Consider the following 72,089-nt stretch of genomic DNA (forward strand, 5'->3'; position numbering starts at 1 on the left):
AGAGTAGCTGACTACAAGTGTAGGGCACCATGCCTCCCGAAGTTTTTTTTTTGTAGAGACAGGGTTGCACTATGTTGCTCAGGCTGGTCTCAAACTCAGGCTGGTCTGCACTCCAGCCTGGGCAACACAGTCTCTGAAGAACAAAAATAAAAATAAATTAATACGGCCGGGCGCGGTGGCTCACGCCTGTAATCTCAGCACTTTGGGAGGCCGAGGCGGGCAGATCACAAGGTCAGGAGATTGAGACCATCCTGGCTAACACGGTGAAACCTCATCTCTTCTAAAAAATACAAAAAAATTTAGCTGGGCGTGGTGGCTGGCGCCTGTAGTCCCAGCTACTCGGGAGGCTGAGGCAGGAGAATGGTGTGAACCTGGAAGGCGGAGCTTGCAGTGAGCCGAAATCGGGCCACTGCACTCCAGCCTGGGTGACAGAGCGAGACTCAGTCTCAGAATTAAATAAATAAACAAACAAACAAACAAATAAATAATAAAAGAGGGAAAAGAAAAGTCCTTTTTTTTTCCCCTCCTGGACTCAAGCGATCCTCCCACCTCAGCCTCCCCAGTAGATGGGGCTACAGGTGCACACACCACACCCAGCTAATTTTTGTATTTTTTGTAGATAGAGGGTTTTGCTATGTTGCCTGGGCTGGTCTCGAACTCCTCGGCTCAAGCAATCCACCTGCCTTGGTCTCCCAAAGTGCTGGGATTACAGGCGTGAGTCACCACGCTCAGCTATCACTATATACTCTGCACTATTGCCTTTATTTCTGATGGGAGGGAAGTTCCATTTTGACTCAGCTTTTTAAAATATATCCTATGAAGAGATTCACCGACTCAGCTTTGATGAGACCCAAATTCTCTGCTTACCTTTACAAATTTTACAAAACCATGTGGACCACTTAAATACATCGCTAAGTCACCTCCCAAGTGCTTGGAAGGGCCAAGCAAGTGAGGGTGCCTGAAGTTTGAGTTTCCTCTGGATGAATATGTCTCCGCTTCTGTCATATCATTCCTTTACTGATACTCTATTCAGTCAGGTTGGTCTTTGCCATTTCCCATAAGTAAGCATTTTCCCACCTAATTTCCTGCCCATACCATTCCCTCCTCCATTTTGTCTGCTTATTCCCAGAAGGCAGGGCTTTCCCTTCAACCCTCTTAAAGTGAGGTAGGCGGCGGGGCGCGGTGGCTCACGCCTGTAATCCCCGCACTTTGGGAGGCTGAGGCAGGCGGATCACCTGAGGTCAGGAGTTCAAGACCAGCCTGACCAACATGGAGGAACCCCATCTTGACTAAAAATACAAAATTAGCTGGGCGTAATGGCACATGCCTGTAATCCCAGATACTCGGGAGGCTGAGGCAGGAGAATCGCTTCAACCCAGGAGGCGGAGGTTTCGGTGAGGCGAGATCGTGCCATTGCACTCCAACATGGGCAACAAGAGCAAAACTCCGTCTCAAAAACAAAACAAAACAAAAAACAGAGTGAGGTAGGCTCTCCTTTGTACCCCTCAACCACTGGGTCTAGAGGTGGCATGTAGGTCCTCCTTTTTCTTCGTATCTCCTCCCAGACCATTGCCTCTCTCTCATTCCAACCCCCCCCAGCTCCTTTTAAACTCATACCATCAGGCTCCACTACCCACCACCCCTCCCTCATTGCAGCCATCTCAGATCCCTGGGTCATCTCTTGAATATTTAATGCCTGGCCCATTGTCTCTCTCCATGGCTCTCATGAACAACTATTTCTGATATGTGTGCAACAGCTTCATTGAGATGTAATTTACTTACTAGAAAACTCACCCATTTTAAGTGCAAAATGATTTTTCGTATATTTATTGAATTCTGCAAACACCATCACAAATTTTCCATAACTTTCATCATTTGAAAAAGACTCTCTCATCTAGTTTCTGTCCCTATAGATTTGCCTTTTCTGAACATTTTATCTAAATAGAATTATACAAAATGTGGTCTTTTGTGTCTGTCTTCTTTCACTTAGCATAATGTTTGGAAGGTTCATCCACACTGCAGCAATCAGGACTCTATTCACTTTTGTTGCTAAAGGGCATTCCACTGTATGGCTGTACCACATTTTTGTTTATCCATTCATCAGTTGACAAACATATGGCTCATTTCTACTTTTTGACTGTAAAGAATAAGGCTCTTATGAGGCTGAGCGCAGTGGCTCATGCCTGTAATCCAAGCACTTTGGGAGGCCGAGGCAGGTGGATCACTTGAGGCCAGGAGTTTGAGACCGGCCTGGCCAACATGGTGAAACCCTGTTTCTACTAAAAATACAAAAATTAGCTGGGTATGGTGGCATGTGCCTGTAATCCCAACTACTCAGAAGGCTGAGGCAGGAGAATCACTTGAACTCGGGAGGCAGAGGTTGCAGTGAGCTGAGATCGTGCTGCTGCACTCCAGCCTGGGTGACAAGAGCAAAACTCTGTCTCAATAAATAAATAAGGTGGCTATGAACATTCACATATAAGTCTTTATCATGACATATGATATATCTAAGAGTGAAATTACTGGGTCCTATGGCAATTCTATGTTTAACATTTTGAGAAACTACCAAATTGTTTTCCAAAGTGACTGCATCATTTTCCAGTTCCACTAGCAATGTATGACAGTTACAATTTCTCCACATCATCGCCAGCTCCTATCATTGTTTTTGATGACCCAGGACTTCACTCCACCCCAGCTACCTGCTCTTGTGGAAAGACCTCTCCCTCAAGCATCCCACTCCACTACCCCTTCCTATTATTATTCAGGCTCCCTTCTCATGTTCTGAGTCCTTGAGGCCTCAAGTTACGCAACATCACTGGGACTTTGAACATACTACTCTCCTATGTTGGACACTCCCTCACCTCTGTCACATCCTCACTTTCCTTTGTCCTGGCTTAGATTTCACAGCCCCTTATTAACTCATTGGTTTGAGTACATCCTCCACAACATTTTCATCCTCTCCTCCTGGTGTGCACATGGATTCATGTGGCAAAACCTAAGCCAGGTTAAATGTGGTTGGGTCTAGTCTGTTTATCCCCAGGCAGTTAGACATGGCTGGAGAAAGGTTCACAGCCCTGAGGACTCATCTTGCATCAAATTCATAACCATGGACCTCCAGTGGACACTTAGTGCAGCTCAGCAATTCTCTGACATTTCCTGGGCACTTGCTCTCCGGTATTAGTTTGTTCTCACGCTGCTGATAAAGACCTACCTGAGACATACCTGGGTAATTTATAAAGAAAAAGACATTTAATGGACTCACAGTTCCATGTGGCTGAGGCGGCCTCACAATCATAGTGGAAGGTGAAAAGCACGTTTTACATAGCAGCAGACAAGAGAGAAATGAGAGCCAAGTGAAAGGGGTTTCCCCTTATAAAACCATCAGATCTTGTGAGACTTATTCACTACCATGAGAACAGTATCGGGGAAATCACCCCCCATGATCCAATTATCTCCCACCGGGTCCCTCCCACAACACATAGAAATTATGGGAGCTACAATTCAAGATGAGATTTGGGTGGGGACACAGACAAACCATAACACTCTCCTTTATCACCTTCCCCTCTTCTCCTCAACTTTCAACGTTTCCCCCAGTGCCTTTCCAATAAATGCCATCTTCCTCCTCCTCTTCTTCTTCTCCTTCTTCCCCATCACTATTATCTATTTTCAAACCTTTTAAATTATTTCAAACAGGAACTCTGTACCCATTAAGGAAGTATGATCTTGCTTCTATTTCACTGAGAAAACTGAAGCAATCAGAACAGGGCTTCCATAGGACCCTTCTGCAAAACACACAACCCAGATGTGTACACGTCCAGGTATGGTGCTTTCCCTCCCATTGCACAGGAGAACCACCTGTGCTATTTAAGGCCAGCCCTTGTACCTGGGCACCAGGTCCCAAAGCCATTGACTCATCACAGATGTTATTCCTGCAACAATGCCCTTGTGCTCCCACACCATCAATTTTCCCTCTGCAGAGGATCATTTCCATAAGTCTATGAACAGCTGTAATATTCCCATCTAAAAATAAATCCCTTCCCTTGGCCCTACCTCTTTCCCCCTACAGCTCAATTTCTCTGCTGCCTTTTATAGCAAAGCTTCTCAAAAGAGTTGTCTTATACTCCCCACTTCTTCTTTTCTCCTGTCCCTACCTCAGTCCATTCCAATCCCATTTCTGCCACACCACTCTTCAAGCTCAGTTCTCATGCTCACAAGTGACCGCCATGTTCGCAAACCCAGCGGCCAATTCTGACACCTCATATGACTTGATTTTTCAGCAACCATTGCTTCCTTCTTCTTGAAATACATTCTTTCCCTGACTTCCAGGCACCATACTCTTCTAGTTACCCCCTTTTATCTTTTCACCAGTCATTCCTTCTTTGTCTTCTTTGCTAGTCCATCCTCATCTCCTCCGTGTCTAAGCTTCACAGGGCTCCAGGTGCCATTTGCAAACTCCACTCTTCCCCAAATCCACTCCCTCCAATATCAGCTAGTCTCATGGCTTTAATAGCTCCCTATATATAAGCTGATTCTTTCCACCCCTATTCCCAAAGTCTATCTCCATTCCCACTGCCCCACTGGGCTCTGTTTGCCTATATCCAACCATCTACTTGACTTCTCCCCTGGGAGGTATCATGGGCATTTGGATCTTAACATGGCCCATACAGAGCTTTACACTTCTCCACCCTCTCCCCTCACACACATCCCACACAGCCCTTACCCAAGCCTGCGCCACCCCAAGTCTTGCTCATTTTGGTAAATGACAACTTGATTCCTTGCTGAGGCCCAACACCTTGGAGTCAGTTCAAGCTCCACTTTTTCCTCACAGCCCACATCAGCAAATTCTACAGCTCTACCTTCAAAATATCTTCCCAATCTAATCACATCCCTACCTTTATTTTTTATTTTTATTTTTATTTTTCTGAGACGGAGTCTTGCCCAGTTGCCCAGGCTGGAGTGCAGTGGAGTGCACTGCAAGCTCCACCTCCCGAGTTCACGCCATTCTCCTGCCTCAGCCTCCCGAGTAGCTGGGACTACAGGCTCCTGCCACCTCGCCCGGCTAATTTTTTTTATAAGTTTAGTAGAGACAGGGTTTCACCATGTTAGCCAGGATGTTCTCGACCTCCTGACCTCGTGATCCACCCACCTCGGCCTCCCAAACTGCTGGGATTACAGGCGTGAGCCACTGCACCCGGCCCAGGCATTTCTTTATAGCATCGCAAGAAGGGCTAATGCAGCCCCCCTCCCCTGTACACCTGAGACAGTCTCCTCCTGATGGCTCACAGCCACTCTTGCCATCCTGTAGTCCACTCTCCACATGGCAGCCAGAAGGATCCCCTTAGTAGCTCTTTGCTCTAATAGCTACTCATTTTGCTAAGAATAAAACTCAGGCTCACACCTATAATCCCAGCACTTTGGGAGGCCAAGGTGAGCAGATTGTTTGAGCCCAGGAGTTTGAGACCAGCCTAGGCAACATGGTGAGACTCCGTCTCTACAAAAAAAATGCAAAAATTAGCCGGGCATGGAGGTGCACACCTGTAATCCCAGCTACTCAGGCTGAGGCACAAGAGTCACTTGAACCCAGGAGGCGGAGGTTGCAGTGAGTCAAGATTGTGCCACTGCACTCCAGCCTGGGTGATGGAGTGAGAAATATATATGTATATAATATTATTATATATATTATATATAATATGTATTATAATGTATATAATACAATTATATATTATAACATAATAGTTTTATATAATATATCTAATATATTAGATATAATTCTATATTATATATAATATATTATATATTAGATATAATTCTATATTATATATAATATATTATATATTAGATATAATTCTATATTAAATATAATATATATTAGATATAATTATATCTAATATATTAAATATAATATATATTAGATATAATTATATATATTAAATATATATTAGATATAATTATATATAAATGTGTGTATATAAAATATAAAAAATATTTTTTAAAAGTATGTACATATAAAAAATATATGAGTGTATATATACATACATACATATATACACACACATACATACATATATACACATATTAAAAAAAAAATCCTTACTCTGGTCTCCTCCATCTTGTTCCCTGAAGCTACTTTGGCCTTCTCTCCCACATCCTTCTCCTCACACACTCCTCCCTCAGTGTTGCCTGCACCCTGTACCCCTCTCTCACTGGGCTTCCCTCTGCCTCTGCCCCTGCCCCGGCTGGTCCTGCTCCACCGGCTCACTCCTTTCCTCACTCAGAGCTCCACTCAGGCAGTGTCTGTGTTAGGTCCCTAGGGATGCCACAACAAATGACCACAACCTGAGTATGGTGGCAACTGAACAAAATAAAATTAAAGTAAAATTAATTCAAAATAAAATGTAAATGTAAAATGACAACTATGTAATCTCTCACAGTGCAGGAAGCTAAGAAGTCCAAAATCGAGGTGTTGATTGGGCCATGCTCCCTCTGAAGGCTCTGGGGCAGCGTCCTTCTTTGCTTCTTCCTGGCTTCTGGTGGCCCCCAGGCATTCCAATCTGGTTGGCTTGTGGGAGCGTCATTCCAATTTCTGCCTCCATCTCCACATGGCCACCTTGTCTCTGTGCCCTCTCCTCTCATTATAAGGATACTCAGCATTGGATTTAGGGCACATCCTGAATCCAGCATGACCTCATCTTGAGATCTTTGGCTAATTACATCTGCAAAATCCTTTCCAAATAAGGTCACATTCTGAGGTTCTGGGTGGACATGAATTTTGGGGGGATATTACTCAGCCCACAATACTACTTTACTGGAGAGGATGTCTTTGACAACCCAGTCTTAAAAACAGCACCCCCTCCACACCCTACCGATGCTTGTTCTCCCACTGCTCTGGCTGATTCTTTTTCATTGCACTTATTACCACTTGACAGTCTAAATAGTTATTTGCTTATTGTCTGTCTTGCCCATCACTCAGTTCTGAGCTTCTGGGAGAAAGAATTTGGTCTGTCTGGCTTATAGATGTATTCCCAGTGCTTGAGCCTATTGCTTGCATTTTTAAGTGGGTATGCAGTATGTGTTGAATCAGTGAATCAGACTCACAGGCTTGGGGCTCTTGGCCACTGAAGGTGCAGCACAAGCTCTGTGTCTCCCGGTCTCTGCAGCTCCAGACCCACACAGTCCATAGAGCCCCTCCTCAGCTTGGAATCCAGGCTCACTGAGCCCATTTGCCTACCCACAAAAGCTCCGTGGTCTCTTATTGGGTTGTGTTGTTCTTGCAACTTTCTCTCAGTAACTATGCATTTTCTGGACACAGTGGCTCACACCTATAATCCCAGCACTTTGGGAGACCAAAACAGGAGGATTGCTTGAGCCCAGGAGTTCAAGACCAGCCTAGTCAATGTAATGAGACCTTGTATCTACACAAAAATAAAAAATTAGCCTGGCATGGTGATGCACGCCTCCTGTAGTCCCAGCTACTCAGGAGACTAAGGAGGGAAGATCACCTGAGCCTGGGAGGTGGAGGCTGTAGTGAGCTACTCCAGCCTGGGTGACAGAGTGAGACTGTCTCAAAAAAGAAAAAAAGAGGCTGGGCACGTTGGCTCATGCCTGTAATCCCAGCACTTTGGGAGGCCAAGGCAGGTGGATCACAAGGTCAGGAGTTCGAGACCAGCCTGGCCAAGATGGTGGAGCCCTGTCTCTACTAAAAATACAAAAATCAGTCAGGCGCAGTGGTGGGTGCCTGTAATCCTAGCTACTCAGGAGGCTGAGGCAGGAGAATTGCTTGAACCTGGGAAGCAGAGTTGCAATGAACTGAGATCACATGCTGCACTCTAGCCTGGGTGACAGAGCAAGACTCCGAAAAAAAAAAAAGAAAGAAAAGAAAAAAGAAAAGAAAAGAAAAGAGAAAGAAAGAAGGAAAGAAAGAAAGAAAGAAAGAAAGAAAGAAAGAAAGAAAGAAAGAACGAAAGAAAGAAAGAGAAAGAAAAAGCCAACAGCACAGATATCTCAATTGGTTCGGCTTACACAATTTTGAAAAATAAAGAAATCACGAAAAATAAAGTTAAGCAAACTTTCCATTTGATGGGTGCTAAAACTGCTGTGCCCAGATCAACTATAGAGAAGAACAGAGCTTTCAATGGCAATTTTAAATAAGTGGGAGCAAGAATCTGAAGCATTTCTTCCAAAAAAAAAAAAAAAAACTGCAACAGGAGATGACACATGGGTTCACCAGAATGATCCTGAAGACAAAGCACAAAGCAGTGGCTGCCAAGAGGTGGAAGTGATCTGGCCAAAGCAAAAGTAGACCAGTCGAAGGTCATGGCAACAGTTTTTTGGGATGCTGAAGGTATTTTGCTGTTATCTTTCTGGAGGGCCAAAGAATGATAACATTTGCTTCCTATGAGAGTGTTTTGAGTAGGTTACCCAGAGCTTTAGCAGAAAAATGCCTGGGAAAACTTCACCAGAGACTCCTTCTCCACCACAATGCTCCTGCTCACTCCTCATGAAAAACGAGGGTAATTTTGCAAGAGTTTCAACAAGAAATCATTAGGCATCCATCGTACAGTCCTGATTTAGCTCCTTTTGACTTCTTTTTGTTTCCTAATCTGACAAACTCTTTAAAGGGCACCCATTTTTCTTCAGTTAATAATGAGGCTGGACACGGTGGCTCATGCCTGTAATCCTAGCATTTTGGGAGGCCAAGGCGGGTGGATCATCTGAGGTCAGGAGTTCAAGACCAGCCTGGCCAACATGGCGAAACCCCGTCTCTACTAAAAATATAAAAATTAGCCAGGCATGGTGGCACGCATCTGTAATCCCAGTGCTTGGGAGGCTGAGGCAAGAGAATCACTTGAACTTGGGTGGCAGAGGTTGCAGTGAGCCAAAATCATGCCAGTGCACTCCAGCCTGGGCAACGGAGGGAGACTCTGTCTCTAGATAAATGAATAAATCAAGCAAGCAAGACTACATTGGCATGGTTAAATTCTCAGGACCCTCAGTTTTGTTTTGTTTTGTTTTGTTTTGTTTTTTGAGACAGAGTCTCACTGTGTTGCCCAAGCTGGAGTTCAGTGGTGCAGTCTTGGCTCACTGCAACCTCCACCCACCAGGTTCAAGTGATTCTCCTGCCTCAGCCTCCTGAGTAGCTGGGATTACAGGCACGTGCCACCACACTGACTAATTTTTTTGTATTTGTAGTAGAGGCGGGGTTTCACCGTATTGGCCAGGCTGGTCTCGAACTGCTGACCTCAAGTAATCCACCTGCCTCAGCCTCCAAAGTGCTGGGATTACAGGCACCTGCTACCACACCTGGCTAATTTTTTGTATTTTTAGTAGAGGCGGGGTTTCACCATATTAGCCAGGATGGTCTCGATCTCCCGATCTCGTGATCCACCCACCTTAGTCTCAAGACCTTAATGTATTAAATTTATGAGTGTAGATTTAGGTTAGTATTTGAATGCTTAGGAAGATTTCATCAGATTTTAGGCCTTTCATATTACTGGAAGTGTGTGCAAATCAAACAGTTTAAATGTGTAATTTAAACAGTTTAAAATGGCCAAGGAAACTAGATTAAGTGTGCAAGCAATTTTTTCATTGTAATTCATTAAGTTTTGAACTAATTGAACGTTAAAGATTAAGCATTTCTATCTATATACAAAATCAACTTGTTTGTAGCTATAACAAGATTTATAAACTGATCTTAAAGACATGAGGCAAATTAGTTATTTAAATGTACAGCTTTAATAACTATTGTTTAAAACACCAGTAACCGTAAGCATCCCTTTCAGTGCACAAAAGCCCTAGTCAGATGCCAACACCCAGTGGACAGTGTCTGTTCATGTTAGTCCAAGCCCAGAAATTCAGAGCATCTGCCCTGGAGACACGACGGGCTTGCCACACACTGGAAGGCAGAGTTGACTCCCCGTGTCTCTTTTCTGATGGTGATGGGGATGGGGATGCGGAGGTATAGCAGTGAGGTGAGGAGCTGTAGCCCTTAGCTGGGAGCAAAGATGGAAGGGTGCCCTGAATGACTGGAGTGTCTAGCTGGCAAAGGACAACTGTATCCCAGCCAGTGATAGCCATTGAGCCTATCAGGAAGAGTCATGGTGGGCAGATGAGGTTCCTGCTCATCTGAGAGTGGAGTCTAAATGGGAGCCTGTGAGGCCCTGCACGTTACTATTATTTAAAAAAAATTAATTTTAGGCTGGACCCAGAGACTCACACCTGTAATCCCAACATTTTGGGAGGGTGAGGCGGGAAGATCGCTTGAGCCCAGGAGTTTGAGACTAGCCTGGGAAACATAGCAAGCCCTTGTCTCTATTAAAAACTTCAAAAAAATTAGCTAGGCGTGGTGGTGTGCGCTTGTAGTCCCAGCTACTCAGGACTCTGAGGTGGGAGGATCATTTAAGCCCAGGAGGTTGAACTGCAGTGAGCTACGATTACACCACTGCACTCCAGCCTGGGCAACAGAGCAAGACCCTGTCTCAAAATGAACTTTTAACTGTACATACAATCAAATGTACTCTTTTTTAGGTGTAAAGTTTTGACAAGGGCACCAAGTCAAATCACCACCACCACATTTAGGACACAGAACAATTCCATCATCCCCGAAATGACCTCATACTTATGTTTTGTAGTCATCCCTAACCCTTGGCAACCACCAATCTGTTCTACATGGATCTGGCTTCTTCGCTTAGCACAATGCATTTAAGATGCACATTATTTTAACAGCCTGTAGAATAATATTCTGAAAAAGATTGTTCATCCATTCTGCCACCCGGCCCCTTATAGCCAGAGCTATTTTAAAACATGCTGGTCCTCAGCATGCTTTTTTTTTTTTAAAGCAGGAACTCACTCTGTCACCCAGGCTGGAGTGCAGTGGCGTGATCATAGCTCACTGCAACCTCAAACTCCCGGCCTTAGGCGATCCTCCCACCTCGGCCTCCCAAAGTACTGGGACTACAGGCATGAGCCACCGTGCCCTGCCGTTGTGCTTACTTATGAAATCTTTCCCATGGCATTTCAAATACATTAAAATGCAACAATTTTTCATATTTATGTTTTTTCTTCTGTGATTTTTGAGAAGAGTCCTTAGAATTTGCTTTTGAAATTATCTGACAATTCTGTGACTCTTCACTAATTTATCATGAGAAAAATATTTTTAAAAGCAAATATTGAATTTAATGAGCGACACTCACAAGGCTGTACATTAAGACATTTAATTCCACTTATTAATATTTACTTTCAACTTTCTTAGGTTAGAGCCAACACGTTTTCTTTCTTCAGGTCTCAAACATTTCTATAGTCCCCTAGAAAGCTGAGAGGCTGCGGACACTGTGCTCCACGTGCTTGATAGAGGCCTGCAAGAATTCCATGGCCAAAGTCATCACAGCTCCAGCCTGCACCAGTGAGGGAAGGGACGGGAGGCTGCTTTCTAGAATCATAAGAATACCCTTTCTAAAAAACATCATATAGCATAATTATTTTTAAAGATTTCATTCCACATACATACTGTCCAAAAATGTATGTGCAAATTTGTTTATTGCAGCAATATTGGTAATACTGAAAAATGAGGAACAATCCAAAGTGTATGAATAACAGATTGATTCAACTGTGGTGTATCACGCAATGGTAAACCATGCAGCCACGAAAAGGGATGAGGTAGATTTATACATGCTAATGCAGTAAGGTGGAATGCACTAAGTGGAAATACAAGTTGCAGAATAAGAATGCATAGTCTGATTATAATTTATGTAAAAATGAAAATTATAATTTTAAAATAGTGCATTGGAAAAAAATGGGAAGATAAACAAAAAATTTAATGGTGATTACCTCTAAGGGAGGAAGAGGCTTTCGTGTGAGCATGGCGTGTGTGTGTGTGTGTGTGTGTGTGTGTGGCTGGGGGCGGGGGCTTTCGTTATTTACTTCTCTGTAAGCATTTGAATTTTTTTTTTGTTGTTGTTTCTTACCACAAACATATATTACTTTGGTAATCAGGAAAATGCAATCAATATTGTTTAGAACACAACCAGGACCACTGGGAGATGAGAGGTGATGTTCTCAATCTCCAAGCACATTGAGGAGGAGCTGAAGACGGTTTTCGTGTTATTAAGTGTTAGGACATGTCCCCTGCTTTCAAAAGTCAAAACAACCTACTCAAAAATCACCTCCTTTCCCTTTTTTCTACAACCACATACTTTCTCAGCTCCACCATAATCACCCACAAAACTGAAAATTATTTGTCAAACATGATTTCCACATGGAGCAGTTAAAGAGAGCCTTGGTTGAGGGGGGAAATTGGAGGAGGGAGCTATGGTTCCAAGTTCTACATGACATCTCAAGATGCAAGCCAATCAAATGATTCTATTCGAATAAGACCCTCCATGTCCGGAAAAGACCTCAAATAGCAGTAAGTCATGCTAAGTAGCGGCCGGGCGTGGTGGCTCACGCCTGTAATCCCAGCACTTTGGGAGGCCGAGGCGGGCGGATCACAAGGTCAGGAGATCGAGACCACGGTGAAACCCCGTCTCTACTAAAAATACGGGCGTGGTTGTGGGCGCCTGTAGTCCCAGCTACTCGGGAGGCTGAGGCAGGAGAATGGCGTGAACCCGGGAGGCGGAGCTTGCAGTGAGCTGAGATCCGGCCACTGCACTCCAGCCTGGGCGACAGAGCGAGACTCCGTCTCAAAAAAAAAAAAAAAAAAAGTCATGCTAAGTAGCACAGATACGTGCTGTGGAGATAAACATGCACGCACAAAGCATGTTCCTAGGTACAACAAGGTACAAGGTACAACAAAATAAAAGTATTGTGATGCCGTCCCAGAGATCTGGGAGACTCACAGAAATTTGCACAGTCTTGAGTCACAAAGGTCCCCACAAGACAGCCAGCTTGAGAAAATTAGGCCAGTGATGGGGCTGGAAAGCACTAAGTCTATCTGCTTGGTGTCCCACGGGTGGTGGTCTATGGGTCCTCACCTGCTGGTGTCCAGAGGGGATGCAGTCTCAAGCTCCCACACCTGAGCAACAGCTTAGATGCCACAGAAGCTGGTCCAAAGGACACCATGATGCTGTGGTGGCCCTGAAAGGGGCCTCTTTGCTTTCCTCCACAGTCACTTAAAAAACTGTGAACATCCACACTCGGGTGCCCACCGTGGGCCAGAACTAGCTGCAGAGGAGAGAGAATGTTGTGTGGACCAAGTTGCTTTTGTGGAGACCTAGCTGGTGCGCCATCCAGTGGCTTGGGTGTCTAGATCTGCCCATAGCTTCTGCTGTCCCCCAGGCAGTGGGAGGACACAAACCAGCAGCCAGGACAAGGTCATGGCCACTGCTTTCACCTGCCCTGACACCGCTGTCTCGAGCTGAGGACCATGGGAGCCAGTGAAGTCTCATTTGTAGCACTGAGTTTCTCCCGTTTAACAAATACAACCAGTGCTTCCATTCTAGCTCCCCGAGTATCCGCTTTTCCTTCCAGCTCATGGATGCTTCAGAACGTGTGGTCAGAAGCAGCCCTCAGATCAGAGACCCTGACCCCTCTCCTGCCTCAGGACAGCAGACTCAACAAGCCTCCAAGATGGGGCCTTTCTTCAGTAGCGGGTGCTCGGGGGACAGGATTGAGATGGGATGAAATGTGGAGACGGGAGCAAAGGGGCAACCAAGAAAGGGCCAAGGCATCTTCCTGCATTCTCAGGAGGCGACTCTTCTTTGAAGGAGAGGCCAGGAAGAATGCTGGTCAGTGGGAATGTGTCCAAGGCAAGGCCCCGCTTTCCTGGCTGAGTCTACTTCGGCCATCCATGTTGTCCCCATTCCTAAGACGGGTTCACTGTGTACCTCTTACCACTCACCTCTGGAAGAGAGTCCTTACAAACGGGCCCTCCTTGGCTGAGTGTGGTTGCTCACACCTCTATGTAGCCCCAGCACTTTAGGGGGACAAGGAGAGAGGATCACTTGAGTCAAGAGTTTGAGACCAGCCTGGGCCACATAGCGAGACCCTGTTTCTACAAAAAAACTTAAAACTTGTCAGGTGTGGTGGCATCCACCTGTAATCCCAGCTGCTCAGGAGGCTGAAGCAGGAGGATCACTTGAGGCCAGGAGGCCGAGGCTGTAGTGCTCGAGCTATTGTTGCACCACTGCACTCCAGCCTCGTGACAGAGCAAGACCCTGTCTAAGAACAAAAATGAAACCTGGCCCGCCTTGCCCCAGGGACCTCCCCTGCTTCATCGGGTTAGAACCTGGCACAAATGCACTTTTGTCTCGTCCTGAGTCACAAGTCTCAGTTCATGACCCTTTCCATACTGAAAACTCTCCATACGTTTCTTTTAAAACCTTTTATTCAATAATATATACTTTTAAAATAATAATATGTAACTGCCGCCATGCCACATACTGCCCCCGTCCCCCCACTGTGGAGTCTGTGGTCAGCTAGTTAGCGTGGTTTGCTGGAAAAACAGGCGGCCACGGGACGAGCTGAGGGGCTCTGGGAGCAACAGTAACCAACAACATTCTGCATACCCTTCACATTCCCCATGCTTTCTGGGTCGGGAAGAAGTCAACAGGAAGCCAAAGGCAAGTGAGCCTTTTACATTCGGAAGTGAGGTTTGATATACGGTGGTGGGCTGCCCTTCGCTTGGTCTAGTTCGTGCTCGCCAAACCTGCCACCGTTTTGTGTCTGCTCACGGAACGTGATCTCTCTATACGCGTTAAGACGTTTGATTTGGTTCTTGTTCTGCTTATGGAAAAGTGGGAGAACCGCAACAGACCTGGGGAAAGAGACGGGAGGAGGGAAAGACGTCATTAATCAACCTGAGCGGGCGAGGGGAGGCCTCCATGTGCGGGAGGGCCTGCGCTAGAATGCAAGCTCGGCCTTCCCATGCCACTTGGTGGAGAACCCTGCGAGAACTCGCTGAGTTCAGGTTTCCAACAGTACCCTCTGCCTTCCTCTTCTGATTATCATGACAGAGATGGTCTCTAGCATGGCCTTCTGTCACAGGAAGGGTGCTCTGGGCACCATGTGTGTTGTGACCCACTCTTCTACCCTACCCCATCCCTCGGGTCCAGGGCGCTGATGGAGAAGGCTCAGAGACTCTTGACCATCCTGTGCCAGTCAAGCTACAAATTCAGCAGTCAGCTCTAGGTCCCCCTCAGACCTGACCTGATTATCTGAGGTGTCTTAGAACTAAGATGGGGTCTGTATTTACTCAGAAAAAGGGCTGAATCCACTAATAAACAAAGAGCAGTAAGTGAGCTCAAATATTTTTAACTCTCCCCTGGAAACAGCTAGCTGCCTGGCATGGCCTGAAAACCTCATTTCTCCTTCCAGGTCCAGCAGAGCAAGTGGGTGGTGAGATGCCGGCAGCGGAATTCTAGAAGCAGTGCCTCCCAGAACAGCACTACAGTACTGAGAAAGGACTGTACACCGGGGAAGCTGTCACACACACAAAATTATTTCATGAAAACTTTGTTTGGGTAAAGGAAGGGTTCCACTGCGTAGTATTTGAGAAGGGCTGCGTGGTGCATAAGGTTAAGAAAGAAATGACTATATTTGCCTTTAAACACTTCAGCTGATTCCAAGCACTCCACTTCAGAGGATCAGTGAGAAGAAACTACACTAATTAAAGACACCACCACCTGCCAAATAATAGCGTTGTGCTGCAAGGAATGGGGCTAGGGAGAGTGTTTCACAAAGGCAGAACACCGGGCCACAAGGTTAAAGTCATGCACTAAAACAGTCAATCCCAAGAAGCAGGTGTCTGAGTGGCGCGTCTCAGAAGCAAGTACATAAAAACGGAGCACTCCCACCAGGACACCACTCTAGCCCCATTTCTGCCAAAGGAAAGTTTTCACATCAAAGTGTAACACACATCTTTGGAGTTCAACGTTTATGCCTCCCCACTCCCCAAAGAGACAGGAAATACAAGTTAAGGTCCTCATAGCAATAGTTTTGTCTCCCACTTGGGAAAGCTGGTTATTGTCAACATTTTTATTTAAGAAAACAGGATTTAACATGGCATTTTTCTTCCCTCTAAGGGCAGCAGCACATAAATCATACATCAGTCATCCAGTGATACAAAGAGGTGGCCAATTGTGTCTGAAGTAGTCACTTGTAAAGGATCATAACCCAGGCAGTGTTGCTTTTCTGCAAACAGAAGGAAACAGAAGGCTCCATGGTCCTTGAAGATTATCCAAGTTTTCCACTAGTTGTCAAGATTTCTGTCCCAACCTCTTAGTCACCATTTACAGCAAGAAGAGCCAGCAAGTGAAAAACTGTTAATTTATTGATTCAAAGTTTCTTTTTCTTTTTAAAAAACAATCCCCAATACATGCAGTTCAGGGTTAAGTATCACATTTGTAGCACATTGTTGAGTCTCAACACAAAAATATGCAACACCTGTATAATCCCATCACATCTTTTTCCAGCCTCTACAATACCTAGTTGGGGGTGTTTCCATTTACACATCCACATAGCTTAGAAGCATGTTATTAGCGGTTGATCTGGCCCGATGCTTCTCTGCCACCTCCCCTGCCCTGGTCTCCACTGTGGGGTTATTTTTTTCTAAAGGCAGGATGTTACTCAGTCTTAATTTATTAAGGTCACTGACAAACTTTGGCTTCTTGTGTGCTCATGTGGTCCCTGCTTTTGCTTTTGGAAGGGTTTATATTGAAACGACTGTGACTCTGATCAGTTATTATCCCCTCGTTTATTTGTAGGAAATAAGTTTGCTTGTTCCTGTGGGTGCTCACACAGTAACACAGGTTCCTAAAGTAATCATTTAATCTGAACTGGCATTAAAGGAAACTGTTAACTGGGCTCTCTTAGATCTGCTTCAGTTCATATAAAAAACTCTTCCAATTGTTGCGTGTGTCTCAAAGTAGTTCTGCTTCCATCCTTATCAACAGAGCACCTGGGAGAACCTAAGTCATTTCCCTGAGTAGGCACAGACCATGAGCCCCGCAGCACTCAGCTCTCTCCAGGACTCAGCACCTGACTCGAGAGCACCACCTTTCAGTCCACTGGGACCAATCCAGCGGGCAGCGCCCTCCCCAGGGTGCATTCCAGAACATAAACTTGGTACCCTCTGATTTATCCCCTCAAGAAGTACATTTCCTCCTCAAGAGCTACCTTTAGATGGTTTTTCTTATTGGTCCCTTTTAACAGCCCCTCCCCTAGCCACTCTCTTCAAGTCCCCAACGATTACGAGTTTGTCTGTCTCCTCTAATCTGTCAGTCTGAGAGCACCTTCCTCTCTGCAAGGGAACACATTTGCTTTAAACCTTGTGAGTGCTGACATGTTACAGAATGTCTGGGAGGAGGCCCGGCTGAGTGACTGGTGTTTAAGTGCCTCAATGAATGACATCAGCACTTCTCTAGTTGACGAGAAGGCCCGGGAAAGCTTGGTCTGCATCATACACTCAATAGCTTCTCCTACCCAGCCACCTACCCTGCCTACAGGGATAGGACGAAAGCAAGGCCAGCTGACAGCATCCAGGGGAGAGTGAACTGCCACCACACCAGAGGTGCAAATGTGACTCAGCACTTCATGAGTTCTACTCTCACCATGGGATTTCTCAGCAGAAGCAAACCTTGCAGTTAGTTAGGCTCACTTGTAGCCAACAAATGATATAGCCATCTGGATTTGGCATAGGAACCTTTTGTTCTCACCATACCAGGTCTATGTTCTTGAACATAGGCAGTACCTGAGATGATAGTATAACACTACCCTGTTCCCCACATTTTTTGCTTTTCTTTAGGAAATAATTAAGTCCTTATCATAGGCACTTTTAACCTGTTTAAGATAATGAAGCAAACAAATGAAAAGTACTGAGATGAGTTTAAGAAAGAATATGCTAACTGAAAAAGATACTGGGTGCGTACATTTACCATGGTTTAGTCTAAATATTAGACACACAGACACACACACAGACACACACACACTCCTTTTGGAACTCTCCAAGACCATCTCCGAATCTAGGTAAATAGTCTTAAATTTTTGGGGAAGCTAGGTTTGGAAACAAAAATGGTTTTTGGAGACAGGAAAAGAGACGGTCTGAAACTGGACTCACTTCAGTTTGGAAAAGAATGGCGTAGGTGCCAAGACCAGACCCAGGAAGGGGTGAGCATTTCAAGCCCAGTTATGGTCTAAGTCTAAGGCATGAAGAGAGGTAAAAGTCCAGGTGCTGCAAAAGCAAGCTGTGTGCTTAAAAGAAGAATGCCTGTGTCAAAGTTGCAGTTACAAAACCCTAGGACAAGGCAGGCAGGTGGTGTCTGCACCTACATCACCGTCAGAGAGACAGGCAGAGGTCAATCACCTGACTCTTCTCCTCCAGGTACTTTTTTATTACCTTTGGGGGACCCACGGGAAAGGAATGGGGTTACCGCTTCACCAAGACCCTCCAGCAGGCTCCACTTGCCTGGTCCAGACAGGCAACTTAAAAAAAAAGGGGGGGGGGGCTGAGGAGTGGGTGATAAAGGAGATTGGAGGGGGAGCAGGAAAGACACGCAGTGGCACATCTCCCTGATGATAACCAATGCTTCAGGATTGCCTACAAGGGCACATTAGAAGGCTTTTGATAATCCAAAACACTGAGTTTTGCTGCCTGACATATCAATATAGGTTTAGCCGAGAGCTCACATCTTGCTTTTGATTTTCAGGTAGAACAAATGTTTACATTAGTATACAGCATGTGCAATGCAAGCAGGCAGCATTGGTATGAGAACCTTAACTGAATGCATTTCTTGGCTTTGGGATCTTATTTTTTATTTTTTACTCTATAAACTCAACTCTATAATAAGAGAAGAGATTCATTTGTATTTTAAGTTCCCACAGACCAAACGACAAAAATAGAATCTACATTTAGAGATAGGACCTGCTACCAATACCAATAAGATTTTATTGGAATATGGAATGTAAACAAATGTTTCAAACAAACAATCTAACCTTATAAAAATGTATGGCATTATTAAATAGTTAATAAAGAAATCCTAAAGGGTGATGTGGTAGACACCTCTAGTTCTAGCCTAGGTGTGTGAAGTCCCCAGAGCTGTGGCATGGCCCTGCAGCTGGGATGAGGGGACTGCCTACAAACCATGTTGCTGCTGAGTCCCCCAAATGAAATCAGCCCTATTTTTGTTTAAACAAACTCTAGCTTTCTCTGCTAACATGAAGGTTTGCACAATGGATCCAACACTTGCTCCGGGAGCACCGTTTTCTTCCCCAAGCCCCTTGTATATTCCTCTTAGTTGCTTGAGTTTCAGATGACCCTGCCCAGACAACTCTAGTACCTGCATGCAAGACAGACTTATCTTTGCCATCACATAAATGAATCACATATCAGAACTCACAAATGCATATTACAGTGGGAAACTGTACCTCATGGGGATAAAAGGAGGTGGGAGAGGGATATCTTTTTCGGTCTTTCCTGAAAAAATTCTAATGGGATGTTTTCCTCCCTCGCCTTGCCTGAAGACTGACTTTCCAGCTTTAGTTATGGTTGTGAACAAAAAGGTCTCTGTTTCAGAGAGGTGTATTAAAATAGGCGCACACATAGGGATGTGCTGGGAAATGGTGACGTTCTCTTACAAGGCTGCCAAAAAAAAAAAAAAAAACAGAAAAAGCAACAAAAAAATAGCAACAAGATTTTATGGTAAGGCAAATCAACAAAGGTTATAGTGAGCTCCAAGTTATGCACTTAGCATGGAACTTTTGATGATACCCACGGACCAGTTCATGGCATTGTAAGGTTTCGTGATCCCTCCTGACATCAAAGAGGGCTCTTGTGAAAGTGACTGCAGTTTGCTCCCAAATGAATCCACTTGGAGGAAAACTGCAGGGATGAGGTACATTTCCTGGAGAGCTCATGTCATAAAAAAATACATAAAACATGGATTTGTAAAGAGCTTAAAAAAAATACTGTCACTGTTTTAATATCTCCTTTTTGTAAATGAGGCTGGTGTGTCAGTATAGACTGCTGACATTTCGCTAAGACTTGAGCCTGAATTTCACCAAAGGAAACCCAGACCACCATGGAATAGATAGGAAGTCAGACATTCAGAGCTTGTTGACTGAATGGGTTAATTCAACAGTGGTGCCCTGTTAAACAAAGGTAAATGTACAACAACTCCGAGTCTCTATCTCCCATGCATTCCAAAGGCAGAGCTCCTTCAGATCCTGAACTAGGTACATCCCCATGCTGCCACAGTGACAGCTCCCTGGAGACTAGCACTGGGGAGTTTCTTTCTTGCTTTTTGACAGACTTTTAGGTCTTTACTCTTCTTTGCATTTAGAAGGAATGATAAGAATTTCTTTTTATCACACTGTAGTTTTCCTTCAAGGTTTGTGTTTGGTTGGTTGGTTTTATTGGCAAGCATCAATGCCGCATTACCCGTCGCTTTCCAGTCTTCATCGTGCTGCCGTGAGACCACTGGAAAGCACAGCATTGTCTGCACAAGGCTGGGACTGCTCCTTCACCACAGGGTCTGCAAGAAAGCAGGAGGAAAGTCAGGCAATCGGGGTAGTGAATGCTGAGAGAAGCCCATGGCAAACCCACCCTTTCAACTGAGAGTGAGACAGACTGATGGGCAAGCCAGGGTCAGGGGGGCAACAGGGGAGACGGAAATCACGGAATTCCAGCCACATAAAAACCAAACACTGAGAAATGATCAGGGGAATCGTTATTGCAGTCAACTCTTATACTTTCTCAGAGTACAGACTCAACTGCTAAGAGGCATAGAAACCCTAATTTCCCACTGTTCAAAATTTCTACTTTTTTATTTTCTTTCAATACTAATATCATCTCTAATCCCTAATTTCTTCAAAGCATGTAGAATAATAAGCACTTCAAAGGAAAGGCGAGTAAAAAGAGCCATTAGAAGACCTATCCATTTTAAGCAACCGTAGTTTGAAATTTTTTAAATTGAAGTATGACATATATTCAGAAAAGCAGAAAGATCATTAATGACATGTCATAAACATCAGTATTCCTAATTTGATCTAACTCGGGTAAAACCAGCTTTCTGTCCCAGACACTGGAGTGGGGACATCTGAGTTCCCTGGGGCTGAGGTCTAGAAGGCTGAAGGCTTTTCCATTTGTGGTCTCCCTTATGCATACGGGCCACAGGCTCAAGACCACAGCGACACATTCTTCAGGCAAGAATTTAGTTCATCTCCAGAGGAAATCAAAGGAGAGGGAAAGACAGCATATTGGTTAAGCCAGAGACAACGACTTTAAGTGTTGAATGTTTCCATCTTGATTCAGAAAGCGAACTGAGGTAAGTCTCTCAGCCGCCATGCTCCCCAGGAAGGAGACTGATAACAACAGGAAGTTTATTTGAAACACATATTATCAGTGGAAAGAACCATACACATGCAGAACAATAAGCAACCACACAAAGTGAATGCGCACACACTTCTAAGTGAGCAGTTCAGTCAGGATTTCAGTGAGGTCTCTCCATACCTATTTATCTTTCCTCAAATTCCTTTCATCCATCCATCTGTTCATCTCCTTCTTTCAAAATATACAATGGTTATCTTACTACTTTTAACTAATTACTAGTTTTCTGAAGGGAGAAATAATCTTCAATTAGGTTTCCACACAAATATATATACGTTTGAAAACAAATTTTAGAAACTTGTGATCCATTAACTCAGGGTAACAGGGAGTAGTCAAACAGCCTGAATTCAAGGGAGATACATTCAGAGAATAAGCAAACACCTTTGGTGATCAAGAAACGGATCTACAAAGTTGTTTCAATCATCTACAATAAATGAGATCAAATTCTGGAATAATCCAATCCAAATACCCTAGAATTCTCCTGACTAGTCTCAAAGATAAAGAGTGGAAGATTTGTTCTCTTGAACGAATGACTCCCTGAACACAGTGCCTGGAGACTCACAGAAGTATGGGTGCTCCATGGCCTCTTTGGCAGTCAGTCTCTGTTGATGGTCATATCGCAGAAGTTTGTCCAGAAGATCTAGGGCCTCAGGGCTGACAAGGTGTCTGTTCTCACTATGGATAAAGTTTTCCCAGCGTTTCCGTGAATGTCTGAGAAGAAAAATGAAACATCAGTAATCAGAGACTAAATTCAACAAGAATCCTTATCTACTAGGGCTAAAGCCAACAAAATCTTAGAACAATGTACTGATTACAAGCTTGTTAAATCTCTAACTGGTGCCTGCCTTACTGCCCCATAGTTACAGCATAGCATCCTGAAACACAATGGTGCTCTGTGATTAGATAAACACAACTAGGTAAAACTTCTATATCTGAATATCTGATTTAGAATATGTGGAACCTTTCTAGATTATTTTTTATGCGGTAGGCTTTTAGTCAATTCTGGGTGGCATGCAGGACAGTGGGTAATTTTTTTTTTTTTTTTTTTTTGAGACGGAGTCTTGCTCTGTCACCCAGGCTGGAGTGCAGTGGCCGGATCTCAGCTCACTACAAGCTCCGCCTCCCGGGTTTACGCCATTCTCCGGCCTCAGCCTCCTGAGTAGCTGGGACTACAGGCGCCGCCACCTCGCCCGGCTAGTTTTTTGTATTTCTTAATAGAGACGGGGTTTCACCGTGTTAGCCAGGATGGTCTCGATCTCCTGACCTCGTGATCCGCCCGTCTCGGCCTCCCAAAGTGCTGGGATTACAGGCTTGAGCCACCGCGCCCGGCCAACAGTGGGTAATTTTTATCGGTCAGCAGATATATTTCCCAGGGCTAGCCTCAGGAACAGCGAGGTTACACAAAATACCGTTTGAAAACTGTTAACAAACTGTTTACTTCTCAACATTATTGCACTGTACCTGAAAACTCAATGTACTTTAAAATTTGCTATTGTATAGAAAAACCATTACGGAGAACAAGAAGAAATTGTAAGTCTCTCCACCTTGAAGAGGTATGAAGTAAATAAAATAAAGTAAAATAAAATAAAATAAAAAAAACTAAGTCTCTTATTGAAAGAATCATCGCTCTCCAAGTTTGGCCATTAAAAAGAAGCTTATGCTGTACCAGAAAACTTTTTTCTGTAACATTATGATTTTTGTTTTATCTTTTCTACTAATAGGTTATCTCTCAGAGAAGTAAAATGATTAAAAGACATAAAGCCCAAATATCTCAATAAGTTAAAAGAAAACATGCATAGGAAAAAAGACGGCTATTTCCATTTTACTGTAATTAGAACAGGAAAAGAAAGTGATTTTGGCTAACCTTTCCACTTCTGAAACGGGGTAAGGTAAAGCACTCTTTCTCTTACTTACTGTCCCAGGATATCGTTGAAGTGTGGATCTAGGTCTATGTGATACTTCTTCAGATACCCATACAGTTCTTCTGTACCCAGAACCTTGGCAATGCGAACAAGCTGAAACACAAAACAAACTGACCAAATCACTGAGCTCAGAACATACTGTGAGCCCATGAGGACGCTTTACCAAAGAATCAGAAGACTTCCACACCACTAACCCTCTAGGGACCAGGTACAAACACGAGTCCAGGGCAGGCAGGCAGACCCAAGGACAAGAAGTTCACATGAATGCAAATTTCCAAACTGCCTTTAAAATAACACAACTTATAATAATCTTCTACAGATGGACAAGTACAGGGCATCACAATCTAATGGCTAAAATCTAGTTTTATGAGACAAGGAGGTGCCTGACTTCTTCACATTCACTTTGGAAGGTTGGCACAGATAGCATTATCTGCCTCTACTTCTGCCGACCTGGCAAACACAAAATTCTGTGCAATCTTTATCTTGAAGAAAAGCTCATATGTAGACACTGAGTGACATTTAGTGGCTCAAGGATAGTATTCCTATCTACGGATGCTATTTTCTTGGCATTCACCCCCAAATAAGTAAGAACCAGATTGTGTTTGCTCACCTGGTCATAGTTGTCCTGTCCATGGAAGAAGGGTTCCCTTCGAAAGATCATGCTTGCTAACATACAGCCCAAACTCCACATGTCCAAGCTATAATCATACATCTAAGGCAATAAGGACAACCCATCAGCCAAGGGCAGTAGAAATCCATTTTTCTGATATAAATTTCTTTTTTAGATGAGATTGGGCATGTTCAGGGTGGTATGGCCGTAGATTATTTAAAAAAATTTTTTTTTTTAACTTTCTGGCTCCTAGAAATGTTCTGATCTGAATTTCTAGTCTTCATTTAATCTTTACAGATATTTTAGATTTAAAAACTTCTCTGTCCCCCAAAAAACTAGCTAAGAAAAAACTAAAATTAGCATTTTAGGGTGAAATAATGGCTGGGTTTTGAGTGTATCCAAACTGACTAGATAAACAGCAAATCAGAAAAAGCCCTAAGCAAGTATAAATAGCCCAGAGTAGCTCTGCTAAACAAGTTTACCTGATAGTCCACGAGGAGCTCCGGTCCTTTGAAGTACCTTGAGGCTACACGAACATTGTACTCCTGAGCAGGATGATAGAATTCTGCGAGACCCCAATCTATCAGTCGCAGCTACAAACAGGACAGAAAAAAACATGTGAAAGGAGTGTTTCTAGGGGCCTATGCCTTAGAACAAGGCCACATCACATTAGGTAACAATCATTTGTCCACACAAAAAATGTGAGCAGGTGCACTGGCTTAAAGATGACATTTTCAGCAACTGTGCAAGAGGTCATTTTTAGAGTAGAGCACTTGAAATGCTTTTTGAAAAAATTTTAAATTATCCTGGTTCATTCCTCTCTCTAGATCAACAGAGCTCAACCTTTTTTTCTGCCTACATTCAGAAACTGTAGGCAGTTACATTTGGTAACACATTCTCCCATTATTCATAGCTTTTTGTTATAAGCTCCAGGCGTCAGTGAAAGGGCTGGGGGGACACATCCCACTCCAGGACTGAAGCACTGCTCCAATGATTTATTTGTCTACTACTAGATGATCCATTTACTCACTGATTAGGGCCAACAGAGATGGATATCAAAAATAGGGGGGACCTAAGTGTTCTTTTAAGGCCAGGCAGATTGGTCTGCAGGTCATCAAGAAATGAAGCAGAAATCACCAGCTGTAATTTCTTTCTGAGGCCCTTCAGAAAACTATGACCAAAATAAAACAAGTGACTATAGTTAGCCACTATACTTAAACCGTCTACTTTCCTTGTGTACTACGCTTTACAAAGTAGAAATCGACAATGGAGATGGGAAAAATCACAGTAACAAAAGTTTGCCCAAAAACCCACCATGGGTCTACAGAAACCTTCAGGGCACTGGACAGCTTTCTGGTCTGCTCTAAGCCTTTTAATCAAGCTTGTTGCTGCCTGGCTGTAATGGTACCTTTTTCTGTTGGTGATCTATCATGACATTGTGAGGTTTCACATCCCTGTGCATGATTCCCTTGCTGTGGCAGTAATCCAGAGCCTATTAGGTAAGAAAGCACAGATAATAGTAAGCAACCCCACTACCATCCCCCAATGCAAGCACAGTCTTATTATTTGTGACACCTTGACTTGAATACAGTCCCCCAAGGGGCAGCTTGCTGCCTGTATTGAAAGATTTAAAAAAGTGTGCTTCAGAAGGCACCCCTTGCTCTCTCGGCATACTATAGCCAGTAGAGAGAGGGTATGAAGGGAACGGCAAGGGCTAGGAGGAAGATTTTTTTTTTTTTTGAGATGGAGTCTCGCTCTGTTGTCCAGGCTGGAGTGCAGTGGCACAATCTCGCAATCAACACTTTGGGAGGCTGAGGCGGGTGGATCACTTGAGGTCAGGAGTGCGAGACTAGCCTAGGCAACACGGCTATATTAAAAATACAAAAGGTAGCTGGGTGTGGTGGTGCACGCCTGTAATCCAGCTACTTGAGTGGGCTGAGGCAGGAGAACTGCTTGAAGCCGGGAGGTGGAGGCTGCAGTGAGCCAAGATGGTGCCAATGCACTCCAGCCTGGGCAAAAAAGGCAGGCAGTGGGGAGGGGGGTGGTGTGTGTGTGGGATGATAAACCAGACTTTGGAACCTCACTGGAGTCACCTCTCATAATGGTTCAAAGGACAGACCAGCATCTATGTGGACATGAAGAATGACATTCAAATACATCTTTCAATATGGCTTATTTTGTACACAAAGGTCCCACGTGGGTTTTCTGGATGACCAAGCATTAGTATTTTCCTTAATACAATCCCCGAGCCTTTAAGAATTATCATTACGAGGCCAGGTATGGTGCTCACGCCTGTAATCCCAGCACTTTTGGAGGCCGAGGCAAGCAGATCACTTCAGGTCAGGAGTTCAAGACCAGCCTGGCCAACATGGCGAAACTCCATCTCTACTAAAAATACAAAAAATTAGCCAGGCGAGGTGGTGGGCGCCTCTAGTCCCAGCTACTTGTGGGGCTAAAGCACAAGAATTGCTTGAACCTGAGAGGCGGAGGTTGCAGTGAGCCGAGATGGCGCCATCGCACTCCAGCCTGGGAAACAGAGCTGGTCTCAAAGAAAAAAAAAAAAAAGGAATGATCATTACATTATTACTCCAAGGGAGAAAACTGCTTTGTATAAGATGATTGATATGCAGATATTAGGTATATAATGGTTTTTCACAAATTTAAAGAGCTGTGCAACCATTACCACAATCCAGTTTTAGAACATCTCCACCCCTAAAGTTTTTCTTGAGCTTGTCTGTAGTCAATCCCCTCTCCTAACTTCTCCCAATCCCTCCGTGCCCTGCCCACAACCACTGACCTGCTATTTGCTGGTATAGATTTGCCTTTTCTGCACATTCATAAATGAAATCATACACGTATAGTGCTTCGTCTACCTTCTTTCACTCAGTATACTATTTCTGAGATTCATCCAAGTTGTTTTTCCTTGCTGAGTGGTATTCCACTACTACTGATGGACATTTGGGTTGTTTCCACTCATGCTTTAATTTCCCTTGGGTAGATTCCTAGGGGTGGAAGTGCTGGGTTGTATGCTAAGTTTGTGTTTAAACTTTTAAGAAACTGCCTAATTATCTTCCAAAGTGGCTGCATCACTTTTACTCCCACCAGCAACCTGAGGGTTTAAGTTTCTCCACATTCTCATCAACACCTGTCATTGTTCAACTTGATTACAGCTTTTCTGGTGGGCATAAAGTGGTATCTCCATGTGGTTTTGATTTTTATTTCCATAATGAGTGATGAAGTGGAACATCTTTTTATGTGTCTATTGGCCATTCTAAATCTTCTTTGGAGAAATGGTGATTCAAATCTTTCAATCATTTATTAGATTGTTAAGCTCTATTTTTTTTAACATAAAAATTTGCTTCTAAATCTCCCTTGCCTAAAATAATAACTATCTTCATAAACTTCAAATTCAGGACCTTTGGCTAAGCTTAAAAGCACCTGAATCCTACACAAGGTCAACGAAATACTCCTCAAGCAGAATCCCTATCCTCTACCTACCAGTAGAGCCCCCACCAGTTGTAACAACCAAAAATGGTTCCAGATTTTGCCAAATGTCCCCTGGGGGACAAGCTTGACCTGGATGAGAAGCAATAAACTAGACTCTCAAGGACACTGGAGTGGACTTCTTCATGTTGGAGGAGTACACAAGCCAGAGAATGAGCCCTGGGATTAGCATTCCAGGAATAAGCTCCCCCGATCTGTGCTTTTCCTTGAACCAAGAGTATACAATATAGAATGCTTGTTATGGCCAGGCGCAGCGGCTCACACTTGTAATCCCGGCAGTTTGGGAGGCCGAGGCGGGCAGATCATGAGGTCAGGAGTTTTGAGACCAGCCTGACCAACACGGTGAAACCCCATTTCTACTAAAAATAAAAAATTAGCCAAGTGTGGTGGTACGCGCCTGTAATCCCAACTACTCAGGAGGCTGAGGCGGGAGAATTGTTTGAACCTGGGAGGTGGAGGTTGCAGTGAGCCGAGATCGTGCCACCTCACTCCAGCCTGGGCGACAGAGATTCTGTCTCAAAAAAATAAAAAAATAAAGATTGCTTGTTATTTGAAGATCAAGAACAGGCACTACTAAACTATGGGGATACATATAAGGATATAATCTTCAGAGGAGACACTGAACAGAAGAACACAAGAGAGCCCTGCAGGACGTTCACAATATCCTCTACCAGCCCTGTCCAATAGGACTTTCTGCAACGACGGAAATATTCTATTCCTGCATGCTATGATACAGTAGCCACTAGCTACATGAGGCCACCGAGCACCTGAAATGTGCCTAGTGTGATTAGGGAACTAAATTTTATTTTATTATTTTATTTTTTGGGACAGGGCCTTGCTCTGTTGCCCAGGCTAAAGTGCAGTGGCATGATCTCAGCTCACTGCAACCTCTGCCTCACAGGCTCAAGTGGATCCTCCCACCTCCACCTGCTGAGTAGCTGGAACCATAGGCATGCACCACCACACCTGGCTAATTTATACATATTCATATATATATATATATATATGTATTTTTTTTTTTGTAGATACAGGGCTTTGCCATGTTGCCCAGGCTGGTCTTGAACTTCTGAGCTCAAGCAATCCACCTGCCTTGGCCTCCTGAAGCGTTGGGATTTACAGGTGTGAGTCACTAAGTCTGGCCAGCAACTAAATTTTAAATTTTACTTAATTTACCTATGGGCAGTGGTTACTAACTATACTGGATATCATCGTCCTATGTAAGTCTGGGTGAGAGTTTTACATACACAAACATCCTAAAGACTTTACATTTAAGATTTATTTAATTCGCTTAAATTCTACTTCAATTTTTTTCCTCTGTTTTATAATAACTGTAGCAAGATTCCAAAGTGCCTTTGTGGCAGTGCTTTATGACACCAGGGGTCGTGGGCAGACCTCCCTGAATCTGAATCAGGAGATCTGGTTGAGTCACTGAGTCATCACACTGCAGCCCTCAGCCTCAGTTATTTCTACATTTTCAAAGGAGTTAAATATTTAGTCTTCCCCACTCCTATTTTTTCTTTTCAGAGAAAATTTACCAAGTGTTGATTCTGCTATATTGCCTACTCTGTCCAAAGGAATAAACTAATTAAGACCACAATACCTGGCATGGGAAAAATACTCAATGAAAGCAAAGACTGAACAAATACAGTAAGGTAATTAATTCTTTTGCCAAGTTTCCTAGTCGGACTCCCTATGGAGTTACTGACATGCTTTGAAATTCTTTGGGGAATTATTTCAGTTTTAAAATCTGGTACAGTTTCTGACTATTAAGCATGAAAGACATTTTTCAAGTTTCATCTGGGATTCTATGTCTCATTAGCAAAAATAAGTACATGCCCTTACTGCCTAGCTGCTACTTCCAGAAAGCAGAAAGGACATCAGACATTGAGCGACACCCACATGTCCACTTGGGAAGACCTGCATTAGTTGGATGTCTTTATGGGACCTAAGGGCAAGCTGGCTTAAACAACTTTAGCTTTGGCTGATGGTTAAATAACACAAAATCTCAATACCACCTTACTTAAAAATAACCAACTGTGAGATCTGAATTGTAGCTCTCATGGGGTGAGAGTGCATAGGATTACTCGGGAAGCACCTCCAGGAAAGGAGCTAGCCTGACAGTTCACAGGATCCTGGCACTGCAAATTTTATCCACACCAATGCTTCAATTTTAGTCTGGAGAAGACATGGAGAAAGGTGGGATAAATCAAGCTCGATCTTTTTTTGTCTTTCTGATCTTACTGACAAAAAGGAAGGCCCATTAGTCATAAGAGTGAACCTTAAACCCACCACCTCAGCTTTCTCTAAAAAAAAGTGGTTTGTACAAGTTCTTATAAAAACACATTCATTTCATAGAACTGTTCTTAAGATCTACAACTACCCTAAAACTTTTCGCAAGACTGCATATTAATACAAGCATTTCTGGAAGGAGTTCAGTTTTCTCTAGGTTCTTAGTGATCCATGACACAAAAATCTAGGACCCATGGGTGTATTCCAATTTACAAATTGAGCATTCCTTTAAGTGTTTATCTAGACAAACAAAATGATCATTCCTCCACCAACCAGTAATTCTTCAAATTTCATTGTGCTTGGGGTTAGTAAGTCTCTTAGACATTCTACCCATCACTTCTCCCTGCATTAACGAGCCAGGGCTACAGGGGTAGGAAGACTCATGCAAATGGATGACGACACATGGCAAGGAAAGATGGCTGCAAATGCCTGCCACCCCTGTAGGCATGTCTCTCTACAATATGACTTCAGTGCTTTTCCCATCAAGAAGTGGAGTCGGTTTTTCCACCCTTTGAAGCTAGGCTTGGCCATGTGATTTGCTTTGGAGAATAGGGTATTAGCAAATATGACACAGGTAGAGGGTTGAAAAGTGCCTATACATTGAGGTTTCCCTCTCTCTGCCGCTAGAAACCCCAGGAGGACCACCATGGGAAGCAGCATGGACTTCACGGGCTGGAGGATGAGACCTCAGCTATCCCTGCAGCTCCAGCTGTGGTCCTAGATTGTGAATGAGGCCATCCTGGACCATCCTACCCCAGTCAAGTCAACTGAGACCTAAAGAATCACCTGGCTAACTCACAGAATTATAAGAAACAATAATCATTTTTTAAAAGTCATTAAGTTTGGGGTGATTTGTTATATTCACAGGAAGAATAAAGCAGCAAAGAGAAAACACATGGACCAAAAAAGAGCTATGGGAGGTTCTAAGGTATAATGCTCCTGGTACCCCCTGACTGGCCACTTTTTTGTCAGTTCCACTGGAAAGTTTCTATGTGAAGATTCTTCGATGGAGGCCTCAGTATAAGTTTAAAAACTTCACTAAATCCTCTGGGTATCAAGAAACATTCTGCTTGAGTTCTCTTTGTTTTCTCAAAAACTTATCTTTTAATGAACAGGCCTGAAAAAATTAACAGTTTATGAATACCACTTACTTTAAGTAGTTCATACATATAAAACCGGATATCAAAGTCTGTCAGGATCTGGTAGAGTTGCTGAAACAGAGTCCAGAAAACAGAAAGTTAATTTAGTCTCACTGCATCTTGTCATCCTAAGTGCAGGCCATTCTCTAAGCTTATTTGATATTTATGTGACTAAGGAATCCCATGACGTTTTTACTACCTGATCTGAAATAAATGGGAAGACTAAAGATGAAGGTTTTATATTTTAATCACAAAAAAAGGAAGGAATTCCAAGGGAGAAAAACATTTAAGCCAACTCAGATCTTTCCTATTTAATGCTCTGTGATGTTGCCAATTACAATTATTAACCACAATTACACCATTGTGAAGTCTAAGTTGTCTGTCTTCACATTCTTATTGAACATCAAGAAAACTAACCCCACTCTAACACCACAGTATATTCTAGAGAAGTGGGTTCTGAGTGGATGGCAGAGCTCTGAAGAACTTCATGGGCTATTGTGGTAAAACAGTGGCGAGACAGGCTGTTCTCAAAAGAAATGAGGAAAAAGGAGGTGCTATAGCATTTGCAGATGGCAAGAGCTTACAAAAAAATCTATACCCTCTGCTCCCTGGAAACCAATTCCAGGCTGGAAAAAAAGAACATTTCACAGGCAACAACTGATGTTTTAGGAGTGAAAAAAGACAGGGGTATCAAAAACGATCACCGGCCAAACTGATAGACAAATGGAAGTTTTCATTATTGATAATCCAAAGACCCACTCACTGGGAGTTTTTAAAAAATTTCTAAGAGTCAGAATACAGTAATGCTACAAGCTTCATTAAAAGCATCATAAACCCTTGTCAGGAACTCTCATTATCTTTGATACCCAATCAAATCCATGTAAATCTGTTTTCCCATCAATTCGCAATCCACACTTTCTATAAAATTAAGAAACACACCTTTATTAAACTTCTCTTGTTCTTCTATTGGGAGAGAGACACAAGCAATGTAGGGAATCTCTCCAGGGAACACAGAACAGTGTATATACAATATGTCTGTGTAATGGGGGGAAAATAAAACTATACATCCACATTTTCTGCATCTGCAAAAATGATATAGAAGAAAGTAATAAAAACTAGTTTCATGTATATATGTGTAAAGGAATAGGCAGTTGGAATACAGGGGAATGAAAGAGGCTTTTCACTGTCTACCATTTTATATTTTTGATCCACATATAATGTTCAAAAAAATTTAATAAAAACATCAAATTTGCCGAGAACAAAATTTAACATTTTCTAAGAATACCAGGTCTTTGCTTTCTCAAGTTTCCCCCTTTAGGTAAGAGTAATTCCCTCTTCCAGCTTAGGAAAAATATTTGATTTCATCAACCTTAGGGCAGCACAGGGAATGAAATGCACAGGCCAGTACATGGTGTTGTGGGGTTGGGTGGCTGGCCCTGGCTGCAGCTGACCCCCATTCAGGCAGAACAGCACCAACAAGCCACCACCTCTACTCAGGAGAGCTTCAGCTACATAACACACACCCAAGTTTTTTGTTCTTCTCCCAGCTCTGCTGCAAGAAGGCTTCTTAGCCAGGACTTGGCTGCACACTGACAGCTTGAATGTAAAGACAGAGGCTTAAGATTCCATCTCTTGGGTGTCAAAGCAGTGCCTCCTCTGTGAGTTAAGGAAATCCCTCACAGAGACTATGCTAAATTGAACTTCAAGTCAATAAATATGCTATGAAAGAGAAAAGATCAAATTTTCTAACCCTTAGAGGGCTGGAATATTTTATTTCCAAAAAACTAACATGGGCTATCTTATTAGGACTTTTATCTGTGGAAGGCTTTCCTCACCATGTGGTACCTACACCATGCATCTGTATAAACAGTGCAAGCCATAAAAATAAATGTCTCTGGACTGTCAACACAGTATTTCTAGCTACAAAAACCATTAACAATTTAATTCAAAAGACACCAGTTGTACACTAGTGTTTAGGCCTAAGATATTACAAAGTCCCAAGTGACTGACTGCCATTCACCCTCACTTCTCATGATCTCTGGGTAGGAGGAGACCAAACTACATCTGTCTGTAACATTTAACTGCCAGGGCCTAGAATTCAAGACTATGCAGGGTCCACAGTCTGGCTTCCTCCGACTTTTGTAGCTCTGTTCTTCACTGCACCCCTAGAAGTCCCCAGCTCTGACAAAACAAGCCCATGTTTGCTTCCCTCTCTAGCCCTGCTCCACCTTAGCCTATAAAGCCAAACCCAACCTGTCTGCTTTCTACAGAGCTGACAATGATACCTCCCTTCTCTATCTCCATGCCACTGACTCTCCAACGTGGCTGTGCACAGGACGTCATTAAGAACACAGCATCCCCAGAGTTAACATTCCTCACACAGGGACTGGTGGTAACCTCAGGTTCTCAAGGTGATTCCTCATTCTGCTGTGTGCTTTGTCCAGACCCCAAGAGTCTCACGCCAACATTCCCTGTGCTTCGTGGCATACACATGACGGGGAGAAACAGGTACAGTGGCTGGTGGCAGAGTCATCAAATTTGGTGATAAAAGATCTCTGAACTCTCCCCACCACCCAAGTATGCGAAGGGCCCACTGAACAACTCACTCAATACCACACCCATTTCCTACACTGAACTCCAACCACATGCGAAGTCCTCGCACAGCAGAAGAGCAGGCGCTTCATACACCAAACATCACGTATGGCAGCTCTGTCTTGCATACATGTTTTCACAATGTTCACAGTCAATGGAACAAAACAGAAGCAGTCTTTCAAGAAATAGAAGTACCAAGAGTCCATGACACATTAGAAAGAGAAACGTCACAAGAACCACACTTACCCTCCCTTCTTCTTAGCCAGCTATGGGGAGAACATTATTAAACAATCCACTGCAAAATGCTGGCAGGAAGTCAGCTTTGCTTACATTTTCAAAAAATGACTTAAAAGGTGGAAATTTCCTGGGCCTTTTAATTAGCTCCAAAAAGTCTGAGAAGGAGAATGGCAGAAATTGTAATTTGGTCATCAGACTCAGGGCCTACATGGTATAAAACCACAGACACTCACAAAGGCATGGCCACAGGTGGGCCTCACTACTACCGTAAGCATACACCCAGCTGTTCAGACTCCAATGCGATTCAGCTGCATCACCGTGAGCCCAGACTCGAAGACCCCATTTCCAACCATGACCTTCAGAAGATTCACACTTTATAAGAAAGCTTTCCCAGGCAGCTCTGGTCACCTGCCAGATGTGGGAATCACCAACACACCAAACTCTCAAGCCACACAGTGTGTGCACATTCCCTAATATACACAGCTCAGTCCATGCCCATAAATCCCTGTCATGTGTAGAGAGAAGAAAAAGTGGTGGGATATATAAAGTCCAAGCAAAAGAGGTATTTACTGTGGCAGTCACCAGTTTAAGAATTGTTTACATGTAACCCTTAAGTTAAAGAATAAAACCGAGGTCCACGTTTCTAGAAATTTAAGGAAGTAGAGTAAATCTTTAATCAAGCAGATCAAAGTTATTACAAATCCCCCTGAAAATGTCACCTATTTCCCTATAAGGAAATGACAAAATGTTAACGACCTATAATAACATACATGATGTAATATAAAAGTACAATTTATTTCCCCAATTAAGATAACTGTTTAGTCTGTAAACTCAACCTCTAACAGAATTAACAAGGCCTCACATTATCTACTAAGTGGTGATTTACCTCTACATGATTTAGAAATTCTCCAAATATCAATATGATTCTACCAGCTTCTTAGGATGGAGCCCATTTGGCATGTCTTTTTGAAATCCCTTTGTTTTTTAATATTTCAAAATAGTACCTTAGCTTCTCTTGAGACACCTTTTTTTTTTTTTTTTAATTGAGATGGAGTCTCATTCTGTCGCCCAGGTTGGAGTGCAATGGCATGATCTCTGTGCACTGCAACCTCCACCCCTCCGGGTTCAAGTGATTCTCCAATCTCAGCCTCCCGAGTAGCTGGGACTACAGGCGTGCACCACCACACCTAGCTAATTTTATTGTATTTTTAGTAGAGATGGGCTTTCACCATGCTGGCCATGCTGGTCTCTAACTCCTGACCTCAGGCGATCTGCCTGCTTCAGCCTCCCAAAGTGCTGAGATTATAGACATGAGCCACCACACCTGGCCTGAGACACTTTTAAGTATGGGAGGTTGCTACAATTATTCATTCCAACTCTTAGAGACCAACTTTTCTCATTCATTTGTTTCGAAGTTTTGTCTTGTTCTAAAATATCTTTTTTTTTTTTTTTTTTTTTGAGACGGAGTCTTGCTCTGTAGCCCAGGCTGGAGTGCAGTGGCCGGATCTCAGCTCACTGCAAGCTCCGCCTCCTGGGTTCACGCCATTCTCCGGCCTCAGCCTCCCGAGTAGCTGGGACTACAGGCGCCTGCCACCTCGCCCGGCTAGTTTTTGTATTTCTTAGTAGAGACGGGGTTTCACCGTGTTAGCCAGGATGGTCTCGATCTCCTGACCTCGTGATCCGCTCGTCTCGGCCTCCCAAAGTGCTGGGATTACAGGCTTGAGCCACCGCGCCCGGCCTCTAAAATATCTTTATTACAGTTTCGGTATATATAAAGCATAAAAACTGCTGATTTTAAGGAGAAACTGACCAAACCAATACCTCTACCATAAAGTGAAATACAAGGAAAAAAAATTAGTAGGCCATAATTCTGAACTAAATTAACACACTTGGCATAAAAAATGATCATGTACTAAAGTTACAAAGCAACCATCAACAAATTCCAAATAATTAACATTATATAGGTCATGTTCTCTGAACATAGTGCAATCAAACTTTTAAAAAATTCAACTGGATCCTGGATCATACATTCACAAACACACAGCTATAAAGAATATTACTGAAACAATAATTATAGAGAAACTTTTGAGTATGAACTTATCTTAGATGGCACTATTGTATAAATACTAAATTTCTTTGGTGTACTAAGAGTATTGTGTTTGCACAGGAAAACAGCCTAGTTTCAGTGCTAGCATATTTACAAGTGACGTATCATAATGATGTCTGCAACTTACTTTAAAATGACTCAGCAAAAAGATAAAACAGAGACAGAAAGGAGAGGCTGGGCATAGTGGCTCAGCCTGTAATCCCAGCACTTTGGGAGGCCAAGGTGGGCAGATCACCTGAGGTAAGGGGTTCAAGACCAGCCTGGTCAACATGGTGGAACCCTGTCTCTACTAAAAACACAAAAAATTAGCTGGGTGTGGTGGGGCATGCCTGTAGTCCCAGCTACTCAAGAGGCTGAGGCAGGAGAATCGCTTGAACCCAGGAGGCGGAGGTTACAGTGAGCCAAGATCAGGTCACTGCACTCCAGCATGGGTAAGAGATCGAGACTTTGCACTCCAGCCTGGGTGAGAGATCGAGACTCTGTCTCAAAAAAAAAAGGAAAAAAAAGCCAGGGTTAGGGGACAGGGAGAGAAATAACTGCAAATGTGGCAAAACAGTAACAACTGGTAAATCTAGGTGAAGGATATATACTGATTATGCTATTCTTTCCCATTTTCCAAGTAAAAAGTCTGGGGAGAAAAATGCAAATTCACAATGTTCCAGTTTGCACTTCTAGTTTAAAAACTATCCAGAAGCGAGTTCCATAAGCACGGGATGCAGGTAAAATGATGCTTAGGGTTGTACAAACTTAAGCACGTGTATTGTGAAGAAAAACAAAATCAAGGCTTGGCACAGTGGCCCACACCTGTAAACCCAGCATTTTGGGAGGCCAAGGCAAGTGGATCACGAGGTCAGCAGCTCAAGGCCAGCCTGACCAACATGGTAAAACCCGTCTGTACTAAAAACAGAAAAATTAGCTGGCCGTGGTGGCACACACCTGTAATCTCAGCTACTCAGGAGGCTCAGGCAGGAGAATCGCTTGAACCTGGGAGGTGGAGACTGCAGTGAGCCAAGACTATGCTACTGCACTCCAGCCTGGGCAACAGTGTGAGATTCCGTCTCAAAAAAAACAAAAAAGAAAAGGAAAAACAGAATCCAATGAGTTTAATTCAACTCAAGAAATGAAGAAGAAAACCACTGAAAGCCCAACAAAGTTGAAGGAAGAAGAAATGTAAGATAGAAGCAGAAAGAGAAAAACAAAAACAATAACTGAGCAATAAAACCAAAAAGCTGGTTCTTTTAAAGGATTAATAAGAGATCTCTAGCAAGACTGATTTAAAAACAAAAGGAGTAAAGGCACGAATACTACTTAAAAATGTGAAGGAAAGGATAACTACAGATACGCCAGAGGTTTTTGTTTGTTTGTTTTGTTTTTGTGACCAGTCAACAATAGTTTTTAAGTCCTAAGAGAATTCTTTGTGTCAATCAAATTGAAAGTAAATAAAATATATATTAGCCAAATAGACTCAAGAAGAGACAGAAAACCGGGATAAACTTTAACCTGTTTTAAAAAGGAAAGTATGGTTCAAAGTCTTCCTCCCACCCCTGAAAGACATCTACTCATATAATACCTATCTCATATAAACTTTCAGAGAATAGGAAGAGGAAAAGCTACCCAATCTATCTTGTATAGTATAACCTTGATACCAAATTTAGAGAAGGACCCTATGACAAAATAAAATTATAGATCAAAATTTATAATCCATTGCACCAATATAAAATACTGAAAAGAATGGGCTGCGGGCTGCATCACTGTTAATTCACCCTCGTATTAACCAGGGACAAAAACTCTCTGGGTGATACCCTTAAAACCAGTTGTTAATATACTTTACACTAAAATTAAAAAGATAAAAAAGACAAACTTTCCTAATAAGACGGACACAGGACAAAATAAAAAGAGTAAAGGACATCACGACAATGAACTAAATGATTTTCTATTTGTGGCCTGCCTATCTGGAAAAGAATATAATTTTCCTGCCATGATTTGCTCTTCAAAAATACACATCTGCCATCTGATATTTAATGATCTCTTGACTAAAATGTCATGGCTTGAACATTCAAAGGGGACCTCCAGTTAAACAAGGCAGATCAAACACCTCTGCTCTACCTGAAACTCCTCTAAAATAACCGTAAAAGGGGCAGGGAGATTAAATCGTAAGAACTAAGGGATAGGAGAAACAACATTGTGAAGCTGGAAAACATGTCTCTGCCAACAGCGAAAGGGGAGCCAGAGGCAAACAGCTTCAAACTGAACAACCTCAGAGAGGCTCAGGACAGGCGACCTCCGATGTTGGTCTAAGAGAGCAAACAGAGTGCACTGGAAATGGGAAAATGAGTTTAAGATACCACATTGAAAACTGGAGATTTAGGTGAAGTCTGCACAACACTCCCCATGGTTCTCCTCAACTTGAGGCTAAGATACCAGCAGCCAAGCCTGCATCCTTGAGACAGGGGCTGATGGTTCTTTAGAGCAATGAGCAGACATTCAAAAACCATGATATTTCAGAGACAAATAACAAAAACTCACACACAAAGAAAAATAGAGAAAAAGTATGAAGGGAAAAAATACAATATTCTTAGTGAGAAAATAGAAGGTATTACATAAAACATAAAAGAACAGGATACTATTTTAAAAAGTTCCGAGACCAAAATGGAGCTGTAAGATGTGAAGTCTAACATTTGAATGAGTTCTGGAAAGTGAGAACAAAGAAGAAAGGGGAGAAAAATCAAAGAACATTAAAAATATTTTTTCCAAAACACAGGGGAAAAAGCCCAGCAAGTATGCAGAACAAAAGATAAAAAGGACCCATATGAAGGCACGTCATCGTGAAATTTCAGAAGACTGGAAATGAGAAAATCCTAAAAGCTTCCAGAGAAAAAAAACAAAAACAAAACCATCACATAAGATGAAACCAGAATGGCTTCAGTGGTAATACTGGAACAATCTCTTCCAAATCGAGGACATTATGAATTAGAACCTACAATTCTATACTCTAGCAAATACATTAATTGGCAGGACAAAATAAAAATGATTTCAGACATGCAAGCCTCAAAAAAACATTAATTTCCCGTAATCTCTTTAAAGAAAGCTACAAGAGAATGTATGAAACATCCCCTTTGAGGGTTAAGACCCGAGAGAGAATTTCTCTAAGAAATTAGAATTCCCACTAACTGATCTTCAGCAGTTGTTAAATCAACAGAGCAGATGCCACTTCAAGAAACAGAAAATGGGCTGGGCGCGGTGGCTCACGCCTGTAATCCCAGCACTTTGGGAGGCTGAGGTGGGTGGATCACGAGGTAAGGAGATTGAGACCATCCTGGCTAACATGGCGAAACCCCGTCTCTACTAAAAATACGAAAAAAAAAAAAAAAAATTAGCTGGGCGTGGTGGTGCACGCCTGTAGTCCCAACTACTCAGGAGGCTGAGGCAGGAGAATTGATTGAACTTGGGAGACTGAGGTTGCAGTGAGCCGAGATTGCACTACTGCACTCTAGTCTGGGTGACAGAGCAAGGCTCCGTCTCAAAAAAAAACAACAACAAAAAAAACCACAAAACGCTGAGGTGAAATTTTACACGTGTAGCTAGACAATTGGTAAAAACTCATTAACGAGGCACAGGCATTTAAAACTTTGGGAATTACACTATGAAGTTCCATTCACATAAGCCTTTCAATTTTTACATTAGGAAAATACTTGGTTTCACTAAAGACTATCTGGTTTTCTAAGACATGCACACACATTCCCATTCACATATACCAGGATAAATGTGGGTGATTCATAGGATCAGCTACACATATCGGCATAGTACCATACCAGCTAAGCGCTGTTATGCTGCTGAATGAAAAAATTTACACCCCGTTCTTTAGAGTTCACTGCTAATTTCACCTGTAAGGAATCATATTAACAAGAAAATCTGTCACATGTGGGAAGTGCTATATACTACACATAAAACTTCCTTGTTTTATAAGTCAAAATATCTTCTTTTGCTTACTTTTCACTAACCTTGTTTTAGTCATTTTAGAGTGATTAAGAAAAATTAGGCTGGGCGGGACAGTGGCTCACACCTATAATCCCAGCCCTTTGGGAGGCAGAGGTGGGTGGATCACCTGAGGTCAGGAGTTCGAGACTAGCCTGGCCAACACGGTGAAACCCCGTCTCTACTAATAATACAAAAAAAAAAAAAAAATTGCTGGGGGTGGCAGTGCATGCTTGCAGTCTTAGCTACTCGGGAGGCTGAGGCAGGAGAATCGCTTGAACGCGGGAGGCAGTGGTTGCAGTGAGCCGAGATCGCACCAGCCTGGGCAACAAGAGTGAAACTCCGTCTCAAAAAAAAAAAAAAAAAAAATTTAGGTGTGAGAATAAGGTTCTCTTACTCTCACCCAGAACCATCCCTCCTGATACCAACATCTTTCAACTGCTGATTTAGTTTTGTCTCTAGCTCCTGTCACAACAAAATCACAAGTCTCTTACTCACTGACAGAGTTACAATCAACTACAAGTCCTCCAAATGCCCCTGAAAATCAACGCTACTATTTTGTTTGTATATTGGTTTTTAAATTACGTGCTAAAAAGGGGTTTCCACCATGTCTAGTATGCCTAACCCCCAAAATCTTGAAATTATAAAATTTGTGAAAAACCAGTTTAAAACCATGATTTTAAAAGAACACTTCAATGTCTAAAATAATTTACATTATAAGAAAATGTAAAAAACCCAGATAGGGCTCTTCTAAAGCACTGAGTCTGGTTTTCCTGAATCATTTATTTGTACGTCACGTGCACACACACACTCGCTATCTGACAGCACTGAATACAATGCATTGCTTCTTTTCACAAGAGCCTTGTATCAGTCTATCCCTTCCTCTCGGCAAAGTAAGATTTTGTACAAAAGTCAAAGTTAACATACAACTAAAGCTATGCTGTCTAAAACAAGAGTGTTACAGATGAGGCACGAGCTTAGACCCAGCTAAGCAGCTACTCCTGGAGTAAGCAAGGCAAAGGGTGATGAGTAATTTCACCTAATTCAAGAACCCTAGCCACTTTCTGCATCCTGCGCTCATGCTTTAAGGAACCCAATTTGTTATCTCCTCCTCTCATCAATGACAGCCCTGCCCCTTGGGTTCTGGAGTACACAATATTTATCACCACCTCCCCCTCACCCCGTTAACCCCATGCCAGAAAGAAAAGTATACGCACCTTAAAATCTGTATTATTGATATATTCAAATACCAAAGCTGGTGTCTTTGACTGTAAAAGAGAATATTAATGCTTTTTAAGTACCCAAACAATAATCAATGTAATCTGCTTCTGCCAAAATGGCCCATCCCCAAATCCTACTCAGATAACAAAGGGATTCACTCATCAGGGACAGCCTGTCAAGAAAAGTATTCTCTTGAAATTTTATGATGTCTGGAATTTGCTTCAAAATAACTGGGGATAGTGGGAGGTGGGAAGTGGTGGGAGTATAGATGAAATAAGGTTGGCCACAGCTGATTAACTGCTAAAGTTGGGTCATGTGTGAAGGAAGGTTCATTACATTATGCATTTACTTTTGAAAACAGTTGAAAATTTCGTAATAAAAAGTTTTAAGAGGAATGTATTCTCTGAATAACCTACCAATGGCCTTAACCAATCTTCAATGGTTATGTGAGGATTTATACCCTGGAGTGTTCCAGTTTGCCAACTATATACAAAAAAAGTGACACATTTTCATCTTAGTTGAGCAAGCCAGAATTGCACTTGACAGAATTATCACAGGTTGTGGGAATGTATCATAGGTCTTTTGGGGGACCAAAAGGAAAATATAACCATCCATGATATTATCAGTAAGCTACACCATAATATTATTGCCTTGGCTAGAGACCATTACAGATGGTCTCATCTTATCAAGCAGACCTGTTCCTAAAAACTCATATATAATCGAATATTTTTAAAGTACTATAATCTTTAATCCAATGAGTACAAAAATGTTAAATATTAGCTTGTATAAATCTAGATTTTCAAATAACAGGATTCCTTAATTGAAGTAAAATAACGCTAATTGGCAGTTAAGAAGCTTTCAAAATTGGGAGAAAGTAGGGACTTAAGGAGTTATAGAAAAAAAAATCATCTAGCAATCTTTTGCTCAAGAACCATGTGAAAGTTACCTAGGAAACAGGCCACAGGGCAGCATGCAGATCTCTGCGAGGACAACTCAAGAGTCCAAACAGCAGCCCCAGTAGCAGCCATGATTAAAAATTCTTCACCAGCCCGAAACTGTAAGGGTGTCATCAATATTACCACATCTCTCTACAGGCTGTGAAGTAAGCCTGACCTTCTAAGAGACAAGGGGTCCCTGTTGATTTTTGTCAACTTCAATTTACTTGTCTTACATTATCACGTAAAACATACACATACTTTAACAAATTACAAAAATAATAAGATGTAGCACTAAGTTCCGCTAACTTGAAAAAGAAAAAGCAAAACAAAGATGCTCCTGGTATACCACATACTAACTCACATTTTAAAAATTATTCTGAAATTCCTATTTTTACATGGTGCTCATTTTTCAATGGGTACTCATTTCCAATGCAGCCCATTTTCAAACAGGAGGCAGTCCAGAACTAGTCATTATAAAATCAATCTGTGCTAAAAGGACAGGGTATATCTTAAAGGCCAATTAGTTACAATCTGGCATACAACAATCCCTTCCCTTCTCAGTCTTCTCAGGGTCCAGAAGGAAAAATTTTCCTTATGCTTCAACAATACTGTGTAATCTTGAGTGAATCTTCTAACCTCTGCATTTTCTCATCTGTACAATGTGAATAAATGGTACCCACCCCAATGGACTATTGTGAGGACTGAGTGACATGACACAGTTGGGCACTTGGAATATGCCCAGCACATAGTAAGCACTCAATGCATGTTAGCTACTATATTATTACGAGGATGTCTTTAGCAGCCAGGAAAAAAAACCTATTTCTTTAATAAACAAAACTATCATGGGAAGAGAACAGGGAAATATCTGAGGTAGAGCAGGTGGAGAACAGCAATGGGACAAGAAGGGGTACGAAAGTGGGGAGGTGAGGTGCCTCCAACCTTAGCTAATCAGAAACACCTAAGGTTAAGTTACTCCCTAGGGAGAGAAAACAAAATTAAACAGTACATTTAAAATGACTAAAAACTAAGCATTAACAAAAATATTTCAGTCTATCTACATACGCGACGTGAGCCCTAATGACACATGCTGAATTAAGGGAAAGACGATGACTTCTTCAAAGGGTCAGTGGAGCTGGGACCTGCTCAGGCCTTTATGCCAGGTGTCCACGTGGAGATGTTCATTCTCCTTGTGTAAACCCAGATTTTCAAATGTCATGCTTACTTAAGTGAGGTAGAGTAACACAAATTGGCAGTAATGCACTTTCAAAACTGGAGAGAGGCTGGGCCTTAAAGGAGACATTCAACAAACATTTGTGGGCTGAATCAAAACACTGAAGTACAAACCCAGAAAAGGGATTTTTCTCTGTACACTTTCAGGTTCCATCGCAGTAGTTGTAGCTGTTTTATCACTGGGCCACCATGATTTTTTTCTGGTTTTCAAACCAGTCAGTAGTAAAGACAAACACCACCATCCCCACTGTATCATTACATGAGGTTCTGCGTGTTAAACAACCCCCATATCCACACCCCGGTCTACTAGTATACTCCCCCAACCATTTGGCACCTACCACAGGGTCCTTTACAGTGTCAATCAGCTTAATGATATTTGTTCCACCACGAAGGTTCTCCAGAATCTTAACCTCTCGTTTTATCTTCTTTTTCTTCACTGGCTTAAATACACAAGAGTAATCAGAAGTGAGACTCCTTTTGAAGTTAGTAAATAAAACTTTAAAACGTTAGCCAATAAGATGGACAGTATGCTATCTTGTACACTCTGTTGTGTTAAAGAGCGTGCCTAAATTCGAAGAGAAAAAACTGACATAGAACGGGCTTGCCTGTAAGAACCTTTAACATTAGGTTAATTTACAGACCCATACAGCTTATGTCTCAAGATCTTTAAGTAGTTATATTGAGGGCACTTAAAAATTTTGAATACCCGTATCACACTTCAAAAATAAAACTTCTGCTTACTAGATAGCTGCCAAGTGGAAAATATAGCTCTGAACAGCTGTATATCATGCACTCACAAATGGAAAAACCGAAACAAAATGGTGAGACACCTGCTCTTCCAATGAGTTACATGTAATTTTGTCTTTCAGGAGTGAAAGACCAGTTCACTGACATCAGGTTACAAACTTGCTTCCCAGCTGCTGGCTCTCATTTCCTGTCACCACTCCCATTTCCTTAATATCTAGAATCTGAAATCAGCACAGAGCCAGTTAATGTTTCCCAACAGATCCCATTCCTGAAGAAAGAGATGTCGAATCAGGAAAGGAGAAATCAATCTGATACAACAGTGACTGAACACTTCTATCTAACTTTTCAGTCTGCTGGAAAGATTAAAAGTTTTAAAAATAATTACTCTCATTACACATATTACTCCTTGTCTTAAATGAGCTAAAGAGTTCGAGGAAGAATAGAAGCGGTTCTGAAAAAGTAAGTCTATCATAATCAAGTATGCTTTATAGGGCACTCAGAATGGTGACTGGAACACAGTAAGCACCTAATAAATGATAGTGTTATTTTCATATTTTTAGTAATTTATTATTTAATAAGTCATTATGAATCCTCACAAAGTCCCTAAGTAGCAGAGTTGAGCTATCTGCCCAAGATCACACAGCTCATGGCAGAGTGGGGCAGGAATCAAAGCTGGAAGCTGGGCAGTCTGACTGCATGCTATACTCTTGCCACAGTGCTTTTGTTTCCCAAGTGTGGCCAAAGGGAGAAACGTAACTAAGGAAAAAGAGTATTTTATCATTGAGACACTGTTATAATAGCAGACGCAAAGAGAGGCCAATGGATTTGCCAAGAAATAATAAAGCAAGACTTCTTTTGCCTGTGTGTGGGGTGGGGAAGGAGAGGGGAGGGGGAAAATATAACATACACACATGCCAAAAAAACCTTCATCTTTTGTTGGTCACTAAGATACAGCTTTGAACACATAACAAAACAGAGAAGGAAAGGACTATGAAACTCAGAGCACTTGCATCACCTGTAACAAGGGGCTTAACTGAGAGGCTGGGCTCTTGCTGTGTCCTTGTGAGCTAGCTGCCATGATAATACCCGCTCTCCGCCCGCTGTGCCAGGGTTCCCAGGAGAGCAGATGAGGCTGCTGTGCATGTTCCCTGACTCCACTTAGAAACCTTACTCCTTAGTCCCTTTTTCATTAACAAGGGAGCTCGAAACTTTGGGGAAAAAAAGCACTGTACAATCCGATTAAAAAATAGCCAGGGAAGGACACACTACAAAATAACCAGCCTGAAAGATTCAAATATGTCAATGTCATGAAACAAACTGCACAATTGTTCCAGACTTTTAAAATTTGACAACTGAATATAACACATGACTACAACTGAATATAATCATATAATCTGGGATTTTCCTTTGCTATAAAGAACGTTATAAAGGTAACTGGCAAATGTGAATGAGAGCTGTAGATTAGCTAATAGCATTGCATCAATGGTTACCTTCTTTTTTTTTTCTTTGGGATGGAGTCTCGCTCTGTCGCCCAGGCTGGAGTGCAGTGGCCAGATCTCAGCTCACTGCAAGCTCCGCCTCCCGGGTTCACGCCATTCTCCTGCCTCAGCCTCCCGAGTAGCTGGGACTACAGGCACCCGCCAGCTCGCCCGGCTAATTTTTGTATTTTTTAGTAGAGACGGGGTTTCACCGTGTTAGCCAGGATGGTCTCGATCTCCTGACCTTGTGATCCGCCCGTCTCGGCCTCCCAAAGTGCTGGGATTACAGGCTTGAGCCACCGCGCCCAGCCTACCTTCTAATTTTTTAATATGGCATTGTAGGGTTATGTAAGAAACTCTTTATTTTTAGGAAATGCATACTGAAGTATTTAGGGATGACTACGATTTACTCTCAAGCACTTCAGGAAAATATACATAACATAAATGTTATTATATAGGTGTATATATGTACATATATGTATGTATGTATGTACATATGTGTGTATATATGAGAAAGAGAAGGATAAAGCAAATGTTAACATTTGAGGAGTCTGGGTGAAACAGATACGGGAATTCCTGCAACTTTTTTTAAGTCCGAAATTATGTTAAGAAGTTAAAAGAAAAATAAAAACTGACTTTTTTTTTGAGACGGGGTCTCACTCCGTGGCCCAGGCTGGAGCGCAGTGGCACAATCTCAGCTCACTGCAACCTCCGCCTCCCAAGTTCAAACAATTCTCCTGCCTCAGCCTTCCAAGTACTACAAGTGCACGCCACCACGCCCAGCTAATTTTTTTGTATTTTTAGTAGAGATAGGGTTTCACCATGTTGGCCAGGCTGATCTCGAACTCCTGACCTCAGGTGATCCACCTGCCTTAGCCTCCCAAAGTGCTGGGATTACAGGTGTGAGCGACTGCGCCCGGCCAAAGCTGGTTATCTTATACTTAAAAATTCAGCCAATGCTACCAGTTTAGTCAATGCCTTTCAATGTAAGAAAATTCTAGATTTGTCATCCAATACTGGAAAGCAGCTATAGATCTGTGAGAGTGGTAACAGAGAGAAAAAAACCCGCAACCAGAAGCCTATATCCACCAAAAACCTCTTCTACTCCTAACAGTACTCCTAACCGCTTACAGGGACAACCCATTAGTTGCCTTTATGACACTGCCCTATGTAAAGTCTTGCATTGCTCTCCCGTTATTAAGCAACGGGTCAGGCCTGGACAGCCCAGTTAAGATGAACCTATCTATCAATACATCTAAAGGTATCTTGCATAACAACTGAAGCATATTTTGTTGCCCACCAGGTATCTAACTTAAACTTCCCAAACTAGAGACTGGGAATAGCAGGGCAACTCTGAAGGTGGCACAAAGGAGTCCCAAGTCACAAAGGCAGCTAGAGTCCTCACAAGCTGACAAAAGACCAAGAGATGATAAAAAAGAAAGGTGACCGACCCACAGTCCAGGACACTTCCCTCCAAACCATCAAAAACTCAGCTACAGGTAGATCCCTTCAGCCTCAGTTTATTCCTCTGGACTGGAAAGACGCTTGAAAAACTAAATCAATGAGCTCTGAGGAGCTGAAAGTGATCCTTTTAATGTGAATCAGAGATAAAAAGTTAGGATTTATGAGGGAGGATTGTTGGTATCCTAAGGAAAATAAACCGAGTTTTACAGAAATAAGGATGCTTTGATTCTCCTGTCCAGAGCCTGTAGCCATTTACCACCAGTTACACAAAATGTAGAAAATACATGTATTTCTACAACGATCTCACAATTTCACTCTGCGTGCTAGAGAAAGTCTCCATCTGGGGTTCATTTATTCCAGTTCAGAGACTATCTGTTTAAAAGATTCAAACTCAATCAGTTTAGCTATTGTCCAAACTAATAAAACAAATTTTTTTTTAACTCGAAGTCTAGTAGACAAATTGGTGAAAAAAAGAACAACTGAACTAACAAATTCAAGACAGGCAGGAATTTATCAACAGCTCCTAACTCTCAAATTTGGGGTTACTTTTACTCTACTACCAAACTAACAACTGCTCCACTATGATATGAATTTCATCACCTGCAATGAACAATGGTTGCCAGGAATGTAGAAGGACAGAGTAAAAAGAAAGTTCAACTACCCTGGTGGCATCCCTAAAACCCACTGCACCTGACCTAAATAAAAACATTATCTGAGCAATGTTATCTCATCACAGAAAACTTTTCCTCTCATCTTTCAAGTTTCATCATCCCAATTACATGATCTACTCCTTGAGGGTAATTGTTTATTCTCAGGAGTTAAAAAAATTATTAAAAAAGGCAAGGCATAAAATCAAAATGATAATCAGATACCACCTCACACAAGTCAGGATGGCTGCTATCAAAAAAACCAGAAAAGAAGTGTTGGCAAGGATATGGAGAAACAGTCAAACTTGTACACTGCAGTCAGAATGTAAAATGGTACAGCCACTCTGGAAAGTTCCTCAAAACATTAAATATAGAATTAATTACCTTGTGATCCAGCAATTCCACTTCTGGGTCTATACCCAAAAGAAGTGAAGCAGGGTCTTCAGGAGGTATCTGTACACTCACGTTCAAAGCAGCATTATTCACAATAGCTAAAACATGGAAGCAACCCATCCACTGATGGTGAACGGCTAAGAAAATGTGCTATATACATACAATGGAAAATGACGTAGCCTTAAAATGGAAGGAAATTCTGACGCATGCAACAGTGATAAACCTGGAGGACATAATGCTGTGCAAAATAATCCAGTCACAAAAGGATAAATACTACTTATATGAGGTACTTGGAGTAGTCAAATTCATAGAAACAGTAAAATGGTTGTTGCCAGGAAATGGGGGAGGGAGAAATGGCTAGTTATTGTTTAATGGATACAGAGTTTCCATTTTACAAGACTAAACAAGTTATAGAGATGGATGGTAGTGATGGCTGCACATTACCCATTGAACTGTACACTTAAGAATGGTTAAGATGGTAAATATTATGTTATTTTATTTTATTATTTTTTAGACGAGTTTCGCTCTTATTGCCCAGGCTGGAGTGCAATGGTGCAATCTTGGCTTACTGCAACCTCTGCCTCCCGGGTTAAAGCGATTCTCCTGCCTTAGCCTCCTGAGTAGCTGGGATTACAGGCGCCTGCCACCATGCCCAGCTAATTTTTTGTATTTTTAGTAGAGGCAGAGTTTCACCAGGTTGGCCAGGCTGGTCTTGAACTCCTGACCTCAGGTGATCCGCCTGCCTCGGCCTCCCAAAGTGCTGGGATTACAGGCGTGAGGCACCGCACCTAGCCTATGTTACATGTATTTTAACACTATTTATTTATTTATTTATTTTTTTGAGATGGAGTCTCGCACTGTCGCCCAGGCTGGAGTGCAGTGGCGCAATCTTAGCTCACTGCAAGCTCTGCCTCCCGAGTTCATGCCATTCTCCTGCCTCAGCCTCCCGAGTAGCTGGGACTACAGGCGCCTGCCAACACGCCCGGCTAATTTTTTGTATTTTTAGTAGAGACGGGGTCTCACCATGTTAGCCAGGATGGTCTCAATCTCCTGACCTCGTGATCCGCCTGCCTTGGCCTCCCAAAGTGCTGGATTACAGGCGTGAGTCACCGCGCCCAGCATTTTTTTTTTTTTTTAAAGGCAAGGCATAGAGCAGACCCTTTGAATCTCATCAAGAGAACACTGCAACCCTTTCTACTACTGGTTCTGCCTCTAAAAATCATTCGCATTGCCCAAATGTAATATTGTTATTACTACACTTTATTTATCTCTCAGGCCAGGCACCGTTTTAAGCACATTTAATCCTCTTAGATGAGCACTAGTAACATTTTTTACTTGAGGAAGGACATTGAGGCACAGAGAACTTAAGTAACTGTTCCATGTTATAGAGCGTCTACAGTTGGAACTAACACCTGACACCAGGCAGACCACTTCTAGGCCATACTCTCTCCGGAAAGAAGCATTTTGTAGATTACTAAAACACGATAATCAATCTCTCTACCCATCTGTCTACAGTTTATCTGACTTTCCTGACAACCCTGTGACTTAAGCAGGAAATGTATGCTTATTTCATAGATGAGAAAACAGTCAAGTGGTATCAATGAACACACTAGTTTTTGAACTCAAGCCTTCTGCCCTCTCATTTATAGCACTTCTTACACTATACCACCCTGATTATGAGATGGCAGATCCTGAAATTAAACTCTAGAAACTATCTGGAGCCCTGCTTTATACATGAAAATGGGCACACTATATCAAGATATTCTTTTCACATGTGGTTTGTTCTCAAATAAACTCTTGTATTAAAGGGACAAAACTATTAATCCCCAAATCTGCCAAGTGATCATGCTGAGACTTGGAGGAACTCTATGGGTTAAAAAAAGCATAAAAATACTACTTATTGATGCTTCGAGAGAATAAAGCAGCATTTCATTTAAGCATTAAACATGCTGCTGTGGATACTAATCATAGAGAACCCCTGCCTGGGTCCCTACAGCCCTCTAGGACTCTTAGATTCCACACTTCAACTAGCAACTTACCAAAGTCAAATACTTCCTTTGAGAAAAATTACTCCAAAAATCATTAGAAACGAATTAACTTCATTTGACTCTTGGTGAGTGTTCCTCAATTCTTCCAGTACAGATCAGTACATCACAAAGTCAAACATCCAGCAAATGTCCTAATTATGCTCCTCGCACCTGCCGAGACTTCAGGACAGGTATACGGGTCCTACACCGAGTGCTTCCACCCTGTGACTACATGACGCTGAGCATATAAATCCTTTCTCTGGGTCTTGGTTGATTTGTAAAAAGGGCCTGGGTTCTAACGGTTTCTAAGCACCCGCATTCTGTGATTCTGTTTGACACCGGTTAACTATACTCTTAATCTGTGACTCCCCACCACAATGTTGGAAATAGCCTAGTCCACATACAATTTTTAACATTATTTTGAATGTTAGCAATACTTCAGTAATACTGTTTTCACTACTTTTATACCATGAGACATTAGTGAAAATTAGAATGTACCAAAAATTTAGATAAATACCACTAATGTGTTGTTTCAGGAAGATGTCTTCATACACATGCCTAAATTCAAAAGGGTAAAAAACCTACCACAGGAGAAGCTAGAAATAAAGAAGAAAGCACCATTCTGACATAACATAAAGATCACCAGCTCACGATGAAGCTATTAACAAAGATGTAACACCAACGCCCATCCTTTTAACACTACCTACTTACAACACAAAACTTAAAAAATATCTGCAAATATGCTAAACATGCTTAAGGAGCAAAATTTAATACCACCATCCTTTGTTTAAAGCTAAAGAATTAATATCTGGGGGGAAATGGATAGTCAATCTGTTTATAAAATAAGACTACTAAGAGGAAGCCTTATATGGGAATTTCCAAGTCATTTTAGCACTGGTTCGAAATGCTATATGTTTTTTTTTTTTTTTTTGAGACGGAGTCTCGCTGTGTCGCCCAGGCTGGAGTGCAGTGGCCGGATCTCAGCTCACTGCAAGCTCCGCCTCCCAGGTTTTTACACCATTCTCCTGCCTCAGCCTCCCGAGTAGCTGGGACTACAGGCGCCCACCACCTCGCCCGGCTAGTTTTTTGTATTTTTTAGTAGAGACGGGGTTTCACCGTGTTAGCCAGGATGGTCTCGAACTCCTGACCTCGTGATCCGCCCGTCTCGGCCTCCCAAAGTGCTGGGATTACAGGCTTGAGCCACTGCGCCCGGCCTGCTATCTGTTTTTAAAAACAGTGTTGCTCTTAACTTTTATTCAAGAAATAGTTTAATTTGAAAGATCCCAAGGACCCCAGGAAGTACTGAAATCTACACACACAGGCAGTGTTCATAAAATTCTAAAAGTTGTCAAAAGTGGCCACTTTTACTTCTGTGTACACTTTTCTAAGAGGTACTACAAAGGAAATGAAGAATTGATTTTTCAAAATCAAAAGATGAAACTTTTGACACTAATGTAGCTTTCTGCCCAGCCATATAAACCCTTACCATTTTCCTCCTCCTTTTTCTCTCTTCTCCTCAAAACAATTTGTCAAAAAAAGATACAACCTCTCCATTGATTGGAAAGTTTTAAGATTTTAGCCATAGAATACCACTTGGGGATAGACAGTAAAATTTTGCTCACCAGTTTCTAAATTCCTAAAACTTCTTAGTAGCTCATTTTTGATCAATACCTGGAAATCTACTAACGCAAATTAAACGATATAAAATTCCTCTGTAGTCACTCATCATTTACCCATTCTCACACATAGGAAAGAACTGATATGAAACTACAAAAGTAAGACCACTTGTCCTCAAGAAAGGCACCCTCTATCTTGGTCACTATGTGCATAATACAATCCTGCAGCTAAAATACAGCAGGCTTATACAAAAAGGAAGGCTGTTCTAAATTCTTCCAAGTTAAGAGCAACTGGTACTCCGTTAAGGACCTAATTTCCTATGACCAAGCACCACAATAGTAGCTATTAGTCATAACTTCAACTTATTTGAATAAAGAAACACAACTTTGGCTAAAGATCCTGTTCTTTTTAAAAAGTAATACTTTCAATTCACAAAACAACAAAATCACAATAATGCCATTAGTGATGTATTACCCCATCCTTCAGACAGGAACAAAATCTGGGTAAAAATGCCACCGGGCTTTAAAAAACATAAATAATTGAGTGTAGTTTCACTAGTGGTTTAGGCTGCACTGTGAAAACAAACAATGTCAAGAAGAAACAAGAAACATTTCATTAACTAGGGGCCTCCCAAGTCTGATTCCAGGACACTGGTACCTGTTTCTGTGCTCAACGTTCAGATCCTACAATCCAATGCTAAAATGAACAGTAAGAAATATGAAGAAATAGGAAACAGGAGTTCTGGCTAATGGTCATTCAACATAATGACATTAGGTAAGTTTCTTTGTGCCTAGGTCTCCCATTTGTAAAGATAACCTGCAGCAGCTTACATACTGGGTTTCCTAACATCTGCTGAGAATCTTTAGAGTAGGAGAAAGCTAGAGCCTATGAAGCTCTTCAGATGATGAAGCAGCAATGTGATGCTCTCCTAAATGAACATGCTGGGATTTATACATACACCTGAATGCTGTTCCTTTCAAAAAAAAAAGCACCACAGAAAATCGTACACTTACTCTAAAAATGCTGCCATAGCACAAAAGTTCAGACATTTTTCCGGAATTGCTTTAGAGTCAGCAATTCATTCTTCTGAATATACAGCAGTGGAATGTGGATATTCCTAATTTCAATTTACGCCTCGCTTATTTCTTAGATTTGAAGCAGCTTATTAAAAACTTATGCTTATATATATAAAGCTAATGTATGGCTTTTTAAGGTAATTTCCCTGTGACTTAAAAAAAAAAAAAACCTTGTGACTTCATAAATGCAATACATATTTAGGGAAGAGAGGAGTCACACTCAGTATCTTCAACATCAATTCCTCACTTCTCATCCCCAGTGTGTCTGAGAACACAAGTAACTGTCTATTTCTCTTTACTGCAATTCTGCTTCTTCATCACTAGGCTAGGATGTTTTGAGTGATGGAGTTAATCATTTTTTCTGAAAGATTACGAGAAAGCATAAGCCTGACCCCTCACATTAAACAGTGATTACCTACACAGCTGCTCTAACACACAGAAACAGCTTTTCAATTCCACATTCTTAGTCCACAGAACCTCTGCAAAAGGGCCACACTGGAAATCACATGTATGCAAAGTGCTTACGTCACTCTTCCGTCTTCTCAATCTCTCACTAAATGACATGTAACCACATGAAATGATCTGGCAATAACGAAGACCCATCACAGATTCTAAGAACTACTTTTTACTATAGCCTATAAAACATTATTAAAGCTATACAATTAATGTTACCAGAAGGAAAATTTAGCCAACCCTTCATGCTCATTAAAATCATCTTCATGGAAGAGATAACAAAAGACATATCATTATCAAACTGATTGCTAAACCATATATTAAAATCGTTTTGTTCCAATTATTGCTTTAGTAATAATACGTGAATTCTTCTACATTTTTACTAGCTGATAAGCAACAATGGCTCTCTGGCTTCCCAACAAGGCTTCTCAGCACTACTGGCGCACTATATCCATCCCACCTGAAACTTTACTGCCAAAGGAAAAAAAAAAAGCAAGTGATTATCTGCTAAGGAATTTCCTTCCACTTGGGTTTGACATACATTTCTGAAGTCGCTCCAATTTTTTCCAACTTTCTTTCTGGAACAACGGAGAGCATGCACCAAGACTAACAAACACAGTGCTCAGGGAGCCCTTAAATTGAGAATGGCTTTCCTGTCTTTTGAATACCTATTTATTTTCTAACAAATGGAGCCCTTTAGGAATTTTTGCTTTAGGCAATTTACTTTTTAGAACAAACACCTTCCTGAACTTAGATTTGAACTAAGATCTGTGACCAGTCTGCACATTTTCTTGAAAGTTCACAGGAAAATGGGGTGGAAAAAGAAGTAATGAAGGGACATCAGATAAATAAAATCTGAGCGCGGGCTGGGCACAGCGGCTTATGCCTGTAAACCCAGCAATTTTAGGAGGCCTGCAAGGAGTCCTTTTGGAGGACTGCTTGAGCTCAGGAGTTTAAGACCAGCCTGGGCAACTTGACCAGACCCTGACTCTACAAAAAAATTTTAAAAATAACTGGGCGTGGTGGCATGCACCTGTAGTCTCAGCTACTTGGGTGAGATGGGAGGATCACTTGAGCTCAGGAGTTGAAGGCTGCAGTGAACTATGATCTGCACTCCAGCCTGGGTGACAGAGTGAGACTGACTCTAAATAAATAAATTAAATTAAATTCAAGTTTGCATTGCCCATTCTAGAACGTGACTGGGGTAGCTTACAACCTTCTGCCCTGTGGGGGGGAAAAATGTTACATACCACTCATAGGACACTCACCTTGAGGATTTTTACAACCACTCTCTCATTGTTGGTGATGTTAATGGCCTCAAATACTTCACTATATTTTCCCCGACCAAGTTTTCGAACCAGTTGGTAATCATCTTGATTACTGTAAAAGGAAGACACACACATAAATGCCAGGACTGGGGGTTAATCTAAGCAAGCCTATGCTCACTGTATACGTCATTCAGCCGCTTCCAACAGGCAAACACTTGGAAGTGTCTATACATCACGTCACAACTCATTCCCTAAATGAAAGCCACGACGTAATCTTGGCTCCCTTCACTCTGCAGAGCTCCTAACCTAATTGGTCTCTCCTAACTTGGAAAGATGGGGCAGGAAGGCAACGCTCTGAGCCAATCCAGAGGGCTGAGCAAAGCACCCGTCCTGAAGGCCTAGAGGGTGCCCCCTGTGCCCCGCGGCTCCCCAGCACCTGCTTCCCGTTTCACACCCTGAGGGTAGACAGTGCCTGTTTTAAAAAACTGGACGTCTTTAAGAAATTTCCTCCCACCACCTCATCTCAGAAAACCGAAAAGGCAGGGAATTTTAATAGCTCCAAAGGACAGCTGTTGACTTCCCACCCCAGTGGAAACCCAGAAGCGTGAGGAAGGGCTACTCCCTCACTTTTACCCGGCGTCGATCCCTGGACCCCACACTTCTCCCCGAGTAAAAAAGCATTCCTTGGGGGAAAGAGGTGCGCAAAGCGGGGAGAAAGGGACAAGGGGAGGGAAGAGGAAGACGAGGACATGTGCGAGAGCTGGACCTCTGCCTCCCTGCGGGCCCGCGGAGGGGTCGGCGGGAGACACCACCGGGCCCGAGTGCGGTTCGCAGGGGGTGGCCGGGCGGGGGCAGGGGTCAGCGGGCCCGGCGGGGGGCGGCGGCGGCTTTACCCCCAGCTCGGGACGTGAGCCTCGTAGTCCCAGTACTCGCGGCTCCTCAGGCTGTTCACCTCGGCGTAGACCCGGGCCCTGCTGCCCGCGGCCGGGCCGGGCATGGCGGGCGGGACCGGGGGGCGGCGCGGGGCGCAGAGGGTGGCGGCGGCGACGCGGCGGGGGGCGCGGGGCGGCGGGCGGAGGGGGCAGCGGGCCGCCGGGCGCTGGAGGAGGAGGAGGAGGAGCGCGGCGGCGGGCGGCCGCGCCAGGCCGGGCCCGCGGGGGCGGGCGGGCTGGGGGCGCGGGGGGCGCCGGCCGAGCCGGCCCGGCCCTGGAGCGGCCGGCGGGGCGGCGGGGCGGGCGGCGCTCGCGATCCGCGGCGGTCTCCGCTCGGCTCGCGGCCCCCAGGAGGCGGCGGCAGTGGCGGCGGCGGCACCGGCAGTGGCAGCCACCGGCCGGGAAAGGGGCAGCGGCCGCGGCAGCGGAGAAGAAGGAGGAGAGGAGGAGGAGGCGGAGGAAACCCGGAAAAGGGGCCGCGCTCGCTGGGAGCGGCCGCCGCCCGGCCTGGGGCCGCCCAGGCTCACAGCGCCCCCTGGAGCGCGGGGGGACCCGCCGGGCGGTGCCGGCCCCGCCCCGGCCCCGCCCCGGCACGCCCCGCCGCCTACCTCGCGCCCTCCCGCACCGTCCCGCACCCTCGCCCTCCCGTCGCCCCAGGTCGGACGGTCCAAATCGCCTCACCCTCGGGCTGGCCTGACTTCACGCCACAGGAGCCCCCCTTCCACTGGCCGTTGCCCTAGAGCCCTCGCCCGCGTGTCTCGACCCTTTCACTGTCCTTGGAGACCCTACCCCTAGCCCTGCACTCACCCAGCTTTTACCCACCCGACACCTCCCATACTGACCCTATTCTGACCCTCCTGTCACCCAAACTGTCAAGTCCCTCCCCAGGGCCTCGGTCAAACCTCAGAACCTCTCCCACCTCAATACTTCTCCCTTTCCCGGAGACATACCCCTCCTTCCCCCTCTGGACCCTGCCCTGTTAGGGTAGACTCCTCAGTCCCCAAAGCTTCCCACCCCCGTCATTCAGAGTCCTCACAAAACCTTTCCACGCTTCCCCCAAATGCCCTTCCAGAGCCTTCCCTGAATATCCACTTTGGTCACTTGGTTAAGCTGGTGTCGGCCAGGTTGTGCCACTGCAAAGTTACAATTTTTCCCTTTGTGATTAATTAGTTATTTGTGGGGAGAGACTTTGAGTGTGTAAATCTCCTGTTTGTGTTTAGGAGGAGGGAGAGCAGAATTGCAAATCCGACCTGAAGGGACAGCAGGGGTTGGGGATGCACCAGGGTAGGTGGTCAACTGAACTGGCCTGGCTTCCAGTGTTGCTTGCAGCCCTGAACACCCTTCTCCTTGGACCTTCTAGGCCCTTCCTTTGTCTTCCTTTCCCATCCTGCATCCTTTATCGACAGGACCTCTGCACCCAGTGCAGGTTGCTCTCATTCCAATCCCTTTTCACAGTCTGTTTTCTAGATGAAATCCTGGGCCTTCCTCCTTGACACAGCTAAGAGCACAGACTGTGGAGTCAGATCTATCCAGCACTGCTACTTAGAAGCTGTGTGACCTTAGGACAATTACTCAACCTCTCTGTGTCACAGATTCTACAGCACAAAACCAGTAATAGCACTCACTTCACAGGGCTGCAAGGAGAATTAAACAAGGTAAAGCATGTGAAACATGTAGGATGGTGTTCAATATTAAGATACTATGTGTACAATATGATTATTCCCAGACCCAGGGCCTTTCTCTGATCATGCCTCCCTCCCTGAGACCACCACGCATCCATCTTTTGGTTCCTTCCATCCTCCAAGCTTAACTAGGAGCCACCACCAACCCCTCCACCCCACCTTCCCAAGGGTGACTCCTTTTCCCTATTCAAGTTTCGCCTTTTTCTTTATTAGTAGTATTTTTTTTAGAAATAGAGTCTCACTATATTGCCCAGGCTGGAGTGCAGTGGCCTATTCACAGGAATGATCCCACTACTGATCCGCACGGGAGTTTTGACCTGCTGTTTGCCACCTGGCAACCTGGTGGTCCCCCAGCCCCAGGAGGTCATGATAGTTGATGCCAAACTTAGTGTGGACACCTGATCGGCATTATGCAGTACAGCCCAGAACTCCTGGGCTTACACGATCCTCCCACCTCAGCCTCCTGAGGAGTTGGGACTACAGGCATGCCCCCAGCTCAAGTCTCACCTTAAAGATGACTTTCTCTACAGTTGATACTTCTCTATCTCAGCACCCTATCCACATCCTTCATAAAACTGCATATCTTGTCATTATTTGTTTCCTTATTGTCTGTCCCCTCCCTTGTAAAAACAGCACAAGAACAAGGACAGAGTGTGGGTGCTCACCACTAGCTCACCTAGCATTTGCCACAGTCAGAGACCTTCAGTGAATACAGTGTTACCCCACAAATGACTTAGGGATTACCAAGGGGAAACGAGGTCACCACCTTATCCGTGGTCCAAACTTCTCATCAGTAGGGAACCAACTAATCCTCTGATGTGATGCAACGAGAAGGGACACCTCCCCCATGAGGTACTCCTGCCAAAACATTTAACCTGAATCTAATAATAAGGGCGCCATCAGACAAATCCAAGCTGGGCGACATTCTGCCAAAGAGCTAAGCTGGGTTCTTCAAGAATGTCAATGTCAGGAGAAAGAAAACCAAACGAAACCTTGGATGAGTGTTCTTGATTACTGAAGACCGAGAGACATAACTAGATGAAGTGTGTGATTCTGAAATAGAGTCTGGATTTTTTTTTTTTTTAAGTAGAAAGGAAAGGAGGAAGGGAGGGAGAAAGAATACAGCTCATATTGGGTTGGTGCAAAACTTATTGAAATTCAATTGAAAGTAATGGCGAAAACCTCAATTACTTTTGCACCAACCTAATAGAAGGGTACTCCAGGGGAAATTTGAATATAGGATGTATATTACACAATGTTAATGTATATTACACAATGTTATATTGTATCAATGTTAAATTTTGTGAGTATGATCATTGTATTTAGTTATGCAGGAGAATCCCGTAATTTTAGGAGTTGCATGCCAAGTGTGTAGAGATGAAGAACCAGTATTTGCAATTTAGTCTCAAATGGTTCTCCAGAAAAACGCGAGTTTCTGACAGCATAAGCATGCATAGAGTGGGGAGGAATTGGGGGAAATTTTTGATAATTAGTGAATGTAGTTCAAGAGTACATGAGCTTGCAACTTTTTGGTAGAATTTGAAATTTTTCAAAATAAAAACTAGAAAAAAAAAACATTAATGGAAAAAGTGGACTTTGGAATTTAAATCCTGAACCTGCAAACCTTTCTAAATCTCTTTCACTCGAGAAGACATAAATATCCTCAAGCTCTTAATGCAGCTTTAGGATTTGTTTCTGACAAGTCCCTATGAACTAGTCCAGACCAGAGATTCTTAATTCCAAGTCAAATTTCTTGAGTTCTGGGAACCCCTGACACAATGTGCAGAATTTGTGGGTTAGTGTGTGTGTGTGTGTGTGTGCGCGCGCGCGCGCGCACGTGCATGTGTCTGTGCTGTGTGTGTGTCCGTTCTTTCCTTAGTGTACATCAGATTCTCAAAGGAGGCCATGACCCAAAAATGATTCCAAACCACTGGTTTGACTACTATGTCCAACCTCTGCTGGGGCCCCATTCCTCACCTCCACCCTTACCCACCTCTGACCCCACCCACCCTCTGTGCACCATCCTCTCATCCCTTACCCACACCCATCTCACGTAACCTGCTCCCACACCTGCCTGAGGATTCACCCACACACCACTCTGGTGCAACACACTCCTGGATTTGGCTGACACCATATACTAACTCAGCCCTGAAACCTGCAGTCAGTCCACCCACGGGCAAATGGAATGTTTCTGTGGTTTGTTGGGAGGTTGGGTGGGCACCCCATGGAATTGGCAGAGACCCCTGCCTCTCATTTCTGCCCACCCGCCATGAAACTGGCTTGGCTTGAGTTAAGATGGGCAATTGGAAATGGTACTCCTGCAGCCCTCACTGAAGGAGTCTCACTTGGATGTGAAGAGGGATAGGCTGGTGACTCTGTGGGGGAGGCGCCAGGCAGGGAGGGTCCGTGAATGAGAAGTGACTTCACCTCATTACTCTGTGTGTGCAGTTTGAGGGTGAGTATAATTCAGTGGTGCAATAAAAGGGAATGAAAGAGGATATTTTGAAGCAAATAACCCAACACTTTCATACCAGCTCCAGTGCTCCCACATTCTATCCAAACACCAAAAATCCAAAAAACAAATGCACATTTGAAAATCCCTCTGAAGGCCACCTTCTATCTTCACAAGCCTACTTTCAAAACATTTGAGAAGTTTATAGGCTTTTATTCTGCACTGATGCTTCTCAAGAACCTAGCCTTAAAAAAAAAATGAAAATTATGAACAAAGAATTATTAATTGTAATGACAGTTGGTGTGTTCATCACACACATGATGATTCCACATCATTGAATCTTGCCAAAACCGTACATGGCTAAAAACCATTGAATTTAGGCTTCAAATGGATGGATTTATGTTATGTGAATTTTATCTCAACATAGTTGTTTTTAGAAATCTATGAGTTTAGAGCTCTTGTAAGGGTCCCCTTTGTGCAGAGGAGGAAACCAAGATTCCAATGACAATGATAAACTGAGACAGAGCCTGAATTTGAACTCTGATCTTTCTGACCACCAAGTCACTTTCCTTAACTCTGATTCAGTATGTCCTGCAAAGGCCCACAGACTTTCCTCATGATAATCATTATCTTTAATCATGAAAATGTAAAATGACGTAAATATCACAAGCTGGGGGACCAGCTAAATTGTGGTACATTCCCTACAGTGAAATATTAGGCATTACTAAAAAGTGTGATTATGAGGAATTTTTAGCAATGAAAAAATTTTATGATACAAGATTTTTAAATAGGAGAGCTAGGCATGGTGGTTCATGCCTGTAATCCCAGCACTTTGGGAGGCCAAGGTGGGAGGATCTCTTGAGGCCAGGAGTTTGAAACCAGCCTGGGCAACATTGAGAGACCCCGTCTCTACAATAAAGTTTTTAAAATTAGCTGGACATGTTGGTGCAAGCCTATAGTCTTAGCTACTCAGGAGGCTGAAATGGGTGGATCATTTGAGCCCACAAGTTTGAGGCTTCAGTGAGCTATGGTCATGCCATTGCACTCCAGCTTGAATGACAGAGCGAGACCCTGTCTCTAAAAATAAATAAATAAATAAATAAGTTTTAAAAAATTTGTGGCCGGGTGTGGTGGTTCACGCCTGTAATCCCAGCACTTTGGGAAGCTGAGGTGGGTGGATCACCTGAGGTCAGGAGTTCAAGACCAGCCTGGACAACATGGTGAAACCCTGTCTCTACTAAAAATCCAAAAATTTGCTGACTGTGGTGGCATGCACCTGTATTCCCCCAGCTACCTGGGAGACTGAGGAAGGAGGACTGCTTGAACCCGGGAGGTGGAGGTTGTAATGAGCCAAGATTGTGCCATTGTACTCCAGCCTGGGCGACAGAGTGAGATTCCGTTTCAAAAAAAAAATAAAATTATATGTATATATAATATATATTATATATATACATATTTACATATATATGCAGTCTGTACACTGTGTATATATATGCATATACAGTCTGTACACTGACCCCCACTCTATTCCTTAGTTATAAATGGCCACATGTTCTTGTTGGAGTAGCGGGTGAGTACGGTCTCTGTCACTCACTGCAAAACCCCTTGCAGTGGTCCCTATACCTGTCGCCATGACCTTCATTTGGATAAAGTCTGTCTTACCCTCTTCAACAAAAGTGCCATGAATAATTTTTTCTTTAACATTAATATTTTTCAAGAAATTCAAGAGTCAGGTAAAAAGTGAAACTTGTCCTTCTTTGCCTTCCACATTTCCACAGTTTGGTGTGTATCCTTCCAGGCCTTTTTCTATGCAATAAGAATAGATGATACAACTTATTTTTTTTTTTTTTTTTTTTTTTTTTTTTTTTTTTTTTTTGAGACGGAGTCTCGCTTTGTCGCCCAGGCTGGAGTGCAGTGGCCGGATCTCAGCTCACTGCAAGCTCCGCCTCCCGGGTTTACGCCATTCTCCTGCCTCAGCCTCCCGAGTAGCTGGGACTACAGGCGCCCACCACCTCGCCCGGCTAGTTTTTTGTATTTTTAGTAGAGACGGGGTTTCACCATATTAGCCAGGATGGTCTTGATCTCCTGACCTCGTGATCCGCCCGTCTCGGCCTCCCAAAGTGCTGGGATTACAGGCTTGAGCCACCGCGCCCGGCCCAACTTATTACTTTGTATTGCTTTGCTTTGTTTCAAAGCAGGACACCAGTGTATACTTACAGTTTTTTTGCTTGTTTGTTTGTTTTGTTTGTTTGTTTTTTGAGACGGAGTCTCATTCTGTTGCCCAGGCTAGAGTGCAATGGCACAATCTTGGCTCACTGCAACCTCCGCCTCCTGGGTTCGAGCAAGTCTCCTGCCTCAGTCTCCTGAGTAGCTGGGACTACAGGAGCCTGCCACCATGCGCGGCTAATTTTTGTATTTTTAGTAGAGACAGGGTTTCACCACATTGGCCAGGCTGGTCTTGAGTTCCTGACCTCAGGTGATCTGCCAACCTTAGCCTCCCAAAGTGCTGGAATTACAGGCATGAGCCACCGCGCCCAGCCTATACCTACATTTAGTAGATAAATGTTCAGGTATGTAACAAACACATACAAAAAGAACTGGAAGGAAATGCATTACATGCTTTGGGGTCTTGGAAGCATAGATTTTACTTTCATAATCGGGGGCAAACAAACCAAAGTTTTCAGGCTGTTGACAATCCTAACCCTCCCCTCAAGAACTTGTGGGTTAATGGGGGCTTTACACCAGCTAGGAAAGGATAGAGGGTAGGGACGTAGGGTCTTGAGTTATCTCTGTAATCCAAGGAGTTTATGGGGAATTGCTAAGACAAAAACTTTAGACAAATTAAATTTAGCAGAGTTTAACTGAGGAAAGAACAATTCTAAAACCAGGGAGCCCTTAGAACCGAATAGGTATGGATAACTCTGGCCTGACCATGGTCAGGCAACATTTATGGACAACAATGAGGTACACAGGCAGTTGGGTTGGTTACAGCTCAGCTCTTGCCTTATTGGAATGTGGTCTGATCAGTGGGGTGCCTATGATTGACTGAAGCTTAGCTGCTGTGATTGGCTGAGACTCAGCTGTTTGTTACAATAGTAGACTCCTAAGTTAGGATTTCAGTCGGTTTGCCTACAAGGTAGGTTGCAGTTCATTTTTAGACTCAAGTACGGAGATGTCTGCAGGCCAAATTTAGTTTAATTTAACAGAGTGCTGGACTCTTACCTTTGGGTTTCTTTGAGGCCCCAGACAGGTGAATAAAATATATACATTAAGGCCAAATTGGCTGCATCCACCTGAGTACATATGCACATAAATTCCTTAGGAATATCACTTTCTGATTCTTTTTTGCCCTAGTCATCCTTACCGTGTGACCCACTCTGTCCTCCAACCAGAAAGTGCCCCTGAGGGGGATGGCAGGAATGTGCCAGAGCCTGTCCTGGGCAAGAGAGCCAGAGGAATGGGAATTTTCTGCTGGTGCTCCTGTGGGGGACCCCTCTTATTCAGTCTTGCCCGGCTGGAGAGAAGGGCACATTTCAACACTCCTGCCCATCCCCCCATCCCCCCAAACACCCACCTATTCCCAGAAGCTCAGTGAACTGAAACTCTTCTAATATTCTCAGGGAAGGATGGATTAATCTCTTCAGACTAAATTTTAACTAACAGCTATTGCAAAGGGATTTAAATCTTAAACAGGGACAGGACTAAGAAGTCTGGTGAATGCAGCCTTAATCCTGGAGTTTCAAGAGATGCAAAAGTGGAGGGGCTACTTTGAAGGGCAAACAGTACTTTCCTGGTGGACACACCCACTTCCACCTGGTTGGACTGGGCATTTGGAGGGGAGTGGACTGATGCTGCAGTGACAGTCTCCCATAGACCCTGGCAAAGCCATCAAACTTCAAGAACACTCATCGTTTTCCTGCCAAACTGCTCTTCCATAGTATCTCTTTATTTTATTTATGTATTTATCTATCTATTTTTATGAGACAGGGTCTTTCTCTGTCACTCAGGCTGGAGTGCAGTGGCTCCATCATGGCTCTGAGACTCAAGTGATCCTCCCACCTCAGCCTCCCCACTGGCTGAGACTACAGGTGCATATCATCATGCCCAGCCAATTTTTGTAGAGACAGAGTTTTGCCATGTTGCCCAGGCTGGTCTCAAACTCCTGGGCTCAAGTGATCCTCCTGCTTTGGCCTCCCAACGTGCTGGTATTATAGGTATGAGCCACTGCACCCAGCCCACAGTATCTCTTAGCCCAACCAAATTTCCCAGAATCACCAACAGCTCCCACATCCCCCCCACCACTCCCCACCCCCAACCAAGTGCAACTGGCTTCCTCTCCGGTTGGCCACTCCCATTTACACTCTTGTCTGGGTGTCCCCAGCCTTTGTCCTGAGTTAAGCCAGCTGCTCCCTTGATTTTCCCCCAGGGACCTTTCCCACAGTGATCTCTAGGCTTTTAGACTTGGCACACACAAACCCAGAGGTCCTCAACCTAGGTCAGTAGTGAGAATTCAGTAGGTTCATAAATTCAGACACAAAAAATTACATCATTATTCACCAACCTCTAAATAAAATTTAGCATTTCCTCTCTCCCATTATGGATATAGTAAAAAAAAAAAAAAAAATACAATACAAAACAAAACATGGCAGTATTAGCAGTACCTGTGAGTTTGTCACCAGTGGAAATCAGACATGTGCTAGTCACGTGACAGTTGCTATTATTTTGAAGCAGGAAAATTTGCTTCCCAGAAAACCTAGCTGCTCTGATTGTTGCAGGCAAAAAAAAAAATGTGGAGGAATCCTCCTGAGTTTGGACTTTTCCTCCTGTGTTCCAGCCCCTACTCTTCCTCCCCTTAGGCCTTCTGTTCAGAAGACTCTGAGACTGGGATTTGGTGACATTTAACATCCCCCCACAGACACTAGCTTCTCTATCCTGAAGAAAAACCAAATGAAATTAAATGATATTGCACATGCAAGCTCTACTTTTTGTTTAGGAAGCACACCATTCTGGATGCTTGCAGAAGTCTTCCTGTTTGACTAGAGGATGACATGGAAACCCTGGATCCTAGTCCTGCCTGTTCCCAAGCCAGAGAGGAAACTCTTGGCCGAAAAAAGTCACTTTCTTCTTTAACCCAGTGTCTGAGGGGTTTTGTCCGCGGCTCGTCCTGCTACATTAGTGACGGGCCCTTTGTCAGCTCTGATGCCCACGAGAGCATAGAGTATAGCAGAAGTTCCCATGGATGATCCGAAAACACAATCAATCCCAAGAAGATCAAAACTCTGCATGCCTAAGGTATGATCAGTCCCTGCATTGAGAAAGTGGAAGAGACACAGATGACAGTGGAGAAAGACAATTAGGAAAAGACGGCACTGGTTGCAAGCACACTGGACATCAGTGTCATTGAGAGATTCATCTTTCAGTGAAGCGGGAGCTTGTCCTGATTAGCAGAATTGTGTCATTCTGTCAACACCTACACATTATGACCATCTAATCCTTAGGGTCTATCCTAATTTTGTCATTTGCCCAAATAATGTCCTTCAGAGGAGGGGTCTCTAATCCCAGGGCTGTGGACCTGTACCAGTCAATGGCCTGTTAGGAGCCAGGCTGCACAGCAGGAGGTGAGCAGTAGGTGAGCAAACATTACGACCTAAGTTCAGCCTCCGGTCAGATCATGGTGGAATTAGATTCTCATAGGAACTCGAACCCTACTTTGAACTGCACATGCAAGAGATCTAGGTTGCACGCTCCTTATGGGAATTTTTTTTTTTTTTTGAGGTGGAGTCTCACTCTGTTGTCCAGGCTGGAGTACAATGGCGCAATCTCAGCTTACTGCAACCTCCGCCTCCCAGGTTCAAGTGATTCTTCTGCCTCAGCCTCCCAAGTAGCTGGGATGACAGGTATGCACCACCATGCTCAGCTAATTTTTGTATTATTAGTAGAGACAGGGTTTCACCATGTTGACTAGGCTGGTCTTGAACTCCCGACCTCAGGTGATCCACCCACCTTAGCCTCCCAAAGTGCTGAGATTACAGGCGTGAGTTACCATGCCCAGCCTGCTTAAGGGAATCTAGCTAATGCCTGATGATCTGAGGTGGAACAGTTTCATCCCGAAATCACCCCCCACCCCCAAATTGTCTTCTAAAAACCAGTCCCTGGTGCCAAAAAGGTTGGAGACCACTGCTTTAGAGCAAAAAGATCCCCTCAGTAACCATGTGCAGCATTTAGTGGTCATTTTTTTCTATCTCTTTCCATTTATGACAGTTTTTTAGTGTCTTTTTGAAGATTATTGGTGAGTTATTTTGTGACATATTCCCAATGGGGTTATCTGATGTTTCTTCAAGATTAGATTCAGATTATGCATCTTTGGCAGAAATATCACAGAAATAAAGCTGTGTTCTTCTCATTGCTTCCTACCAGGTGGCATACAGTTTTCTTTGTCCCATTACTGAAGATATTAACTTCAATCAGTTGATTATCAGGGTAGTGGATACCAGATTTCTTCACTGTAAAGTGACTCTTTTTATGTCTTTTGTTTTTGTTTTTGAGACAGCGTCTCGCACTGTCGCCCAGGCTGGAGTCCAGTGGCACGATCTCGGTACTGCAACCTCCGCCTCCCGGGTCCCGGTTCAAGCAATTCTCCTGCCTCAGCCTCTCAAGTTGCCGGGATTACAGGTGCCCACCACCACACCCGGCTAATTTTTTTTTTTTGTATTTTTAGTAGAGACGGGGTTTCACCACGTTGGCCAGGCTGGTCTCGAACTCCTCACCTTGTGATCCACCCTCCTCGGCCTCCCAAAGTGCTGGGATTACAGCCATGAGCCACTGTGCCTGGCCATTTTTGTGTTTTTAATGAATGCATATTTGGGACTGAGGTATTTTCTTTGTTTAACTTTTTTTGTTAAAAAAAAATTCTGACTACAAAGACCTGGAAAAGAAAAGTTAAGGCATTTTGAAAACTATGTAATTATCCTAGTCCTCATCAAACTTTCTATTTAATTATTTATATTATTGGGTTTTGTTTGTTTGTTTGTTTTTTGAGACAGAGTCTCGCTCTGTCATCCAGGCTGGAGTGCAGTGGCGCAATCTCGGCTGACTGCAAGCTCCGCCTCCCGGGTTCATGCCATTCTCCTGCCTCAGCCTTCCTAGTAGCTGGGACTACAGACACCTGCTACCATGCCTGGCTAATTTTTTTGTATTTTTTTAGTAGAGATGGGGTTTCACCGTGTTAGCCAGGATGGTCTCGATCTCCTGACCTCATGATCTGTCTGCCTCAGCTTCCCAAAGTGCTGGGATTACAGACGTGAGCCACCGCACCCAGCCTTTTGTTTGTTTTTTGAGACAGAGACTTGCTGTGTCACCCAGCCTGGAGTGCAGCAACATGATCACTGCTTACTGTAGCCTTGACCTCCCAAGCTCAGGTGATCCTCCCACCTCAGCCTCCCAAGTAGCTGGGAGCACAGGTGCTTGCCACCGTGCCCGGCTAAATTTTAAAAAATTATTTGTAGAGACGAGGGTCTCCATATGTTGCGCAGGCTGGTCTTGAACTCCTGGGCTCAAGCAATCCACCCACCTTGTCCTCCCAAAGTGCTGGGATTGCAGATATGAGCCACCAGGCCCAGCAGTTGTTTATATTATTATGGACTCATGGATGTCTATTTTATTCAATGAGTTATAATCCATTATTATCATGAGTTATTTTGATGCTCAAATCATTTCTATTGGCTGGTGGGAGCTCCTTCCAACTGGCTCCTGAATCCCTTTTACCTGTGCTATTGTCCTCTGATCGCTTTCTTGTTTTTTTGGCACAAAATTTGCTCCTGGTTCATCTTGTACTTTTCCTGTTCCAGCCCTGAAATCAACCATTGCTCAAAGGGATCCTGATTCCTTTTAGTGGAGGGTAGTGTTTAGAAGCCAACATCAGAGCATGAGTGTGCTCATTGTTATTGAACTGTTGCTGCTCCCAGGCTGACCTAGAGAATATATGTATGTATATGTTCAATAACACACACACGCAGACACACATTTATATCTCTATTTATTTCTGTATTTATTTGTGTATATTGAAAACTATAAGTACATTTCGTGCCTCCAATTCCAATCTAACACCATAGAACTCATTCTAGTTTTCTTCCTTTCTATATTTGTAACCCTCTTTTCTGACAGTGAGCAAGCTGGCGATACAGGCTCTTTGAGGTGGAGGAGGCAGTGTTAAGAAAGGTCTCTCTGAGAAGGTGACATTTAAGCTGAGACTTGAAGAAGTGAAGGCATCAGTAAGACAGATTCTGGGGGAAGAACATTCTGGGGAGAACACGATAGTAATCGCAATGGCCCTGCAAGAAGCATGCCAGTGTGTTGGAGGAACAGCAGGTGTCCTGTGGCTGAGCCAGTAGGCAAATAATGCCAGCCAGGTAAGAGGGATGGTTCAAGTAGCACCCTATTGTAAGCACTACAATAGTGACCAAGATAGGAAGCCATTGGTACATGCTGAATACAGAGGAGATACTGCTTTGTAAAGGATTGCTCTAACTGCAAATGTGGAAGCAGAGCCACCAGCCGGGAGACCTGCAGGAAACCAGGAAAGTGAGGAGGATGGTTGGGAAGGTGGTGAGAAATGCTCAGATTCAGGAATCGTATTTTAGGGGAAGCTAACAAGATGTGGCATGTGGGGTTTGAGAGGTAGGTGGTGGCACATGGTGCTATGTAAGTGTTTGTTAAATAAATAAGAAAAATTGTATGCAAAGCACTCAGCACAAAGTGTGCCATATAATAAATGAATCATTATCACTGTCCATTGATGAATGAAGATGAAAACCTTCCCTCAGTCCCATTGACCCAATTCTGGCCGCATCTTGGCATCCTGAAATGTCACCTCTTGAGCAGTGCTACCCCTTTTCTACCAGCGCTCCCTCATATCCCGTTTCCACCCTTCCCAGTGACTCAAAACTCCCACTTCTTCTGAGTCTTGTCCCTGCAGGGTGTGGGTTGGTATCTGATAAGCTAATTCACAATAAGGTATGGACTTCTTGCAAGATGCTTACCCCTCCCAGAAGGATTCACATTTTTAAAAGGTGGCAACTTATTTACTTACCTCTGGGAGTGTGGTGGAATCTCTGACAGTATGGCAGGGTGGTGAAGGAGGTTATTTTGTTTTGGGCAGGCCTCAAATGACACTTTATGGACATCTGGGACCTCTTTGAGGGGGCCCAGCCCAGGGCCAGGCTGCATTCCTCTGTCTCCTGCCTCACGTTACAAACCCTGGCACTTACTGCTGCTATTTACTGCAAGAACTTGATCCTGATGTGGCCAAAAGATCATCATTCTAGATTCTCTCCCCATGGTGAGCAGGGCTTGGTGTAGCGGCCGTACCCTTTTGAGACCCTCCACCTGTGGGATGGCTCAGAAATGCATTGATCAGACTTAATCCACGAATGGAAATTTATGACCTGACGCCACGGTGCTGGGTACCTCAGATTGCGGGCAAAATTGGTGTCTGTGCAAGATTGGTTTAAGAAGCAAGGCCACAAAACCACAGTGAGATACCACTTCTAGCCCACTAGGATGGGTGTAATAAAAAAGATAGATAGTAACAAGTGTTAACAAGATGTGGAGAAATGAGAACCCTTATATATTCAGAGCTGGTAGGGATGCAAAATGGTGCCACCACTTTGGAAAACAGCTTGGTAGTTCCTAGAAAGATTAAACACAGTTACCACATGAGCCAGAAACTTCACGCCTAGGTGTATTATACCCAAGAGAAATTAAAACGTATGTCCCCCGGAAAACTTGTAATGCATGTTTATAGCAGGATTTTTCATAATAGCCAAAGAATGGAAACAACTCATATGCCCATCAACTAATGAATGGATACATAAAACCTGGTATAGCTGTCCAATAGAGTATTACATGGCAATAAAAAGGAAGGAAGTACTGATCCATGCTATGACATGGATGAACCTTGAAAATATTGTGCTAAGTGAAAGAAACCAGACACAAAAGGCCCACATGTTGTATGGTTCCATTTATACAGAATGGACAGAATAGGCAAATCCATAGAGACAGAATGTGGGTTATAGGTTGCTGGGGACTGGGCAGAAATGGGGACTGATTGTATTGGGTATAGAGTTTCTTTTTAAGGTGATGAATATGTTTTAAAACTGATTGCACAACTCTGTGAATATACTTTAAAAAACCCATTGAATTGTACACTTTGGTATGTGAATTATATCTCCATAAAAGTTATATATTCATAAAAATGAAAGCAAGTAAGAAGGGAAGAAAGGAAGGCACGGAGGGAGACAGACAGGGAGAGAAGGAAGAAGGAAGGAGGAAGAAAGGAAAGAATAAGAAGGAGGAAGGAGGGGCCAGTGTGGTGGCTCACACCTGTAATCTTAACACTTGGAGGCCGAGACAGGCAGATCACTTGAGGTCAGGAGTTCAAGACCAGCCTGGCCAACATAGTGAAACCTTGTCTCTACTAAACGTACAAAAATCAGCCAGGTGTTGTGGTATGCAACTGTAATCCCAGCTACTGGGGAGGATGAGGCATGAGAATTGGTTGAACCCGGGAGGTGGAAGTTGCGGTGAGATGAGATTGTGCCTTTGCACCCCAGCCTGGGTGACAGAGCCCGAGTCCACCAAAAAAAAAAAAAGAGGGAAGAGGGAGGGAAGTGAGGGGAGGGAGGGAAGGATGAAGGAGGAAGAAAAGAAAGGAAGAGAGAGGAGGAAGAAAGGGAGGGAGGAAATGAGGGAAGAGGGGAAGAAAGAAGGAAGGAAAAAAGGGAAGGATAGAGAAAAGAAAGGAAGGAAGGGAGTGAGGGAGGAAAGAAAAGGAGGGAGGGAAGGAGGGAAGTAGAGAAGGAAGGGAAGGAGGGAGGGAGGTTACAGTGAGCTGAGATCATGCCACTGCACTCCAGCCTGGACGACAGAGTGCAACTATGTCTCAAAAAAATAAAAATAAAGAGATACCAATAAATGATGGCCTTAATCACCATAGACACCAGAACTTGAGCTGTATGGTGAAGACACCTGGATGCACAAATGAGAAGAGTGCAAAGTACTCTGGGAACTTAAAGCAGGGGGAGACACTACAATGTTAGGACCTGGAAAAGAAGGATTTTCCTTAAAATTTTATAGAAACGTGTATGTGTGTATACATAGATGCTTACATTCTATACAGAAGAAGAGAGAGAAAAAAAGTAAAAGCCTACAAAAATAATCACCTAGTCAGGTCTGGTGGCATGTGCCTATAGTCCCAGCTACCTGAGAGGCTGAGGTGGGAGAATGGCTTGAGGCCAGGAGTTTGAGGTTATAGTGTGCCATGATCATACTTGTGAAGAGCCTCTGCTCTTCAGCTTGGGCAACATGGAAAGACCCCATCTTTTAAAAAATAAGAATAATGGGGCTGGGAGCAGTGGCTCACGCCTGTAATCTCAGCACTTTGGGAGGCCGAGGTGGGCGTTGAATTCCTGACACCTGAGGTCAAGAATTCAAGACCAGTCTGGCCAACATGGTGAAACCCTGTCTCTACTAAAAATACAAAACATGAGCTGGGTGTGGTGGCGGGCACCTGCAATTCCAGCTACTCGGGAGGCTGAGGCAGGAGAGTTGCTTGAATCTGGGAGGTGGAGGTTGCAGTGAGCCAAGATTGAGCCATTGCACTCCAGCCTGGGCAACAAGAGCGAAATTCTGTCTCAAAAAAAAAAAAAAAAAAAAAAAAAAAGAAGAATGACCAAAATTATGTTATCAGTGGTTTTCTTGAGGAGGTTTAAGGAAATTTTAAAGTGTTCTTCCCTGAGCTTGTCTGCATCTTCCAATTTTCCACAATAAATATGTATTACGTTTGAGTTTTTTTACATTCTTTGAAAGAAAGCCAGCAAATAAATTTGACAGGAAACAAAACTCAAGAGTAAGTCAAGAGAAATGAACCCCTTATCTGAGCACACAGGGGAATGGAGTGCTGAGAAAGTATGTTCTCCCCAATTCATAAATAACTAGTTGTGACAGAAACAAAAGAAGTAAAAACTGGGTTTTTACTAACTGTGTTGTAGGTTGCTAAGAGGTCTTCAGATCAGTTTATAGCAGTGGTTTTCAATAGGGGGTGATTTGTTTCCCTGGGGCACATTAGGCAATGAATGGAGACATTTTTTATTGTCACCAATGGGAAAGTGGTAGGTATCTAGTGGTGGAGGCCATGATGTACTAAACATCCTGTAATGCACAGGACTTATTCTGCAACAAAGAATTATCTGGTCCAAAATGTCAACAGTGCCACAGTTGAGAAATCATGATTTATAGGAAAAAAGCCAAAGGGAAAAAATCAGAATCTGAGGTGTCCACATTATAACTCTAATTATGTAAATACAAAGGCAAAGATATGGTTAAAACTAGGTGCAGCCCATTCCCACCCACCAAATCCTGCTCCTTGACAGCAGAGATGCCTGCCCTGCTGTCATCCCCACCCACTGGGGGATAAGGAGTGATGAACAGTTACTTTTTTCTTTTTTTCTCTCCTCTGGAATAGGATTTCTGTCCTTACCATGGAACATTATGCAGCTTTCATAAAGAATAAAGTAAATCTATATGTGCTGACATTGAAAGATGTCCAGAATATATTAAGTGAAAAAAAGCAAATTGTCCAATGATATGTACAGCAAGATTCATTTTTGTAAAAGGAAACTGTACAAAGGGGTATAAATACTCACGTGTGTAGGGAAGCATCATTGCAGCGATCTACACTGGGGGGAAAATGGAAAACATGGCACTTTCACTTAATAGAT

The 72,089-nt window shown here is 43.3% G+C and overlaps 1 protein-coding gene across 6 annotated transcripts; it reads right to left on the minus strand.

The window, feature by feature from the left end:
• Window positions 1–14,299: 14,299 nt before the first annotated feature.
• CSNK2A2 (casein kinase 2 alpha 2) lies at window positions 14,300–55,623 on the minus strand. Of its 6 annotated transcripts, XM_005592089.4 has the most exons (12): window positions 55,141–55,623; window positions 54,248–54,359; window positions 43,416–43,517; window positions 40,906–40,956; window positions 30,790–30,849; window positions 25,254–25,337; window positions 24,328–24,438; window positions 23,846–23,947; window positions 23,228–23,328; window positions 21,876–22,024; window positions 20,366–20,459; window positions 14,300–14,746 (listed from the first exon to the last, which is right to left on the minus strand). In XM_005592089.4, the coding sequence occupies exons 1-11, from the start codon at window positions 55,242–55,244 to the stop codon at window positions 20,383–20,385; spliced, it is 1,053 nt and encodes a 350-aa protein (XP_005592146.1). In that variant the 5' UTR covers window positions 55,245–55,623; the 3' UTR covers window positions 14,300–14,746; window positions 20,366–20,382. The 6 variants fall into 6 exon arrangements, with proteins under 6 accessions (XP_005592146.1, XP_045238482.1, XP_073883234.1 ...); XM_045382547.3 differs by lacking the exon at window positions 25,254–25,337 and having other exon boundaries at window positions 55,141–55,336; XM_074027133.1 differs by lacking the exon at window positions 14,300–14,746 and having other exon boundaries at window positions 15,926–20,459.
• Window positions 55,624–72,089: the final 16,466 nt, after the last annotated feature.

This window comes from Macaca fascicularis, chromosome 20, assembly GCF_037993035.2.
Source record: "Macaca fascicularis isolate 582-1 chromosome 20, T2T-MFA8v1.1".
Lineage (NCBI taxonomy): Eukaryota > Metazoa > Chordata > Mammalia > Primates > Cercopithecidae > Macaca > Macaca fascicularis.

Excerpts from the sequence above, each read along its gene's own strand:
- CSNK2A2 (XM_005592089.4), bottom strand. The coding sequence starts at position 55,244 with ATGCCCGGCCCGGCCGCGGGCAGCAGGGCCCGGGTCTACGCCGAGGTG. Across the intron at positions 23,948-24,327 it reads AGCTCCTCGTGGACTATCAG|ATGTATGATTATAGCTTGGA; the intron begins GTAAACTTGTTT and ends TTATTGCCTTAG. Across the intron at positions 20,460-21,875 it reads CATGGAGCACCCATACTTCT|ACCCTGTGGTGAAGGAGCAG; the intron begins GTGAGTCTCCAG and ends GCTTTCTTGCAG.